The sequence below is a fragment of the Brassica napus genome, chromosome C6 (genome assembly GCF_020379485.1).
Source record: "Brassica napus cultivar Da-Ae chromosome C6, Da-Ae, whole genome shotgun sequence".
NCBI classification, from domain to species: Eukaryota; Viridiplantae; Streptophyta; class Magnoliopsida; order Brassicales; family Brassicaceae; genus Brassica; species Brassica napus.
In genome coordinates this window covers 23,945,099-24,006,046 of record NC_063449.1, presented here as the reverse complement: position 1 = coordinate 24,006,046, position 60,948 = coordinate 23,945,099, and the positions used below count along the sequence as shown (strand labels likewise).

At 36.8% G+C, this 60,948-nt stretch overlaps 4 protein-coding genes and 1 pseudogene across 4 annotated transcripts; 1 reads left to right on the top strand and 4 right to left on the bottom strand.

Annotated features, from left to right (window-relative positions):
• Window positions 1-12,182: 12,182 nt before the first annotated feature.
• Window positions 12,183-13,838, bottom strand: LOC106345452 (annotated as a pseudogene).
• Window positions 13,706-15,525, bottom strand: LOC106454139 (protein AE7-like 1). Its single transcript, XM_013896310.3, has 5 exons — window positions 15,459-15,525; window positions 15,288-15,364; window positions 14,376-14,485; window positions 14,112-14,211; window positions 13,706-14,018 (listed from the first exon to the last, which is right to left on the bottom strand). Exons 1-5 carry the CDS (start codon window positions 15,523-15,525, stop codon window positions 13,899-13,901), a joined length of 474 nt encoding a protein of 157 aa, XP_013751764.2. The 3' UTR covers window positions 13,706-13,898.
• A 7,286-nt stretch (window positions 15,526-22,811) lies between these two features.
• Window positions 22,812-25,409, bottom strand: LOC106452440 (DEAD-box ATP-dependent RNA helicase 38-like). Its single transcript, XM_013894552.3, has 7 exons — window positions 25,059-25,409; window positions 24,615-24,908; window positions 24,308-24,532; window positions 24,163-24,228; window positions 23,432-23,830; window positions 23,225-23,333; window positions 22,812-23,140 (listed from the first exon to the last, which is right to left on the bottom strand). Exons 1-7 carry the CDS (start codon window positions 25,278-25,280, stop codon window positions 22,983-22,985), a joined length of 1,473 nt encoding a protein of 490 aa, XP_013750006.2. The 5' UTR covers window positions 25,281-25,409; the 3' UTR covers window positions 22,812-22,982.
• Window positions 25,410-31,046: 5,637 nt separating this feature from the next.
• LOC106452439 (60S ribosomal protein L24-2) lies at window positions 31,047-32,453 on the top strand. The gene is made up of 5 exons (XM_013894551.3): window positions 31,047-31,221; window positions 31,541-31,616; window positions 31,695-31,796; window positions 31,893-32,041; window positions 32,132-32,453. Exons 1-5 carry the CDS (start codon window positions 31,211-31,213, stop codon window positions 32,280-32,282), a joined length of 489 nt encoding a protein of 162 aa, XP_013750005.1. The 5' UTR covers window positions 31,047-31,210; the 3' UTR covers window positions 32,283-32,453.
• Window positions 32,454-32,972: 519 nt separating this feature from the next.
• LOC106452438 (pyruvate kinase 1, cytosolic) lies at window positions 32,973-36,992 on the bottom strand. Its single transcript, XM_013894550.3, has 16 exons — window positions 36,732-36,992; window positions 36,541-36,637; window positions 36,241-36,338; window positions 36,004-36,159; window positions 35,833-35,910; window positions 35,586-35,717; window positions 35,421-35,501; window positions 35,230-35,301; window positions 35,058-35,147; window positions 34,828-34,972; window positions 34,591-34,679; window positions 34,369-34,464; window positions 34,173-34,240; window positions 33,976-34,075; window positions 33,606-33,665; window positions 32,973-33,381 (listed from the first exon to the last, which is right to left on the bottom strand). The coding sequence occupies exons 1-16, from the start codon at window positions 36,798-36,800 to the stop codon at window positions 33,229-33,231; spliced, it is 1,584 nt and encodes a 527-aa protein (XP_013750004.1). The 5' UTR covers window positions 36,801-36,992; the 3' UTR covers window positions 32,973-33,228.
• Window positions 36,993-60,948: the final 23,956 nt, after the last annotated feature.

Below are 60,948 nucleotides of genomic sequence, written 5' to 3'. Positions count from 1 at the left end.
ATGTTTAAGAGTATTTAAGAATCATCATGAACAAGAGAGAGAGTCTAGAGAGATAATCTCAAACTTCTTAATTATTAATCTGATCAGTTTACAATATATATGAGGAGGCAACACTAGGATGAGAGTTTCATAAAGAGGCACTATTACAAGATATAAGGTTTGCTTTAATTCAAACCATCCAATGAGCTTCTTCCTTGTGCATAAAGCTCCTTTTGCTTTATCCAGCTCTTCTCCAGCCTTTCACACGCGCCTCCTCTTCCCTTGCAACGGTCTGATGCCTTAGCAAAGGGAATAGGGCTTCTCTTCTTCATCCAAAGTTACCCGGGCAACTAGTATAACTAGTATACTAGGATAACTAGGGTAACTTTTAACCTTTGGAAGTTACTCGGGTAACTAGTATTATTACGCCATGTACTGCCTCTTCATCATACTCAACTCCTCGTGTCTTTCTCTTCCCATATATTGATCTCATCTCAACAACAATCACTTTCACTAAAAAGATGACATGACACACTTAACAATTATGACATGGTTTATGGCTATTGTAACATAGATAATTCATTTAATGTTGATTTATATTTTTTGGTAAACTTTTTAGAATATTGTAATAATTCATATACTATTATTAAAATAAATATATCTAATATAACAATAAATAATATAATGATAAAAATATAACAAAATTTTTACAAATTTTTTTTTATAATCATACAATGTTTATTACTAAAACAGTTCTTCAAAGTTTTATGAAATTTTTTAAATATATATAAATTTTATCCTAATACCATTAATTTCCTTTTGATATCTAAATTTTTTGGAAATACCATTTAGTTTTACTTTTTGATAATTATACAATTTTATATTGTTATTTTTAATTTTTAATACAAGTTGATCTAATATATTTTAATAAATAATAAATTAAAATCTAGGGCTTTTTGCAAATATGATTCAAAATTTGAAGTAAAACACAAAACTAACCTATGTTTTTTTTGGAACTTTGACTTGTCTCTTTCACTCACAAAGTTCAGATTATTAACCAAAATGCCTTCACTTTTTTTTCGAAAATGCATATTATACTCTATCACCCTCATTTTCCTCAAGTATTCACAATATTGTCGTTGTCATTAATACACCAACCACCATGAACAACCAATTTGAAACTCTTAATGCACCAAAAAATTGATTTACACTCTTTCTTTCTCAATTATTATGAACTAAAAACAACATCTCTTTGTTTTCTCTCCATATTCATCCAAAAAAAAAACTCAAGATTTTAATTCTAAAATTTATATGTTTCATAGAGCCATTGAAGGTTACGATTCTTGGTGGGTCACTTTTGTTTGGGATTCTGGGTGATTGGAGAAGACTTTTGTGTGCTAAACAAGTTATCTCACTGGTTGAAACTATGAAATTAGTTTTTTTCAGATCTGTTCGTCCAGACGGCTTCCGAGTAAGTCGTGTGGCTGTAGACGACTTACATGGAAGTCTTCTGGTCAATGCAGAGGTTAGTTTTGCAATTGACTTTTAAATATGTTTTTCTAGACGATTTACATGGAAGTCGTCCATCTTTGTTTGTTAAAAAAAAATCGAGACGGCTTCCATGTACGTCGTCTAAGGTAAACGGGTTAGTTTTGCATTTGACCAGATTGTGTCAGAAATTTGACTTTTCATGGACGACTTACATGTAAGTCATCCAGTAGAAAAAAAAAAAAAATCAATATTTTGTTATACCTAGACGACTTTGTCTCAGGTTAGTTTTGCAATTGAAAAATAAAACAAAAAAAGTTATTTTTGTCTAGACGACTTACACGGTAGTCGTCCAGCAGACGACTTACACGAAAGTCATCCACGATTTTATTCCAAGATTCTGGTAAAACCTTGCTTATCTTGGACGACTTCCATGACTTCCATGTAAGTCGTCGGACGGACGACTTCCGTGTAAGTCGTCTAAAAAAATAATATTATTTGTTTTATTTTTCAATTGCAAAACTAACCTGAGACGACTTACATGGAAGTCATCTAGGTATAACAAAATATTGATTTTTTAATTTTCTACTGGACGACTTACATGTAAGTCGTCCATGAAAAGTCAAATTTCTGACACAATCAGGTCAAATGCAAAACTAACTCGTTTTCCCTAGACGACTTATATGGAAGTCGTCTCAAATTTTTTTTTTAACAAACAAAGATGGACGACTTCCATGTAAGTCGTGTAGGTTAAAAATCAATTGCAAAACTAACCGAAATTGACGACTTCCTAGAAGTCTACCAGATGACCTCCGTGGAAGTCGTCTGCGACAATGTTTAATAAACTTTCATTTTCTCTAAAACTATAAAGACTTTTTAATTTTTTTTTTGTTAATTCATGTATATTAGTCAATATTGGGGCTACTGAAAGAAATTTATAACTTAATTGGTGATATTTATGAGGTTACTAACATTCATGCTTAGTAAAGTTTCTATCTAACAAATTTACGTTAGTTTTTGTAAATTTTTTAAGTAACTTTAAGATATTTTTATTTAATTTTCAAAAGTGTTAAGTAACTTCAAAAATATCAAGTAACATGGTTTAATGTGTCTTCTCATATCATAAGATATATTTTTTACTTATGTATCTAATGAAAGTGTTCTAGCTTTGAACTTATGTAATGTTTTATCTTTTTTGAATTTGACTAAGTTTTCTTGAGAATTCTTCTCCTATAGTTGTAATAAATTTGATTAATTTTTTGTGTTATTGTGTTTTGCTATTGAAGTTGTATCAATAACTTCAATTATGTCAAGTAATTTTTGCAAAATAATATTGTGGAAAATGAACATATTTACCAAACTTTTTCATTAATATCTCTTCAAATTTACAAAAAAAATGTCACTACTAAGGGAGTACACATGCAAATCACAAAATAGATCACAAACAAAACTATTATAGATCATTCCTCAGCAAAGACAAGCTTAGACTCCACTTGATATGGATGAAGACCCCGTCATAAGACTTCCTGGAAGTCGTCTGGAAGTCTTCTAGCCCAGAAGTCTTCCAGATCTGAAAAACCTGCATATCCAAATCCAGATTTGAAAAACATGCATCTCCAGAAACGTTCAAATGGCTTAAAAACAGAGAAAATGAGTGAAAAATTAGATAGATATACTTTTATAGAACACACAAAGTACATATCCAAGTGTAAGATGAGAACCATCTAATTAAAAACCTGCAACAAAAAGATAGATTAGTGAGAAAGACATGAGACAAAAATGAAAAATTCATATAAAGTTTCGTGTTTTCAAGTCAAAGAGAATAGAGTGGGTTTGGAGAGTTTTAGCTTGGGAAAAATGTATGAACTTTATGCAACAGGAGGTTACCAAATGAAGAAAAATCAGACATAAAAACTTACCAAAACGCTCAAATCTATTATGAAAGGGAGACATGGGATTAATATCCCGTCATAAGACTTCCTGAAGTCTTCTAGCCCAGAAGTCTTCCAGATCTGAAAAACCTGCATATCCAAATCCAGATCTGAAAAACCTGTATCTCCAGAAACATTCAAATGGCTTAATAACAAAGAAAATGAGTGGAAGATTAGATAGATCTATCTTTATAAAACACACAAAAATACATATCTAAAATTAATAAATCTACCTTTAAATGAGTGGAAGATGAGAACCATGTGATGAAAAACCCGCAAAACAAGATAAACTAGTTAGAAAGACATGAGACAAAAACAATAAATTGATATAAAATTTGATGTTTATAAGTTCAAAGAGATTAGAGAGAGGTTGGAGAGTTTTAGAATGAGGAACATACCATTTTTGTTGCAGCCATTTGAGAGGAGGAGAGAGAATGTGTAATTTTTTCTTTATATATGGAGACAACATTCCAATAAGGTTAAATATTTTCGATCAGAAGACTTACTAGACAACTTACTAGACAACTTACTAGACAACTTACTAGACGACTTACTTGTAAGTCGCCCAGAAGACTTCAATATTTTTAGCGGGAAACTAAAATGTTTTTAGGGGGAGTTAGAAGACTTTCAGAGAAGTCTTATAATCGCCAGACGAATTACATGTTAGTCGTCTAGACCCTAAACATAACCCTTAAACTAAATTAACTAACTAAACACTTCATAAAATCAAATTAAACTTAAAAAATGTTTACTATACATAGAAATAATCACATGTAGGCAAAAAATTAACTTTTCAAAAAAACATTAAGCTTTCCAAAATCTAACCATAAGAATACATACAATACTACAACATATGTTCCCAAACCCTTGACCAAAGAATATCATGATTCACTGAAATATTTTTCGCTTATTAAAATATTTTTTACAAAATTTATAAATTATTTTTAAGATCAATTATACCAGAAGACTTCTGTGGACGTCATCCAGAAGCACTACAAGAAAACATCGACATACTGAGGGAAAAAATCGTCGGTATGTCGTCGGAATAACGTTATTCCGATGACATACCGACAAAACAAGTCCTCGGAAATAACTCCTCGGAAATTCCATTTTCCTCGGAAATCGCTCGGAATTTTCTGACGGAATTCCGAGGAAACTCCGAGGACCACCAGTTCGTCGGAAATCTCCTCGGAATATACCGAGGGGGAACGTCCTCGGAATTTACCTCGGAAGTTCCGACGAAATGTTTCTTGGAATTTTCATCGGAAAATTCCGAGGAACAAGGGTCCCTCGGTATATTCCGAGGAACATGTCCCTCGGTATATTCCGAGGGTTTATTTCCTCGGAATTTGAACCCTCGGAAAATTCCGAGGAACTAGTCCCTCGGTATATTCCGAGGGTTCATTTCCTCGGAATTTTAAAAAAATTAATTTTTTTTTTAAAAATAAAATTTTTGAAATTTAAATTCGAAAATATAAAATTAAAATTAAAATTGAAATCATATTAGTTAATATTCAAAGTTGTACAAATAAAAATAAAACATTCCGAGTTTTAGAAAAAAAAAACTACGGGTCTGGCACGTCCGGGAACACCTCGTTCGGGTACATCCTCTGCATCATCTCCATCATTTGCTGGTTCAACCTCCTCTGTGCCTCATAGCCCGCCTGTTGAGCCGCCATCTGGGTCTCTAACAAAGATATGCGATCATCCTTGTCCTTCAACTGAGCCGTAAGTACTTCTGGATCAACATAGGACGGTGGTGCAGAAGAAGGTGGAACCGACCGGGTGCGACGACCCAAACCGACCAAACGTCCCTTCTTCTTTGGAACCGACTGAAATAGAAAATATCTAAATTTAAATCAAGAAATAAATGAATTAAACTTTAAAAAAAAAGAACTTACGGATTCAACGATTTCGTTGATTCGAAACCGGGACAAGTTGGTCGAAGCCGTTGAAGCGTCATCCTCGGTTTGAAGCTGAGACACTTCGTCCTGCACCTGAGTTTGGACCAGGATGACCACTTCCCTCACAAGACCGTCATCAATCTGGCCGGTCTTCTTGTTGGTATACGCCCTCTTCATTAGGGCGAGATCATCAACCGGCTCGCCATCATTTTCTTCCGCCTTGAAAAAAACATAAATTAAAGAAACATTAGAAATTAGAAGAAATGCACAAAAAAATAAAATTTCAAAATTTAGATAATTGAAGAAAAAGCGACTGAACTTACCATGCGATCTTCCAGAGATGCAATAGATTGAGCACCCAAGTTATGCTTGAAGACGCCCTTCCCTTTGCGGCGCTCCTGCGGTAGGTGGAGTTGGTGGAAGAAGTTTCTTTCGTCTTTTCCTTATCTCAATGCGCACACAACTCCGTCCAGACCGTGTTGTTTATCGACTTTGGGATCTTTTAATAAAAAAAAAGAAAATAGTTAAATAAATTAAAAATCGTTTAATAAATTTAAAAAATTGTTTAATAAATTAAAAACAAACTTTGTTGATTTTCCACTTCTTCATCCACTCGTGGATCTGCTTCCCATAGTTGTCCATAACTTTATGGACGAAGGGTGATAGATAAAGAGCGTTTGAACTCTTGCTGAAAAAAAAACACAATTAGTAGAAAATTTATATTAAAGATTAAAAAAATAAGTAAAAAATTAGAATACTTACCGCAAACTGACGAAACCACAGATGCTGCTTGTCGGTAGGGAAGTGAGTGAAAGTCGGATGTCCCCTGTCGAGGGCCGAGTACATCATACGGTTGATCCATGCGTTGATCCCGTTCCCGAATCGGTTGAACCTAATAAAAAGAACAAACGGTTAATAATGAATCAAATTTTAAAGAAAAAACAATATGTTTAATTACTATTTTTGACTCCGTCCATGTGGATACGGAGTGAGATAGGGAAGATGGTCACGACCGGGCTGTCGAACCAACTCCGCAACACTCATCACTCCCGGAGGACCCGGAGGAGCAGGAGCGGGTGCAGCAGCGGGAGCGAGAGGAGCAGGAGCAGGAGCGGGTGCAGCAGAGGGAGATGTATGGTAGGAGCTGTGGGGCAAAGGGGAATCCTGAAAATGGCTGAAATCCCGAGACTGGCTCCCCGTACCACCACGACCACGACGCTGTCGAGGCCGGGTCTGATCATCATGAGACCTGTAAATTAAAAAAATATATTTAATAAATATAGAAATATATAAATTAATTTTTTTAAAAAAAAAAAATCTCAAATAATAGTTTTTAATCACAAAAAAAGTTTTATAGATATTAAAAATGTTTAATAAATATAGAAATTTATATAATATAAATATATATATATATATATATATTTTTAAATAAAAAAATCCCAAATAATAGTTTTTAATCACAAAAAAAGTTTTATAGATATTAAAAATGTTTAATAAATATATAAAATTAGTTCTAATAAATAAAAAATAGTTTAATAAATAAAAAATAGTTTAATAATTACAAAAAATAGTTTTAATAATATTAAAAATGTTTAATAAATATAGAAATTTATAAAATACATATATATTTTTTTTTAAATCCCAAATAATAGTTTTTAATCACAAAAAAAGTTTTATAGATATTAAAAATATTTTGTAAAATCCAAAAAATCGAATTTATATACAAAAAACGTTTTGTAAAATCCAAAAAATTGAATTTATATACAAAAATCGTTTTGTAAAATACAAAAATCGAATTTATACACAAAAATCAAATTTATATACAAAAATCGAGTTTATAAATACAAAAAAAAATAAAAAACTTATAAAAAAAATTCTAAATCAATTCAACAAAACAAATTATTCAACCAAATCCCAATTTTAAACCTATTATACAACCAAATCACAATCCTAACCAATCACCCTAACAAAAATCTATCAAATCTACACAAAAACCTAACAAATAGAACCAAAGAGAGTGAGGCAAGGTCCTTACATGATTTGTGTAAGAGAAGGGGGAGATCGCTGGAGATATCGTCGGGATTCAGGGGGAAATCGCCGGAGAGGAGAGAGGAGCCGCGCAGAGGAAGAAGAGAGAAATGGGGAAGAAGAAGCGGGTCGTGGTTATAAAACCTAGGGTCCGACGGATACTATCCGTCGGAATTCCGTCGGAATTCTAATTTCAATTTTCGCGAAATATTTGACCGGTTAAATGAAAATATTCCGAGGAAATTCCGACGGATACTAAAATATCCATCGGAATTCCGTCGGAATATTCCGAGGAAATACCGGGGAACTAGTGTTTGGGGTTTCAAAACATCAATTTTTTTTGTCGTATTTCATTTCTTATACAATTGTAATGCATACCATTGAGGATTCTTTGTATAGATGATCATAAACTATGAAATAACAAATTTCAAAACGAATTGAAAGTATCCCCTTTACCGTTCATTAAAGTGTATAAGTATTTCTCTTATGTTGTGGGGATTTCGTTCATACAATCGGAAAAGTGTTTATTATAGGGTAAGGAACAAATTTTTGACTTCATAATCAGTCTAAGACACTTAATAAGGGTTATATAAGTGTTATTCAAACCGCAAAACGTTGTTTTCGGTTTAAAAACCCTATTTCCTCGGAATATTCTGAGGGAATTCCGAGGAAACCCTTATCTTCCTCGGAATATTCCGAGAAAATACCGAGGAACTAGTGTTTGGGGTTTCAAAATATCATTTTTTTTTGTCGTATTTCATTTCTTATACAATTGTAATGCATACCATTGAGAATTCTTTGTATAGATGATCATAAACCATGAAATAACAAATTTCAAAACGAATTGAAAGTATTCCCTTTACCGTTCATTAAAGTGTATAAGTGTTTCTCTTATGTTGTGGGGATTTCGTTCATACAATCGGAAAAGTGTTTATTATAGGGTAAAGAACAAATTTTTGACTTCATAATCAGTCTAAGACACTTAATAAGGGTTATATAAGTGTTATTCAAACCGCAAAACGTTGTTTTCGGTTTAAAAACCCTATTTCCTCGGAATATTCCGAGGGAATTCCGAGGAAACCCTTATCTTCCTCGGAATTCCCTCGGAATATTCCGAGGAAATACCGAGGAACTAGTGTTTGGGGTTTCAAAACATCAATTTTTTTTTGTCGTATTTCATTTCTTATACAATTGTAATGCATACCATTGAGGATTCTTTGTATAGATGATCATAAACCATGAAATAACAAATTTCAAAACGAATTGAAAGTATTCCCTTTACCGTTCATTAAAGTGTATAAGTGTTTCTCTTATGTTGTGGGGATTTCGTTCATACAATCGGAAAAGTGTTTATTATAGGGTAAAGAACAAATTTTTGACTTCATAATCAGTCTAAGACACTTAATAAGGGTTATATAAGTGTTATTCAAACCGCAAAACGTTGTTTTCGGTTTAAAAACCCTATTTCCTCGGAATTTCCTCGGAATATTCCGAGGAAACCGTTATCTTCCTCGGAATTCCCTCGGAATATTCCAAGGAAATACCGAGGAACTAGTGTTTGGGGTTTCAAAACATCAATTTTTTTTTGCCGTATTTCATTTCTTATACAATTGTAATGCATGCCATTGAGGATTCTTTGTATAGATGATCATAAACCATGAAATAACAAATTTCAAAATGAATAATGTAATTAATTAAGATTTAAATTTCAACTTGTTAAAATAAAAATTTGTAAGCTAATTTATTTACCTCTCATATTGAAGAACATCTTCGCAGTTGGTGAGCAAACATGTTTGCAAATTACTGCGCTCCTGCTCAGTAAGTTGACGGTCCTTTGGTTTTCCGCTAAGTCGTCCAACGTCTGTGAAAATGTCTGGAACCGTAACATGATATGTTGCCCATTCGCCTATATCATCATGCCGAGCAGGTCTTCTGTTTTTGGTCTGAACTTCTGCTGGAAAGTAGTACTCGGCAAAGTTTGAAGTTTCTTCATTGATCATCTGTGCGACTATAGAACCTTCTACCCTACTTAAATTTTTCACCATCTTCTTCAAATGGAACATATACCGCTCATACAGATACATCCATCTATACTGCACAGGACCACCAAGTTCCAATTCTCTTGACAGGTGAATAACAAGATGCTCCATAACATCAAAAAATAAGGGAGGAAATATCTTCTCAAGGTTGCACTGAATCACGGCTATGTTAGTCTTCAAATTTTCAATACCTTCAAGAGTCACTGATCTCGTGCATAAATCGCGGAAGAAACCACTTATCCCTGCAATTGCTTCATGAACATTTCGTGGTAATAGTTCCTTGAAGGCAAACGGAAGGAGACGCTGCATCATTACATGGCAATCGTGGCTTTTCAAGCCAGTAAACTTTCCTTCCTTTATGTCGATACAGTTACGCAAATTTGATGCGTAACCGTCTGAAAATTCCACATCGTTTGAAATCCAATCAAAGAACGCATCTTTTCCCTCTGCATCAAGTCGGTATATGGGAAAAGGAGCCCTACCATTCTCATCAACATGAAGTTCTGAACGAGCACATATATCGACTAAATCCAGTCTTGACTTCAAATTATCCTTTGTTTTCCCTTGAACATTAAGGATCGTGTTCATGAGATTGTCAAAAAAGTTCTTCTCAATATGCATGACATCTAAATTATGCCTTAGCAGATGATCCTCCCAGTATGGCAGATCCCAGAAAATACTTTTTTGTGCCAGTTATGTAGGTGTCCAACCGCATCTACCGAAAAACGCTCATGTCCACCGACGTCTGGCGTCCTTTATGCACCAAAATCTCTTAGTTGTATCTTCAAATCTTTCCCACAAATTTTTGGAGGTGGACTGTCAAACACCCTCTTGTTCTTCGTAAACAAATTCCTACTCCTACGATATGGATGATCAGGTGGTAGGAATCTCTTGTGACAGTCAAACCAACACGTTTTCCTTCCGTGTTTTAGTTGGAAAGCATCAGTGTTATCTTGACAATATGGACATGATAGCCTTCCATGCATTGTCCATCCAGAAAACATATCATATGCTGGAAAATCACTTATTGTCCACATTTGTACTGCCCGCATTTGAAAGTTTTCTTTACACGAAACATCGTATATTTCAGCACCTTGAGCCCATAGTTGTTGTAACTCATATATTAGTGGCTGAAGAAACACATCAAGTGATCTCTTAGGATGCTCTGGTCCGGGAACGAGAATCGAGAGAAACAAAAACTCTCGTCGCAAGCACAAGTTTGGGGGTAGGTTGTATGGTGTAAGAATGACGGGCCATAGAGAATATTGTCTTCCACTCTTGCCAAACGGGCTGAAACCATCAGTACATAATCCAAGGTAGACATTTCTTCTCTCATACGCAAAGTCGGGATACTTTGATTGGAAATGCTTCCACGCTTTTGCATCTGAAGGATGTCTGATCTCACCATCTGTTGAGTGCTCTGCATGCCATCTCATTGGTTGCGCTGTGCGTTCAGACAGATACAACCTCTGCAACCTTTCCGTCAAAGGCAAATACCACATCCTTTTATATGGCACTGAAACTCTTCCACTCGTATCTTTATAACGAGGCTTTCCACAAAATTTGCATGTAACCCGCTGTTCATCCGCCCTCCAATAAATCATGCAGTTATCGCTGCATACATATATTACCTGATACGATAAACCAAGACCAGCTACGAGTTTCTGAACCTCGTAGTATGAACCAAGAGCTACATTATCCTCGGGTAGAATATCGTTTACGAAATCAGCAATCGCATCCACACAGTCTTCAGCCAAATTATAATCTGTTTTAATGCCCATCAATCTTGTAGCAGATGATAAAGCTGAATGACCATCTCTGCAACCTTCGTACAATGGTTGCTTTCCAGCATCCAACATATCATAAAATCTCCTAGCTTGTGCATTGGGTAAATCTTCCCCTCTAAAATGATCATTTACCATCTGCTCAGTACCTACACCATAATCTACATCTGTTCTAATTGGTTCTTCTAATCTAACCGCTGGCTGAGGTTCGCTAGTACTACCATGTTCATAATCAGTTTCCCCATGATGATACCAAATTTTGTAACTTCGTGTAAACCCACTCAAATATAGATGAGTCCAAACATCTCACTCTTTAATAACCTTTCTATTTTTACAATTAGAGCAAGGACATCTTAACATACCTGTTTTTGCTTCCGTTTGTCGGTGAACTAACCCCATGAATTCGGTTATACCTCGTTGGTATTCTTCCATAAGCAATCTCGTGTTTGGATCCAAATGAGGTCGATCGATCCAAGAATGAAAATAATTTGAAGAAGACATTTTTTTTATGAATCAAATTCGTGTGTAAAGAGAGTAAGAGGGAGGATGAAGATATGGAGTGAATGAAGAGGAAGAGGGGTGCTTGTATTTATAGCTGAAATCCTACCGACAGCCCGAGGAAATTCTGACGGAATTCAGACGCCAACGGCTAGTTCGTCGGAATTTCCTTGGAATTTTAAAAATCCCCCAACGGCTCTCTAACAGCTATAATATATCCTCAGAATTCATCGGTTTTTTCCGAGGAATACGTTTTTCCTCGGTATTCCATAAGAATATTCCGACGGATTAGTATTTCCTCGGAATTCCGTCGGTATATTCCGAGAAAATTCCGAGGAAACCAAATTTTGTGTTTCCTCGGAAATTCCTCGGGATATTCCGAGGATTTCATTTTCCGTCGGAATGTCCGTCAGAATACTGTTGTTTTCTTGTAGTGAAGACTTAACAGAATCTCAGAAGACTTAACGGGGCTATATTCGTAAAAATGAGTTATGTTTTTTTGTTTGGTCACAAAGGACTGGCTATAATTTCACAAGGCTTTTGAGTTACTTTTGCATTTGATTCAACTTTTGATATACTTTTACAATCAAAATCAAGTTTTGAGTCATATTTGGTAAATCCCCCTAAAACTATCTAAGATCATAATTTTAAATATATACATATCTATTAGTAAATTAAAGTTTAAACTAAAAAGATTGTTTATTTTATCTTAATTTTATGTATAATTAAATTAAAGCCTATATTTTGACCAAAAAAAAAAACAAAATCTATATTAAAATATTGGTAAGAAAATAAAAAAAAATTAAAATATTAACAAAATTTTATTATTAAATTTAATTTAAATTTAATTTTTTATTATTGCACATAGTGCAAGAATAACACCTAGTAAAAAATAAAATATAATGCAACCAAAACACTAGAATCCACTAGGAATCGTCTTGCGCGGGGATCTATGTTTGGTGTGTTGCAGCAGTTCATTTTGCTTGCAATTGAAAGATAATGTGTGTATGTTACTGGTTAATTTGTGTACATTTTGGGCTACGATTAATGTATTCATATATATAGTGTTATTGTTTTATTGTTTCTTATTCAGGTCTGTTATTCTTCTCCCGCAAAATATTATGTTGTGTATGTCATCAACAGTCATCTTTCTACGATATTCTCTCATTCAACAATCAGGCAATTAACTTGCATAGAGTTTTTACATTTATCATTCATATATAACAAAAACCTAGCAGCTCCAAAGAATCAGAAGATCAAAAATAGAAAAAGAAATAACAAACAGCCAATTACATTTTATATATTTTGAACTCTATAGATTGTTTAATATCAAAATAAACAATGCTATAGCCCCTTACACGTAATAGCGATGTTATAGAAACATTTATTTCATATTGGAGATAAAAACATCAAGTTCAGCCAATATACCGACATATAGAAACTTAGAAACGCAAAAAGCAAATGAGAAACAAAGATAGAACACAAAAGCACAACACTCATATCTCAAACTCTCTCTCTCTCTCCCTAGCATCTTCTTTTCTTCTCTCAGGGCCTTGACACATTGATTGGGTAGTGAGCTACAATATGATCATAAACAGCAAGTGTAAGAAAATCATCAAGCTCACTTGCAGTACACTGCTTTGTAAACTTCTTGCAAGCTTCCTTATACATTCCTTTCTTAAACTTGTCTTTCCCAACTTTTTTCTCGATTCTTTCCATCTCTTCTTCCACAACTCTCCCAAACAACTCTTTGTTCACCCTAACTCCAAGCCCGTCTCCGTCCAACTCCACTTCATACCTAATCCATTGCCAGTTCTGGACACGTCTTATCTCAGCTGGAGCCGTGTCTTCCATCAGGTTATAGAGTGGGACATATCCTGATCCTGTCAACCACGCTGCTAAATATTGGACCCCCACACGTCTGTTCAGCCTTAGACCCTCCAATGTGCGCTCTCCTCGCGGTATCTTAAGCAGATCTTCCTCTGTTATTGCAGATGCTTCATTGATTTTATATGGTTTGGATAATTGCCCATGTGGCCTGTGAATGCATCCATGCAGATTGGAATGGTTTTTTATTTTAAATAGTACAGAGCAAAGCAGAGTGCGCACATGGGCAATTATGCAAACCAAATAAAATCAATGAAGCATATGCAATAACAGAGCACAAATGAATTCATATAGCAAAATCCATGAGCGTTACATTCGTTAATTTTTTTTCACTTGACATATCATCCATACTCTTGCAAACTATACAGTTGTTAAGGTTTTAAAAGAGACCACAAATGAATTAAGTGACTTAAGCCATCTCCTAACTTCCTTACCTGAATGTTCAACGGCATGAGAACCGGGAGACACTTTGGTATCAACCTGAACATAAGTAAAAGGAAACAGAAACAATCACACATATATAACAAATGACCACTGAAAGAACTTGTCTTTTTACTTAAAAGCATAGTTGACCTTATAGTGGAGGGGCAAGCATTCTTTGAGCTTAGCTCTCAAACGCAGACCAATTATAGTTGACATACTACAATGCTGGATCGTCGGTGTAAACGTTATCCTTAATTGATCACATAACCAAAACCCACAAATTCACAAATCATTAATGATCATGTACATCACAAAAAAGCCTCACACTTTTGGATCCAAAATTAAAACTTTTTTTTCTCACTATCACTCGAACTACACAGTGAGATCATTAAACAGAGGACTAATAATACTCACAGGACGCGATTAAGCTTGTCATTGAGGGTGATGGAGTCTTCAGACAGAGCACTTAGTTGCTCCAGGGAGTAAGGGTGTTCCGGATCTCTTATGTCTCTTACATACTTCGTCTATTTTCGTCAAAGAATCCTAAATAGCTCAAAAATCCAAAAAAGAAAAAATATCAACAAAAATAAAACTGATCTAACCGAAGTTAAAAGGATATCATAGATGTCGAGAGGATCAAGTGCAAATCTATCCGCTCAGAACAAATCTCAGGCCGAAATCCGATATACGGAATCAATTACGACTTGAAATTCAAAGGCAAAACCGGAAATGTAACGGTCCGATCCCCCCGGCGTCCAACCGGGGTTATCGAAAGGGCGTTATGGACACGTGTCTACTCATTTATACAACCATACGTGTACCATTACTGGTCTCAGGAGTCGACGGACGCATAACCTTCTTTGAAATATCGTCACACTAACATCCATATACTTCTACTTACATTGCTGCGCACAGAGAAAAAGAAAAGGAGGAATGAGCAACAAGTTACTCAGTGAAGTGACTCTAGACGAGTCTGCCCGCAAGACACTCTATACTACTCTATGCGGGAACTAGAACTGACTAGCCACTACAATCAGTTAATGCAACTAAACATTTCATATCATCGTCATTTCCAAACATTCACAATTCTCGACGTTTCTAACAACCTAGCGATCAACCAATACAATGACCTCACTCATTGCCACACACATCAGACCATAGACTTAACTGACTCGACATACAAGACTCACTCCATCTTATGACACTTTTAACACCCAAATACCCGACCATGAACTAATGACACCTACAATGCACGTTTTTATATCCCGCCTCTCGCGGCTGGCTCGTCTTCTCGTTCTCTGTGGGTAGCTCTCGCTAGACCACTACCCCATATTCATGTGGGTTCCCACAGCTCCTATGGGTGCCTAGCGTAGAACTACTACCCCACGTACGCCCTCTATACGCTATATGATCACCCAATCCCATACTTATCCTTAACGTCATTCACTTATCCATTCACATCACGTCTCATTCTCATTCACTTTCTCATTCCTTTACACTTAGACTCGTACTCATACTCGTTCACTAGACGCCACCCGTTATCGGTGTCACACGCAATACACATCGCACTCAAGTTCTACTTACGATAACATTAACAATCAATACTCACTTATCATCTTAGCATTCGCTTCTTTCTAGCATCCTACCTTTAATCACAAACAACACATGGGACTACACATCCAATCATACAAGAATCACCCATCAACCAGTCAACATCACAACAACATAAATCAGTTCATTAAGTCCCGTTAACAGTGTGAGGATCCTTATGCATCATGATCCACTCATCTATCATCCTAATCAGTAAACATGTTCTATCAACCTAGCTCTCAAACATGGACTACTCAATCCTAACTCCAACATAAAGGAGTATACAGAATCATGAGAGAAAGTTGGGTTCAAGACACTCCACCTTAGCCTAGATCTGAATCTGGATCTGGAACAAGAGACAAGGGGGATGGGATCTGAACAGATCTGGTCACCACCACCAATCGGCTGCAACCACCACCACCACCATACGGCACCGGCAAGGAGGAGGGAGAGAGAGCAACGGCGAGGAGAGAGAGAGACGTGAGAGAAGAAGAGAGAAAAGGAAAAAAAAAGCTTGACGGCTAGAGTTTTCTAGTCTCTCTAAATCTCTGCAGGGCTTCGCTCAAGTTTTAGAATGAGAGAAAACAGAGAGGAGGCAGCTTTATTTATAGGAAACGGAGGGAACCCTAGGTCATTTACACTGTGGGCCGCAGTCCCAACGGGTTCTCTTTAAAAAAATTTGGGCCACGAACCGGACTGTTACAGGAAACTTTAGCGTGTTCTTCTGCTGCTGAGTACTTCTTATTCTCTCGTTTCTTGATTCTGGCAGCTCTAAGAGATGGGGATTGTGTTATATGTGGACGTATATTTATAGGATTCAATTGAGAAGCTTCTTAAACGTATCGATGAAAGTTTCGTTGTAGTTATTAGAATTAAAGATAGATATATGGATTGATTTTTTTTTTTTTTTTGATCAAACATATATGGATTGATTATCTTCGCTAACTGAAACGGTAAATGTGGGGGGTGGGGGGGGGGGGGTGATTGACTTTATGCGAGGCGATTGGACGGAGGTGGGAAAAAGCAAATAGTGACGCCTGTTGAGTTTTGCAGAGCTTTTGACGTCATCCTGATCGTGCTTATTTGGGTTTTTGTCAACAATTTATGTTGTAAAAAAAATTAATTGTGGGATCCACAATACGCCACGTGGACACTTTTAGAGGGAGAGAAACTCTCCTATTATTATGAAAACTATGGATTAACCCGGGCTACGCCCGGGATTTTTATTTTTTGTTGTATGTTTAAATATATTTATTATTTTCGAAATTATATATAATGTTTTTTGTTTTTTTTTATAATGTTACATATGGAGATAAGCCGTCTTTTTTTAAGTGAAAAATGGTAATTTTACATATTTTTAATGTAGTTTTTCTATTTTTATGCTGTATGTTTACATATTATATATAATTTTCGAAAATTAGTAATATTAAAATGTAAAACTATATTTTATGCCACGTGTCATCTTTCGGGAGAAGTTCTTTTCGCTGATGTGGACGCTCTATGGAGCCTCAAAAGGTTCCTTTTATAAGCCGTCTTTTTTTTTAAGTGAAAAATGGTAATTTTATATATGTTTAAAGTAGTTTTTCTATTTTTTGTGTTGTATGTTTACATATTATTTATAATTTTCGAAAATTAGTAATATTAAATGTAATACTATATTTTATGTCACGTGTCATCTTTCAGGAGAAGTTTTTTTCGCTGATGTGGACGCTCTATGGAGCCTCAAAGGTCCTTTTTATTAGTATAGACCATTTTTTATGTTGTATGTTTACATATTATTTATTATTTTCGAAATTTTATATAATGTTTTTTTTACAAAATAGTAATGTTAAATTATGGAGATAAGCCGTCTTTTTTTTAAGTGAAAAATGGCATTTTTACATATTTTTAATGTAGTTTTTCTATTTTTATGCTGTATGTTTACATATTATATATAATTTTCGAAAATTAATAATATTAAAATGTAAAACTATATTTTATGCCACATGTCATCTTTCGGAAGAAGTTTTTTTCGCTGATGTGGACGCTCTATGGGGCCTCAAAAGGTCCCTTTTATTAGTTTTCCAAATTTTATATAATGTTTTTTTACAAAATAGTAATGTTACAATATGGAGATAAGCCGTCTTTTACATATGTTTCATTTATTTTTCCATTTTTTATGTTATATGTTTACATATTATTTTTAAAAAATAAAAATGTAAAATTGTAATTTTACATATGTTTAAAGTAGTATTTCCATTTTTTTTGTTGTATGTTTACATATATTTATTATTCTCGAAATTATATATAATGTTTTTTGTTTTTTTTTATAAAACGGTAATGTTACATTATGGAGATAAGCCGTCTTTTTTTTAAGTGAAAAATTGTAATTTTACATATTTTTAATGTAGTTTTTCTATTTTTATGCTGTATATTTACATATTATATATAATTTTCGAAAATTAGTAATATTAAAATGTAAAACTATATTTTATGTCACATGTCATCTTTCGGAAGAAGTTTTTTTCGCTGATGTAGACGCTCTATGGAACCTCAAAAAGTCCCTTTTATTAGTAAGGATTAGATGTTTCGACCGCACGTGCGGGCATAGAGATTTTATAATTACTTATTAATACATGTATTACTAATTAAAAACTTACAATTTATGTTTTCATTGAAAATTCTTATGTATTATAAAATTTTATTTGTACACTATATTCATTACTAATAAGTAATATATAAATCTTAGAGATTACTTGATATTTTTTTTCAGTTATATAGACTTAATAATTTTATTTAATATTTAGTTATGTATTTTCCGTTTTTAAACTTTTAACCATTTTATTAAAATCTATATATTTTTGCATAACAACACAATACTGTTCCAAAAAAAAAGATAACAACACAATATATATACATATATATAGGAATTATCTTTTTCTTTTAAATATATTTTTAAATTATGGATTATTTTTATTTTTATTAATTGTAAGCACTTATCTAATCAAATAAATACTAAATTCGTTTTTTATGTTATCTAATTTATTTAATTTATTTATTAAGGGTATAAACGATATTAATCGCACTAACTTTTAACGTGATAGAAAATTTATTTCGCAAATAATAGTATAGATTGTGCATTTTTAAAATTTAATTAAATCGTGATAACAAAAAATAAAAAATAAATAAATAAATAAATAAATTTTAATTAAATCGACTAAAAATACAGTTGAATAAAATAAGAAAAGGCCGAGAGAGAGAAAGAGAAAGAAAAAAAAAACTCAAAACCCTAGAGGCCGTAAGTCCAAGCAAGCTCTCAATTTTAGATCAGAGAGCGCAGAGCCGAAGTTCATATCCAAAGCCCATTATGCCTCCCTCCCTCCTACTTCCCTTTTCAAATCTTTCGCCTCTGCTTCGCGCTTTCCCTCCGTAAGTCCAATCTCTCTCTCTCTGCTTTCTTCCATATTTAGATCTCGCTCAATTGTTACTCAATCTACTGTGTTTTCCCAGTGTGTTTTTCTCCCACGATCTTATCTGCATCCTTCCGATTGGTGTGATGAGAGGATAGTTTTTTAAGATCTTGGAGCTTTTGATTGTCTTTCGTAGATATTCTATACCCAATTCACTATGGATAACAATACTTCTTTGATGCTCATTGATAACAACGCGTCTTTTGAGATGGATCACGTCGACGCCTCCCATAACAATCCCATGGCTTTGGCCAGGCCCAGTACTGATGATGGCTTGCTGCTACCTCAGCCTGGTATACGCCGCAGGAGGAGGAAGAAGTCTATGGTCTGGGAGCACTTCACCATCGAAACCACCCGCCCTGGCTCTTCCAAGGCTTGTTGCAAGCACTGCAGGAAATCATTTGCCTACATCACTGGCCAAAAGCTCGCTGGAACTAGCCACCTTAAGTGCCACATTCTGTTGGGTAGACACCCACCCTCAGCTCACCCGCCGCCGCCACCACCACCCCTTGCCCTCCCAAGAAACGCCAGAGGGCTTCTTCTGCTACACCTATCAACAACGCCCCTCTTGATCAAGATCGCTGCTACAGCGAGATGGCGAAAGATGATTATCATGCATGACTAATTCCCTTCACATGGTTGAGCATTCTGGATTCGCTGGCTTCGTCCATGCCCTTCGTCCCCACCTCAGTATGGCCAGCTTCCATGATGAATGTGTAGCTATGTACTTTTCCGAGAAGCAGAAACTTTCAACCTTCATCGGTGAGATCCCCGGGCAGGTTAACCTCACCGTAGATTTGTGGACATCAAATCAGTCTGTGGGGTATGCTTTTGCGACGGGACACTTCATTGATAAGGACTGGAATCTAACTCACAGGCTTTTGAATGTTGCTGTTGTTCCTTCCCCTGATTCTGATTTTGCCTTGAACCAATCCGACTGGAACCTCGAGAGAAGGCTTTGCAGCCTCACTGTTGGGCAGTCAGTAGTCAATAAAAGCTCTATTGAAAACCTCAGATGCTGTTTGTCTGCCAGGAACCAGCATGTTATGAATGGTCAGCTGTTGCTTGGGAACTGCTATGCCCGCCTCCTCAGCAGTATGGCGCACGATGTGCTCGGGGCTGAGGATCTTTAGACTCCTATTAAAAAGGTTCGTGATAGCGTGAAGCATGTGAAAACCAACGACAGTTGCTCAGAGAGGTTTGATGAACTCAAGACACAACTTCAAACCCATTCTACGAAAGATCTCTGCATTGACAACCAAACGAAATGGGACACGTCTTACTGTATGTTATTGGCCGCCTCTGAACACAGGGAAGTGTTTTCTTGTCTGGGAAATTGTGATCTTGAGTATATAATTTGAACGTCTCCTAAAGAATGGAGAAAGATTGAGGTGCTTTGTTCGTGCTTGAAGATTCTTTTTGACGCGGCTAATGTTTTGACTGGCCCAACCCGGTTGACAGCAAACGATCTGTATCATGAAATGACAAAGCCACGCAGCCATGAGTGAAGAAGCAGATGTCAGAGATATGGCGACCCCATTAAGAGAGAAGTTTTATGAGTACTGGAGAGGATGTTTCCTGCTAAGGCTTATGGGGAAGATGCAGAAAAATGGATCAGGAGTGTTGATGATGCTGTACATGATATGTACCATGACTATGCTGAACAGAGTCACTCCTTGTTGGAGGCTTATGTGAGCCACGGGAATGATGGCTTTTCTGAAACAGAAGTTCACTTTCATCCTGAATACAACCATTCAAACGAGCTTTCACATGATCAAATATATGAATAGCCCCTGGAGATAGCAATCTGCTGAATGAAAAGCCAAGAGACCATGCTTTGAATGGTCAACAAGTTGCCCAGACTGAGGAGACTCAGGTGAGAGCATGCTGACGATTGAGGAACTTTCGCTGGAAAACCAGCAAGTGGAGGATACAGATATGACACAGGAAAAACCAGCGGAAGAAGTAGCTCAGGAGGCACAATTGGTGGAGGAGAAGCATGCTGACGATGACATTCTTGTTACGGAAGTAGGAGATGAGACACAACTGATTGAGGAAATGGTGGATAACACTGAACCAGTTGAGCAAGTTGCTCAGGTGGTGGAAGAGAAGCATGGTGACATTCAGCCTGTAGAGGAAATAATAGAGGACACTCAGCCAGTTGAGGAAATGGCACAAGCAGTGGAGCCCATCCCCGAGCACAGCAAAAACGGTGATTCTCAGTCACATGCAATTCCACCGCAGGAACAAGCTGCGTTTACAATCTCTCAAGAAGGTCACCACCACGTTGACGTCCTTCTCCAGGAAGGGCATCACCTTGAAGCATCTTCGCAGGAGTTCCCCCTCATTACCGTTGGAGATGGATTCTCAGACTTTGAGCTTTACATCTCTGAGGTTGGGAGTCGGGAGCAGATGAAATCGGAGCTCGACAAATACCTGGAGGAATCTTTGATACCGCGATCTCCGGACTTTGAGGTTTTGGGCTGGTGGAGCCTGAACTGAACCAAGTACCCTACCTTCTCCAAGATGGCAGCTGATGTCTTGTCCTTACCATTTTGCACTGTCTCTTCTGATTCTATTTTTGACACTGAGGTGAAAAAAGTGGACAACTACAGGAGCTCTCATGGACATGTGACCTTGGAAGCTCTCTTCTGCGCCAAGGATTGGCACATGCTCGCTTTCACCTCAGGGAATAAGAATATGAAGAGGGAACCCCTGAGATATATCCCTTCTATCATTCCTTGTAGTTTCGGCTTACTATAATTTGTTGTGGCCTCTAGGCTAATCTGGATTTGTGTGTTTGCTTATACTTTTTTTACCATCTTTCTTTTTAGCAGCTCCCTTGTTGACAATGATTGGATATTACAATTTGGCATCGTTATTTTTTTTTATTGGCTCTCAGTCTTCTGGGTCAGTGGTGAGATATATATATATCTTGTGTCTAGGGAGATTGAATATAAGCCACCAGAAAAAAGTTTGGTATGAACCAGTTGGGTCTTAATTCAAAGCTAACGATCTCAAAGTTGGGGGAAATGTAAAGTTTGATTGTGGATCATTAATTTGTCATGGTTACGTTGTCCTTGGTTTATCTCGGTTGCTGATTCCAAGTCTCTTTTTTGGTTTTGACAACGGTTAGCAGTTTCTGCTCTCTCTTGACCAAGTGAAAGTCCAAAAAACAATGCAAGTCTTAAAAACTGTTTAATAGTGTTTATGGATAACGACTATTGTTTATAGTTCTAACAATGTAGGTTCATTGGTTATATGTATTGAGATCATTCACTGGTGGTGCTCATTGTCTTTTTCCTATTAGATCAAAGATGAGCTCCGTAGAGAAATATTGCAGCTAGTTAGTAAGTTAATTGTCATAACTTCGGTTTCATCTAGAAATCTGACTTTGTGATGGTCCAATGTAAAGAGGGGCAAACTTAGACAAGGAGCCACAGAAAATGGAGCTCAAAACCACCGAGAACCAGACAAAAGGAAGTGATCCACAAGCTCTACTCCCCTGGTTCTCTTCTTCATAAACTTCAAGGAAAACTCACACAAGTGCATTTACTTAATCGGTATAGTTTCTTAGTGTCATGATATTTCTAAACGACACCTTTTGCGTGTTTTGCAGAGGCTATGAATCAGGTGGATGGAAAATATGAAGCCCCCCTAGAAGAGAAGGAGATTGATACAACAGCATTTCTGCAGAAATACAAAAAGCTAACACTTACCATAAACGAGCATTGATTCACCTTTCTGCTAAAACCTCAAACCATGTGTTGAAAGAAAACTACGAAAAGCAGCTTTTGGACACTGAACCGAATTCATAACCAAAGTCTTTATTTTCTATGTCTCGACTCCTATCCGATGTTGTAAAATAAATAACTTACAACAACAATTTCATAAAAAGAAAAAAACACAACACAAAAGCCAAACTCTTTTTTAAGATGTTTTTCTCCGAAACAACTCGTGTCTTCTTCATCCGTGTGTTTCTTTACTCATCAAGCAGGCCAGCTTCTTTGAGTGCGCTCTTGTACTCTTCCTCTGAATTCCAAGACTTTATCTCTTTAACCTGTGCTTCAAAGTAGCGCTCTATCTTCTCCATCACCTCTATCTCCCTCCTATCATCTAGGAGAAGGTTGAATACAGCTCCTGCGATACAAATGCTCAGTTAATCAATGGACAAGAACCAATGCTTAGCTCACATATATTCAAAAAGGAAGAATCAACGCTCACCTTTACGACCAAACCTGCCAGCTCTTCCAACTCTGTGAAGGTAAACCTCATAATCTGGCTCACCGGTGTCATACTTAGTTGGCAGATTATAATTGACCACCAAATTCACCTGCAAGTTTATGCATAACCGAGCAAGAAGACATTAACTAAGAAGTATTTTGGGAACAAAATCAAAAAAAGGAAAAGGGTTTAAGGATGATATTTTACCCGTTGTTGGTCAAAACCTCTGGCAAGGACATCGGTTGCAATGAGGACTTGAGTTAGGCAGTCTTTGAACTCCTTCACTATCTTGTCTCTGTCCTCTTGGGTCATATTACCATGAACACTGGTGACATCATACCCCATATCCGCAAGAGCTTTGTGCACTTTGCCTGCTGACACCTTAGTTTTCACGAATATTATGGTCTGGCCAATGTCCCCGAGCTCCATAATCTGATCCTTGATGACTTCAATCTTGTTTTGCTCCCTTGGGCAAACCACCTTATACTGCTTTACTGAGTCCAACTTCAGATCCTCTCTTTTCACAAATAGTTGGTTCGGGTCCTTGACCGTCCTCTGAACAAAATCTTTGACTGTTTCGTTAAAAGTTGCCGAGAACAGAAGAACCTGTAACAGAAAGAAAATAAAAAAGGTCATGAACACAAACACGTAATCAGTTTTAGCACAAGAAAGTAAAAGCAAAAGATTTTCCTGTAAACTGAGACTAACAGCCATGTAGATAATGAAATAACCCACAACTAACTTTTCTAGCAGTGAACACAGATTCATGCCTTATTAACATAAGGGGCTCTAAACAATGGAGAAATCACACAGCTGAAGCTGATTCTATTCACTACTCACGTCGAGTAGAATATCTTTTGTATCTTAGATATTATCATATCATGGTAGATATGGCCACTTAGAATTCAAGACTAAATCAGACAAAACGTTGAACATACCTGGTAATTGGGATTAACTCTCTCAATGTCCTTCATTATCCTCAAGGAATCATCCCTAAAGCCATCCTGCAGCAACAATGAATTGAAACTTGAAATATACAGGAACTGAGAAATTAACAAAGGCCAATAAATACAAAGAGCATACCGTAGCAAGCATATGGTCAGCCTCATCAAAAACGAGAATCTTCAGATGATTGAGACCCAGCTTCTTAAACGATATCCACTTCTTAAGCGTCCCAGGGGTGCCAATCACAACTTGGGCTGAAACATGTGCTCTTCTTGCAGAGGTTACACCATGATTCGACTCAGGGACAGCTAGTTCCGCAGTGATCCCAGTAAACTTCCCCATCTTCTGAAGAACTTCCATATTCTGACATTCAATTAAACAAACACTCTCTTGATACATTTTCTCAAGTCAACAATCAAACACTCTCAGACCAAACTAAACAAACCTGGATAGCTAATTCACGGGTGGGACAGATGCAAAGAGCTTGAGGCTCTCTCAGATTGGGGTCGACACGGCTAAGCATCCCAAGAACGAAACAGGTGGTCTTGCCAGATCCGTTATGCGCCTGAGCAATGAGATGCTTGTGAGGCGGAGTGATTATCATAGGCAAACTGATGGCTTGGATCTTGCTGGGCTTCTCAAACTTCATCTCAACGTACAAGCCTTTCATCAACTCAGGTGACAAGTTCAAATCTTCAAACCTACTCGCTGATGTATATGGCGTCTCACCGGAAGTAACCTAACAAAGAAGACGACCAAAATCAAAATCATCCAAGAACTAATTTTGAATCAAACCCATCAATAAAAACCTAAACTTTATCAGTAAAACTCAGATCTAAGCTCAATTGGGAAGACTCGCGATTCACTAAGTAGAAGAAAGTAGTAATACCGCTTTGATGCTTGAGTCTTCGGGTTCGTCAAGCACAGATTCCTCCTTGATACTCAAGGAATTGAGCTCTGAAACTGCGTTTGCTTCCTCTTCGTCGTCATCCTCAACATCGCCCCACTTTGTCTTCTCCGTTGTGGGCTCTGTTTTCTCGGCGGGGATTGGTGCTTCCGCGGAGGATGAAGATGCTTCAGTGGTGGAGACTTTCTCTACAGTATCCGCCATTGTAGGCTGCGAATCAGAGAGAATGAAGAAGATGAAGAGAAACTCTGTTGATCTATCTATCGATCAATCAAAATATGTATTATATTTTACTCGGCTGCTTTGGTTTCAAGCTACGGGGAAAAAATAACCGATTTACAATTCGGTTTTTCCGATTCCGGTTTACTATCTCCTTTTCTCTTTTTCATTTTTTTTTTGTCGACTACTGTTTCCCTTTTTTTTTTTGGAAATTTCAAAATATACGATTTTCAAAAGTAACAATTTTTACGTTTACACGTTTTAACTTTCATCTTTAACGAAGGTTAAAAAACATTTATAACCTTTGATTAATTTTGACAAAAAAAACATATGGTTAACTAATCTAAACTTTAAACATCAACTCTAAACCCTAAATCATCAACTAAGAACCCTAAACCATGAAACATCAGCTCTAAACCCTAAACTCCGAAACATCAACTCTAAACCCTAAACCTTCAAATCTAAACTTTAAAACATAACTCTAAACACTAAACGTAAACCCTAAATCCTAAACATAAACCCTAAAACCTAAATCTAAACTTAAAACATCAACTTTAAACCCTAAATCATCAACTCTAAACCCTAAATCATGAAACATCAACTCTAAACCCTAAATCCCGAAACATCAAATTCAAACCCTAAACCCTAAAACCCTAAACCTTCAAATCTAAACCCTAAAACATCAACTCTAAACCCTAAACATAAACCCTAAATCCTAAAACCCTAAACCTTCAAATTTAAACCCTAAAACATCAACTCTAGGGTTTTAGGGTTTAGGGTTTTAGAGTTTAAAGTTGAAGTTTAGGGTTTAGGGTTTAGAGTTGATGTTTTAGGGTTTAGAGTCAAAGGTTTAGGGTTTAGAGTTGATGTTTCGGAGTTTAGGGTTTAAAGTTAATGTTTCAGGGTTTAGAGTTAGTATTTTGAAAAAAAAATAGGGTTTAGAATTGATGGTTTAGGGTTTACGGTTCGTATTTCAAAAAAAAATAGGGTTTAGGATTGATGGTTTAGGGTTTAGAGTTGAGTTTTAAGGTTTAGGGTTTGAATTTCGAAATAGTATAATTAGAAAAAAATTAAAAAAATATATTTTTTTATTTTTTAAAATTTTTATTTATTCAAATATTTATTATTATATATATATATAAAGAATAAGAACATAAGAATCTTTTGCCACTTAATGAAAAAAATATTTTTGAAAATGTTCATTTAGTGGTGGAAAAATGAAAAGTGGTAGCATGAAAGTAGTAAACATATAATTTCCCTTTTTTTTTCTAGATTACCGATTTACTCTTTTCTATTACCAAAATTAATACATTCGTGACAACTAGAAAAACAATATGAATGAATACATAGAATGAAAAAAGTAAAATTATAAGAATGAGCAAGAATATTTGTTACTTATTATTTCTCTCCAAATTAAACAAAAAAATTTTTTTTATTCTATAACTTTTTGAAGTTGGAAGAAATGGGTAGGAACATTAAATAAAAAATATCCTTTTTTTTTTGTCAAATAAAAAATATCTTTACAAATAGTGAAAATTTGAAGAACAGAAAATAATTTACTTTTCTCTCATTTCATATGTCGCTTAAGCTTTTTGTCAGTAAAATTAGGAGAATGAATAAATAATATTTCATGAATGATAAAACTAAGATATTGCTTAAAGGGAAACTGGCAAATAATAAATAACCCAAAAGATTAGTAAAATTATAACAATCTCTTATGACTAAACAAAAAAAAATAGTTTGCATTTTTACGTATATAACCCCAATAATCTTGTGCGAAATGACTTCATGTAAGTCTTATCAAATAGTAAATCTTTAAAATATTTCATAAATTTTATAAAAAAAATAGTTTATGGGGAAAATATAAATCATGTAATTATAAATATTTGTAAATGATATAAATTAAAATCTAGCACAATTGAAATGTTTTCAACATAGATGAGTTAATGTAAACTGGGTCATGATATTCTTTGATTTAGAGTTTGTAAATATATGTTATAGTATTAATTGTATATGGTTAGATTTTGAAATCTTTACTTTTTAAAAATAAAATTAAAGTTGACATATATGTGTTTAGTCTTATGTATATTAAACGTTTTAAAATTTCATGCATACGAAGTCTTCCAAAGCATTCCAAGAAGTCTTCCTAATTCCATAAAGTCTTATGAAGTCTTCCTCGGACTAGGAAGTCTTCCAAATCCTCCTAATTCCAGGAAATCTTCCTGGAAATTTTCCAAGAAGTTTTCAAAGTAGCGAAACCTGAACATGGAGGACTATCAAAGGATTGATGTCAAATGGACTTCAAGCTTATCTATGTGGAGGAATAATCTCTAACTTCATGTGTAATAGCTTTGTTTATGATACGTTTTGTGATTTGTATGTATACTCTTTTAATGGTGGATTCTCTCGTGAATTTGAAGAGATGTTAATGAATTTTTTTGGGTAAATATGTTCATGTTTACAATATTATCTTGAAAAAAATACTTGATATTACTAAAGTTATTAATACAACTTCAATAGCAAAACATAATAACACCAAAATTTAGTCAAATTTACTAAAACTAAGGGAGAAGACTTCTCAAAAAATTTAGTCAAATTCACAAAAGATTAAACATTACATAAGTTAAAATATATAACACTTTCACTAGAAGTCTTTTGGAAAGACTTCTCGAAAGACTAAAATTTTAAGCTGAAGATGAAAATATAAGCGGGAAACTAAGTGAAAATTGAAATTTTATTTAAGTGAAAATTGAAATTTTAAATCTCATGAAAGTTAAAAAATATATCTTATGATCTAAAAAAGACACATTAAACCACATGACTTGATATTTTTGAAGTTACTTAAAACTTTTGAAAGTTTAAAAACATATATTGAAGTTACTTAATACTTTTGAAAATACAAAATTTACAAAAACTAACGTAGAAGACTTCCGTGTAAGTCTTAATAAATCTTCTTGGATTAGCTAGAAATATTAATAAACATAAATGTTGGTAACCTCGTAATTATCACCAATTAAGTTATGAATTTCAAATTAGCCCCAACATTGACTAATATATATGAATTAACATGACTTAGGTTTTTTTTTTTTTTTAAATGAAAGTTTATTAAACATTGATTTAGAAGACTTCTACAAAAATCTTCTTGAAGTAGACTTCCGTGGAAATCCTCCATTTAAGTCATTTTTGCAATTGTAAATATACGAAAGAAGACTTCTAGACAAGTCAACTATATAAAAGACTTTTTCCAATTTTTTTTTTGTAAATATTGGCTTACTTTTGTATTTCAAACTTTTTTTGAAAATATCAGAGAAAACTTCTCGGTAAACATGTTAGTTTTTCAATTGGCCGAATTGTGTCAGAAATTTGACTTTCTACAGATGACTTCTAGGAAAGTCTTTTGAAGGAAGACTTCTAGTGAAATCTTCTCAACTCGTATATGAAGTATGCCCACTTTCAGTAGAAGTCTGCATATGTTACTTTTCCAATTAACCATATTTGATGTTTTTAGAGATCTAGCGGAAGACTTCCTCATAAGTCTTCTTCAGTAACCAAAGGTTTGACAAAAAACCTGGAATAAAAATCGAGAAGACTTCCAAGGAAGTCTTATGGCGAAAATTAAATGTTTTACTTTTAATTGTCAACTGCAAAACTAACATACGCAGACTTCCACTGATCGTGATCAGACTTCTAGGTATAATTAAAAAAGACTTTTCTGGAAGTTTTCTATTGAAAGTCAAATTTCTAACACAATTCGGCTAGTGCAAAACTAACATATTTATCCGAGAAGACTTATTTTTGTGTTTTTTTATTAACAAAGAAAAGTTGGAGGACTCCCAAAAAATTCTTCTCTGAAAAACACATAGAAAGTCAATTGCAAAACTGATCTATGGAAGTTTTCTACGAATAGATCTGAAAAAATTCAAAGATCATTTTTAGATCCGGAGAGGTTTATGTTTAGCTTCTCTAATCACACGTGCGAAACACTATGATAAGTTAAGACCTTTATATATATTAAATGCAAATGTTCTACCAAAATACAAATAATTAATCAACAAACATAGAAACATAGCCTTCAAATCTGAAAACAAAAATTCGACCAACCAACACCATAGCTTCTTCTTAATAATTGACCTACAATATTTACACATAAAATATTTATGTAAGGTAGCATATGCATCAAAGCATTATACCATACAACATATTATACAACATCTGTTCTACTTCTCTCTTAGCATGAATAATAGCAAAAAAAAATAAAAATCAACCAACATAAAATACCCTTTTTTTTTTGAAAAAAACAAATAGAACTAGTAGTAATATAATTGACAAGTGAAAAAAATGTAGCAATTGTGACTCTTAGAATTTATCAACAAAATGTAATTTTGACGTTGTATCATAAAAGTGTACATACAAAATTTTAAATAAATTAACGATAAATTATATAATTTCAGATAAAAACATTTTCTTTTATCAAAGATTTTATAATATAATTGTGTACTAAAAATTCTAAATACTATTTCATATAAAATTTTGTTTTATGACAAAAATAATCATGTTTTATAATAAAAACAATTTGCACTTTTGAAGCGCATATCAAAATCTAATTTATTTTAAAATACTTAGGCTACGTAGTAGAATGGGCTTGTTAAAAAGATAGGATATTACAAGTAATATCTTATATATTAAAATAGAAGTCACAACTTTGATTTATGTGTGATTTTTTTTTTTAAAAATGAACCTAATGAACCTATTTCTACAAATTCATGTTACATTTAATATCTAATCTTATCATTTAAATTTTGGGTCTACCAGAAATTTTTATTGGGCTATCAATAATTGGATTTAAACAATAGATGATCCATTGGATTTATAGATAATATAAATTAAATAGGTATAATTTAATGTCCTAGTTGTAATACTATACCTCTATATGCTAAATATTTAAATATTTAAATATTTTTCGATGTTAACTTTAAAATTATAAAGATTTTTTTTTAAATAACAAAAATCATATTATCTAAGAATGATTAATCTTTACTACCTTAAACCATTGAAAACAAATTTTAAACTATATAGTTTATTTTAAAAATTAAACAAAAACTAAATGTTTAATTATTTACTCGTTAATATAAATCTATGAAGCGAAAAGTTTAATTTTTTAAAAACATTCTAAATTTGTGAAATGTTACAATATCTTTGAATATGACAATAAAACAATATTTTACTAATCTTTATATATATAGTTACGATTTTAATAATGAAATAATAATCCGAAAATATATATATAGAAGAAGATACAAATACATGTGAAAGTTTGAAACAATCTATTCATTAAAAAAAATATACAGTAACTTATTATGTTTTAAAAATTGATAGACACATATATATTATAATATATACCAATTTAGAATTGAAAACAAAATATTTTTATAAAAATAAATGAAAACAAAAATATGCGGTTGCGTGTCGAGATCAAGTACAATGTTAAAACGATTCTGTTAACGTGTTGTGATTGTGATGTACTTTTAGCAACAAACTAATGGTTTGCTCTCTTTTTTTGGTGCAAAATGGTTTGCTTGTGCACAAAATAAAAATAAAAATCAGTTTAAAAAAAAAAAAATAAGAAAAATGAAAACTAATGGTTTGCTTTAAAAGCTGCTTCTTGAAAGTTTCATCTACCTTAACGATACGCTGTCCTCAACCGGCGGCTATGGGAAAAAAAATAATCAAGGGAAGCGGGATGGTCATCACTACAGAAATATATGGGCCAACAACATAATGGGCTATAAGAGTGGGCTATCCAAATTAAATATATAAACGAAAATGGGTTTGCACTCTCGTTGTAGCCTCCTCCTATATAAGGAAATCGATTGAATTAGGGTTTGGGGTAGCAGTCTGGGAAAGGAGCAGCAACCATGGTTCTCAAGTAATCTCTCTCTCTCTGCTTATCTGTGCATGTTGTTCATCTTACGCTTATTGCAATAGGTTTCTGTAAGAGAATGAGATTATGTTCTGCTATAACTGGATCTGGTTCTGCTGTCTGTCCTTTTCTCTGTTAATTCATGTTCTGTAATGATTTATGGAAGTGTGAAACTCTTCGCCTACATGTATTACTGGTCTGTGTTTGGTATTAGATGATTCATTTCTATCGTGTTAGACTCGTATGTTTCAACAACCCCAGTGAACTTTGAACGTGTTAATCTTAGTTGCTATGTCTCACTCTTTGGCTGTCTTTGTGATGTCAGGACGGAGCTTTGTCGTTTCAGTGGCCACAAGATTTACCCAGGAAGAGGAATCAGATTTATCCGATCTGATTCTCAGGTATATTTATTAATCTTGGTTGTATACTGATGTTTTAGTCTCTAAATCTCTTCTGCTACCATTTCCATTATTCATTAGGTGTTCTTGTTCATCAACTCCAAGTGCAAGCATTACTTTCACAATAAACTGAAGCCTTCCAAGCTTGCATGGACTACCATGTATAGAAAGCAGCACAAGAAGGTAAATAAAACTCAATTATAGTTTGTTTTTGTTAGAGCCTGCGTTGGATTATGATAATTGATAATGACCCTGTTTGAAATTATGAATCTGTTGTAGGATGCAGCTCAAGAGGCTGTTAAGAAGAGGAGACGTGCTACCAAGAAGCCGTACTCGAGGTCCATTGTTGGTGCTACCTTGGAAGTGATCCAGAAGAAGAGAGCTGAGAAGCCTGAAGTTCGTGATGCAGCCAGAGAAGCTGCTCTTCGGTCAGTTTCTTTCTGTCTTTCTCATTTTCATTCAATTGGAACAATTGTTTTGATTTCTAAAAACTGATTTGACTTTTGATGATTTTACAGTGATATCAAGGAGAGAATCAAGAAGACTAAAGATGAGAAGAAGGCAAAGAAGGCTGAATTTGCTTCAAAGCAACAGAAGATTCAGGCTAAGATCCCCAAGGCTGCTGCCAAGGGAGGTCCCAAGCTGGGAGGTGGTGGTGGCAAACGCTGAATAGCTTTAAACCATATCTTCTCACTTTTGTGTGTGTTTCGGCTAGTGTCTATTTCTTGATGTTAATTTCAGATTTTTCTGCAGAACGTATACCTTTTTTTATTATTACTTTTTGCAACTCTTATAATCTCAGACTTGAGGATTTTGGTGTCAATGGACTTCATTTCACTATTTTCTGTCTCCAAATTTTGTAAACAATGTTCATCATCTGTTCTTCATCGTTTTTTCTAGTATATCCACCACAATTCCAATCCCAAACCATCCTTTAAGAAACATCAGCATTTTCATATTGGTTGATAAAAACAACATGTCGGACGGGTTAAGTTTATAACACATCCATCAAACACTTGCATCATCCTTCGCACATGGTGTTTCGGTCACTTAGTCTAATTAAACGAAGATTGGGCAAGAACTTGTTGGTATCTATCATAAGTGGAATCTTTGCGGCGAGCTATAAGCTAAGCACATGTCTCATGTTCTATGGCGTAAGGCGCCTTATGTCAATTCAAATGCTTTCTTTCCAACATAAAGTTCAACTGGTTTTGTTTTTAATCACTTAGACTAACCATTTCGCAGGTCTAGATTGATCAACCATGAAGATTGGGCAAGGACGCTCATTATCTGTATTCACTATTAATGAAAAGGCAGAGCCACAGACCAAGAGAGACGATATTATAATAACGATCGATATAGGGATGTTTTGTAACATCAAAAATACATATGATGTTACAGTTTATTGAATAATTTGCTAGACATTGTATACTCTTTAAACGTGGCTTTAAATCTGAAGGCAACCCAAATGTATACCGAAAGGAAAAAGAAGGGAATCATTTAGAGACATCAAATCTCAAAAACCATAAGTCCCGTAGATAAAAATATACTCACTCCGGCACAGTCTCGAAGTAAGAAAAATATAGCAATTGTTTTCCTCTTAACCATTTTTGTGTTAATCCTCTAGCTCGATGATCTTCACCACAGATGCATCACCAACTTTCTGACACACCACTACTCTGTCATGCGATTTGATCACTCCTGCTTGCTTTCCATGGTCTAGTGCAACCTTGAGGACTGACTCGTTCGTCGCACTTGTTGATTCCGCCTGCAACAACAACATCTTAGTTTTTTTTACGTTTCTTAGAACTTGAACCCAAAAAGTTCCAACTAAAACTCTTTATACGTCTTGTTTGAGCCTCTAAGAAGGGTCATTTGGTTCAACCAGAATATAAAAGTCCAAGGTTAAGCACAATTCATAGCAAGAATAAGCAACAATCTGTGTCTTTAACACTGTTTGTTGCAAAAGAAAAGAAGATAAACAAGACTTACTGGGTGACGAGGATCAGCGAGCATGGGGAAAAGGCCTCTGACAATAAGTGACTGCCTCGCCTAATATGAATCACACGGTTAGCAACCTTCTATAACGTGCACTTCATATATGTGAGACTACAGCATAACAAGAAACAACCCTAGAATTCTGATATTACAAAGTAAACAATCACAGTCAACCATTGATACAAAACATTTGAGGAGCCTCTTTTATTGAACCGTGTCTAAGATTGATGACAAGGTGCAAGTAAGAAAAAGAAGTCCAAAAGCAATAACTATGTATATCATGTCGCTTTGAAAACTAGCAACTTTTTTATAGGAATGACATGGCTGTGCTTTATAAACTTGAGAGACTAGGTGGGAAAAATACCTCAAAGGCTCCACTAAAGCTCCATTTCAGCTGATTTGTCTTAACCCGGGGAATGACAACAGAAATAACGGGCATTGTGGGCCTGTATTTGGCAATTAACCTGCATGGAGATAAAAGTAATAGCAATTCATTAGACAAAAAATGAATTGAATAAACAAAACGAAAAAACAGCTGAAGGCAAAATCAATGCTACGAACCTTGCTGCTCTTCCAGAAGAGGTGAAGCATATAATGACAGATGCCTTAACCTTGATTGCTGCCCGAACCTGACCAAGCGTGAATTAAGTTGAATCAGAATATGTGATGGAAATTTATGTCTTTAAACCAGTCAAATATAATATTTCTTACAGTAACACAGAATCTTATGGTTCTACAACACAGAAGACAAACTTACAGCTGAAGAAGCAATGGATTCCAAGTGAGACATCGGTTCTCCTACATACTTGACAGTCTTCTTGAAGTACAAGTCCTGATTGAAAACCTTTTCTGCCTATGAACAGGTTAAAAAACTGAGTAAGAACAAAACTACTTAGAAATCTTGATTCAAGATGGTTGCAAGATGCATGGGATTTAAGGATGCAAGGAACGAAATGAAGTTAAGATACTTAAAGCCTACCTCAGCACAGATCCTGCCGACAGTTGATATTGTCTCAACAGGGTACAAACCGCGAAGGGTCTCAGCACCAAGAAGAATTGCGTCACTTCCTGCAGGAAGAAAGATAAGAAGAAGATATCACGACAAGAGCTGTGATCCATAAATAGGTTTTCCCACCACCATTTCAATAACACCTACCAAACCAAGTAGGTTCTGCTAGAAAATTTAAGAAGTACCACAAAAGAAGGACTCACATACCATCTAGAACAGCATTAGCAACATCTGTTGCCTCTGCACGAGTTGGTCGCAAGTTGTCAGTCATACTATCAACGACACGGGTAAGAACGGCTGGTTTCCCAGCCATGTTGCACTTGTAAAGGGCTGCCTTTTGAAACAAAAACACCTGCACAAGAATCCACCAAGGTAATATTATAAAGAGTGTAAAGTCTGGTGCCGGAAAACCAATTTGAATAACCAAACCAACATACCTTTTCCGGGGGTAAATCAATACCCAAATTCCCACGAGAAAGAATAATTCCATCAGCTTCTTGTAGAATCTCATCAAAGTGGTTAAGTCCCTATTTTAAATACAATATCAGCAGCTTTCTCCTTACCGGAGGAAAAGTTAATATGAAGCAATAATCATTGCATTGCACTTACCTCTACATTCTCAATCTTGGCAAATATTTGTGTTTGAGAGAGGTCACCCAACTTCTTAAGCATTTCGCGGGTCTGTGTTATGAAACAACAATTGGTCATTTTTCAAAGAAGAACATAAGAAGCTCGGAGCTAACAGTGCATACACAAAGAACTACGATACAACATCTGAAGGATATCATAAAAACACAGACCTGGCGAACATCCTCCGCATGACGACAATAAGACAAAGATAGAAAATCGATTTTATTCTGAACTCCCCATGTGCTTATAACCTAGATGACAACCAAATGAAAATAATACGGTCAGACACTCGAATGTGTCGCAACAAGGAACAAAAGCAATCACTAGAATCATACCTCCTTATCTTTCTCCGTTAGAGTTGGCAGATCGATGTGAACTTGAGAGGCGTGCAAAGTGAAGAGAGAACCAGCCAGAGTAGCAGCATTCCTTGACAGGCAAATGACATCATCTCCTTTAAGTTCATCAACCTGCAGGTTAATTTGGTAGGTTAGTCTTACAACACATAAATTCCATCCTCTTAAGAGACTTCAACATAGATAAACCACCAAAGCTCCATCTGTAAGCTTAACTATTTGTTTTTACCTCGAGCCAAACTGAAGTTGTTTCACTACCAGTGAATAGGTATTGCCCAACAAAAATAGTGTCACCTTTCTTCACTGCCTGAAAACATCACAGGGAATGGATACATAAGTAAACACGCTAAAGCATTGATTAGATATATATAGTATCATCTCATTAACGTAGAGAACGAACCTTGGCAAGCCCATTGAAGTTAATGGGAAGGACTTCAGAAGACGCTTCTTGATCTTGACTGGGTGTCAAAGTAACAAGTCCATCGGCTTTAAGAGTAATAGCTTTCCCAGACTTGTTGATAACTTGCAGCTCAGGTCCCACGGTATCAAGCATAACCTAAAGAACCAAAACAAACACTCCCTCAAACTAAAACTCATGCATATGGAAAAACTATCAATTCAAAAGAAAAGAACATACGGCACAAAGCTTCTTAGTGCTCTTCACAGCAATTTTCAGATTATCCAGCGTCTCCTGGTGATACTCCGCATCACCCCAAGAGAAATCAAATCGAGCCACTGCCCATAGCAAGCAAAATTAAATTAGCATCGGACTCCTAAATTTCAGTAGCTAATATGTGTAAATCATTATTAGTTACTAAAATTATACATATATCGTTTTCAATTGTTTCAAGGCTCTTAAATCTCAGGATCGGACCGGTTTAGTGGAGAAAACACGAGTGACGTAAGCAAACCGGAGAAAAGTAGGTCAGTAGTGTACCGGACATCCCGGATTTGAGGCAACCGGAGAGAGTCTCGACGGATCGGGATTTGGGACCGAGAGTCCCGACGATCTTAGTCAATGCTGGGAAGAAACTCTGTGAAAATACATCGAAAGTGATCAGTGATGCTTCAGAAACGAAATCGATCCATGCAATAGATCAGATCGATGAAGAGAGAGAGAGCGCTTACAGATTTGGATGGCTCGAGGATTGATGCCATCCTGATCGGTTCCTCGAGAAGGAGATGACTCGAATGCATCTTTGAGGTGTGAGAGGAGAGATCTCAGATCTTCGGCGGTGAACAGAGTGAGGATTCGATCGGAGAGGAGATGCTTTTTTATGCGAATAGGATTTGACCGTCGAATATTCGTTAATAACTAACGAAATGATACTCCACGCAATGGAAGAGTATATATAAAGAAAAGAAACATGTCGTGGCTCTTTTTCTTTTTCTTTTTTAATCCAAAGGTTCTCACTTTATTTTGAATTTTATGCCCGTAGTTTTTATTTTACAAACCGTTAACCCTCTGCTGATTTACGTGAAAAACGACTACAGAAAGCTTGCACGATGTCGTTTTCATCTATTGGAGTGAAATTTGGATTCGAAGACATAAACAATCTATCTTCTAGATTGTGTTTTATTTTTCCGTCTCTTGTGATGAGGAGAGCATCAAAACTGCGTTCTAGTTGGTCAAATTCCAACAAATATTCCTCACGTTCTAGAATAATCAGCAATTATGCCCTTTTAGTTTTCGCATCACCGGGTGTTGTAATGGGCCCATACAGGTTGACTACTACACAAACACAAGTCTTGATCAGCATTCATAGGCCGTGAACTGCAGCATGGGTTGACCCCAGAGATTTATATCCGACCCGAAACCTAGAGACTTCAAAGGACAAGATTTTGAGTCATTACCGTTCGGGTCGGGTTGGCATGTCCAGCTTTTCCTATGCTGTCTCAGATTTTGCCTCTGGCTATTGCCTATTGGGTCCATGGTGAGGTCGTTCGATTGGGCCCATGGGCTTAAATGCTGAAGAAATGGATGTGTCAGAAAGTACTCAATTAAAATAAAATCCTACTTTTTATCTAATTAAAAATGTTGTCATTTAAGTTTTGGACTTATTCACGTTTCATTATAAATAGATATAACATTTCTTATTATTCAGTTATACAATTTTATCCCTATTAACACTAACCGATATTAACCAATACAAAATACTCATCAATTATCTAAAAATTTAGATAATCAAATACTTATCAATAATCTAAACTTTTACATACCATAGAATCATCTTTGAGTTGTAAAACTGTGACGCAAGGGAAGATATGCTTCAGTTTCATTACCTTCTTGAAGGAATAGCGATTGGTGTCTCCTTCATTCAGGCATGGTCTCTTGACCATACACTGAATATCAATAACACTACGACAACTGAAATCGCTCAAAGCGTTACAAGGGATCACATACATCAATCTTATGTTGTTCAGAATGGTCCCAAATTGATGCGAGAGTCAATTAATTCAGAAGCTGGTTTTCGGTAAGAAGAGGATCATAAAGTCCTTTCATTGATGTTTTCAACTATGGGAGAAGGAGAGCTCTATGTACTATGTTCTGCATTTCTTATTTTTTGAGTTTGTGTAGAACGGCTTTAGTATTACTAGGGGCATTGTCTCCGCGCAAGCGCGGGGTTGTGGACAAAGTTCTTGTTTCATCTCAATATTTTTGCTAGGGTTATTGTAGTTGTGAATTTTGCGTTTTGAGTTGTTTTTCAAGTTTTTTTTATTGTTATAGGGTTAGAGTTGTGATGATGAACTGTGTATGCATTGTTCTCCACTTATGAAGGACTAAACTGTGTTAGTAATGTGATTGATATAATTCGTGTTGTTGTTTGTTGTGTCACTGAAACTTATTGTTTGTATGTCTTTTTAATTTGTTTCTTGTACTGTTGAGAGTACATAAATTATATTAAAGTTGTTGAAAATACTTTTTGTTTCTGGATATTTTTTCTCCAGTTAGTCGTGTAAGTTGTGTGTATTAAGTAATAATTTTTATTATCCTTATTATGTTTGTTATATAATTTTATTTTATTTTTAAAGTTGTTGCTCTTATCGGACCTTTAAAACAAATACATGAAGACTTGTAGAAATAACTATAAGATGAGTGACAGTTCTGAGTATTTGGACTTTAATGAGTTTTAAACGAATTTATGTATTTTTCATAAGAAGATAATAGCATTGGCATGTTGACATTGGACATGTAAGCTATTTTTATAAGACAAGAGGAGTGAGCAGGTGGAGCTGTTGTTGCCGCCTTTGTGTCTGTCGGGATTGTCTCTTGTATCTCTTGTTGTGGCTGTGTTTGTTTATTTTTTATTTGATTGGGAATATGTAAACAAAAATCATTGTTAGTTGTATTTATCAGAGTTCATAACTTACTCTGCTTTTTTGTTTAGGTAATTTCATTGATCTTGGTTGTCGTATTCGTCTTTTTCGTTGCAAAAGTAAATTTGTAAATTGTTAAATAGCTGACCGTGTAGTTTGTATTTGTTTAGCTGACTCGATGTATGTGTCGTTGCGAAAGTAAGTTTGTAAATTGTTAAATAGCTGGCTGTGTAGTTTGTAAATTGTTAAATAGCTGGCTGTGTAGAGAATATTATCCGGATATTTAATCGATATCAACAAAGGATAATTGGAGCAAACTAAAGGATCATGTATAATGATAACAGACATCTTCGCTGATATGATTGATATTTATTTGGATATAATTGAACTTTAATTTAACCAATTGTTAACTTATTTATTCTTATGTTAACTTATTTATTCTTAGAAAAGTCAAATTTGGTGGTTTCATGTCTGATGAACATCAAACAACAAATTTCTCCTTTATTTTGGTCGTTGTACTGATAGATCTAATTGAAGAATTGTTATCACCATAAGTGTCAATAATTCACAATTATTTGGCTTAAAGTTTGGTGATTGAAATTTACACAATATAATACGATCTATGTTAACGAGAATAGGTATTTTGCACCTTACATAATCAACCGCCTCACCAGCTATAGAATTATTATCAGATATTACAGTGGTGACCATTATATTATCCTGGAACAATATAACTAGTAATGGGAAATTTGTAAACATAAAGGTAATAGAGTATTGTATTTTAAATTCCAAGGTAAGATGTAGTGGTATGATATCTTGGCAAAACCATATTCACCGATAATTGTAACTAGTTCGAAACGATTATATTACGTATGAAAAGATAATTTTGGGACATACAGATACGACACAAAACAGGAAGACAAACATAACAATCGAAACAGAGGAAACCTTTTTTTTTTTTTGAACAAAAACAGATGAAACCTTAGATAAAGACAACACAACCTTTCATTATTAAGAAATTAAAACGGAACATTAGACCATACGATTTAAGAAAACAACTTCGACTGATGTTATTTTTTATTGCTTCTGTCCACGAACGTAGCCACCGATTGCTTTACTCTCCAGGAAGTGACGGAGATGATCCATATGCATCTAAAATAATAAAAATTAATTAATAATCTAGAATAATCATTCTACAAAACTGTATGATTATTTATAACTAACCTTCTTTGGTTAATTTGCTTGATGACACACTTGATTCAGCAGCGTTTTCTTGTTGATTTTGCCTAGCGTTTGTAATTTTAAGCTGGGCCCTGTAGATTGAAACCATCTCATGTTCGGTAAATATTTCTTCAAGAACATCCTTGCTGGCGATGAGTTCGCGATCATTGTAACCTACAAAAATATTGTACGCATTAAAACATTTTTTAAACTAAACCCTAGGAATTTTTTCAAAATTTGGTTACTAACCATTGAACACAAATGTTGAACCGCCGACGGTAAACATTGTCTTGTTGAGAAACTGGAAATGGGCAACATCTTCGTATCCAGATGAAATGCAAAGTTTGAGATATGTGAACCATGAGCGAAGATGCGTCATAGCTTTGTTGGGGTCGAAAACGGTTAAGACAAAGTTAATGTCCAAACCTCCACAAAAATGAGTACGAGTATCTTTTACGAAAGTTATACTTCATAATAAATGTCGCAACAAGGAATCTCACGATAAAACCTTGTTCAAAGTCTCGATTGAATCAAATCCGGCTGTCCTAAGGCGACAGACACGTATCTAAACCAGCCACGGACAAGCTCGAGTATGGCGATCGGACCACGGACAGGCCAAGCATGATCGCTACGCAGCGACCAAGCATGCACACTGTTCGGTCGCTACGTAGCGACCGAGCACGTGTCCCGCTCGGTTGCTATGTAGCAACCGAGCTTGTAGCGACCGAGCGGGACGCGTGCTCGATCGCTACGTAGCGACCGAGCACGTGCACGTTTCAATCACTACGAAGCAATCGAGCTTTTCCGAAACATCGATACGACACGAATCCATGCATTCTCTTCTACTCTTTGATACTATCTCCCGAAGACCGTAACAAACCCATTTCATGTTTCTCGTTATTTGAAGTCATAAATCGAACCTTACGATAAAAACTGCGGGAAGTTCGTTTTTATCGAAAGAACCCGTAATAAACGTTTCGAGCCAAAAGACGGCCCGAAGAGACCTAAGACGTGACTCGAAGACCACTTACGATTTCTTAACCAAAAGCCCGTAAACCGTAGGACGGTTTACGCTTGGTTCGCTAGGAAAGGTAAATGTCAAGTTTCCGCGGATAAATACAAAGTTTTGGAAGATAACTAAGAAGTTCGGAAAAAATGGAATATCTCCGTTTTTAAGCTATGACGGATTAAGGGCAGAAGGGGAAAAGCGTAGACCGACCTAGGAGCGAGTATATAAGGAGTCCTAGGCGAGAAGCACAAGAGGAGAACTTTTTCACAGCAAAGTTAGCACTTAGAGCAATTAGACAACTTTTTGTTTTCGTTATTTCGAGCTGCGACTCAATTAGGTTTAGCCGCCTTAGGGTTTTTAGAACTAGGAATCTCGCCGACAGCTCTCGAGCTCAGGCGAATACCTTGTTGAAAACGCTCATACGCAAATTCGGAATAAGACTTCTCTTTGCTCTCTTTTTTGATTTCTTATTTTATTATTGTTCTTGTTTCGTGTTCTGATTGCTTGACGTGTGGTATTAGCAGATATCCGGTACCTCTGGGAAACTAGGGTTCTCCTACTTTCCTAATTTAAACGGAAATCGACAGTGTAAATTTCGGTTCCCACAGTTTGGCGCTAGAAGGAGGGGGAAGAAGTCCAAGGAGCGCATAACTACGCGATCAGTTCAGATCAAGGTCGAACTACGGGAAATACATGGACTCGCAATCAAGGATACAACGAAAACAGTCCCGAGGACACTCCACGACCAACTGCAAAGTCTTAGGAGCGAGATTGACCGCAGAGCTAGTAGCTGGAGAGCTCTCCGAAGTGACCAGCGTAAAAGATCTCATCATTGAGACCGATTGCCCCCCAAATACGGACAGAAATCCGCCCGCAGAGAAGTCCCCACAAAGAAACCAGTCCGGGGATAAACGCGGAAGAAGGCTGGACGACAAAAGAAATGACAACAATCGTCGCAGAGTCAACATGATCATAGGAGGATCACAATATTGCAACGACAAGGTTTCGGCCATCAAGGCTTACCAACGGAAGGCCGAATCAAGTGCAAACCAGCCGACGTGGTCTCCTCCCCGAGATGGTCAAAACAACTCGATAACTTTTACGAAGGATGAAGTTAGCGGGATCGATCAACCTCACTGCGATCCACTCGTCATAGATCTTGTCATACGAGATCTGGAAGTCGGGAGAGTCCTCATCGACACGGGCAGAACGGTCAATGTTATATTCCGCGACACTCTCAATTGGATGAACGTCGAGCTCGGGGAAGTAACTCCAACGCCAAAACCACTTATGGGTTTTTCGGGCGAAGTATCAATGACCCTCAGATCGATCCAGCTGCCAGTCATGGCCAAGGAGATCATAAAAATCGTCGATTTCGCGTTGGTCGATCACCCTGCCATCAATAATGTGATCATGGGAACCCCATGGCTCAACGCTATGAAAGCCGTTCCATCTACATACTACCTCGGCGTCAAATTCCCAACACAGACCAGAGTCGCAGCCATCTTGGGTTGTCAAAAACAGTCGCGGCTTTGCTTCCTCGCAGAACATAAGTTAAGGCAAATCACGAATTCCGAAATGGCAACTCGCAAGCGCACAAAGTTAGCTCAGCCTTCGGCCAAAAACACTTCAAAGAAAGACGATTCGATATCGACTGCTGACGCGAACGCTTCGGAAATTGAAAATCAGCACCATTCCGAAGTCGACACTATAACTCCTCTGGAAAACCCGGACAAAAACGTTGACCCTGCCACGGTCACCACGATCAAGGCGGTTAGCACGGCGATAACCGCCGAGTAAGAACACTTGCGGCACAAAACAGAACTACGAGATGGCTTGATCCTCGAAAGAGGTACGTAGGCAGTTCGTCAAAAGACGAGTTCAGTTATACTCCCACGTTTTAAAAGATGCATCATTGTAATCAAGTTTTTTAAAACTTTACTACAATACACATTTTTTTCTTTTTCGAACGTCTACGCTCCAATTAACGAAAAAAGTCTCAGGACACGCTTAAAAAGTCTGCGGACATTAGACTCTTATCCGACCCAAATCGCAAAGCAATCATTCTTCAGCACCTACAATTTATGTATAGTCTTCGAAACAACTGCGAGACGTCACCAAATTAAAATTCGAAACTCTACAAACAATTGTCCAAATGCGACCAATAAAAACCTGACAAATATTTACCCCCGTTCATCGATTGGCCCCGACGAACACGCCAGCTGTATTAAACAAACGCAACCAGATCACTCTTGTGATCCTCGAACATCCAACACAAGGATAAAAGCGCGCTACAAAAAAAATCCGAAATTTTGGTCTAGCACTTCCAGTCGGTTTAAAAATTGTCTCTGGAAAGATGCTCGATTTGTGCCACATAAGTCATATAAGCCGAGAATGTATCGCGGACTTTAAATCAGTGCGAATCAGGTAGAAATTGCAACAGAAAAATCGATAGCCTGCTAGTTACCGTACAAACCTTAAAACCGAGAGTAAACCTAGGTCTTGCCCTAAACCCATCGCATTGGTCTCTAACATCTCAAGACATGATATCTAAAGAATGATACGAGATCCTAAGTCATGTCTCTCAGTTCATATCTTAACGTTCCCGAAAGTTCTTAAGAATAAAATAATTCTTACAAAAACTCACGTCTCAGACAAACCAACAGATTGAACGTCTAATCGGAATTAAATATGAGACGACAACTCATGTTTACTTCAAACCCACTCGAAACAAAGTAATGCAAACGAACATCCATTATATATATAAACCACATAGTGGTAGGGATTCGAAGCCACCTACGGCCAGTCCCGGACATAGCCACACTCGGCCGCAAAGTACTACATAAGGGAAAAAACTTCTTCCCGTCAAACGTTCACCTCTCACAGATCAAAGTTAAAATTCCCAGACAAGGAAGCTCCGAATGCATCCGCGGGACAGTTCACTTCCTCATCGTCACCGGCGAACTCGGTCGTGGCCTCTACGGTATCAAGAGAAAACGGGACGGGATCCCAGAATCCTTGGATCCTCCCGTCGATAGGGGGAATGAGCGTCTCAGCATGGGCATGGTTTTTCATTCCATCTTTCATGAACCTCATCTCCTGATACGCCCTGGTCGAGCACCGTCATATTTGGTTCATGGACACGACCCAAGATGGCGTTCTTGTTTACCAGCTCGACCAAACCGAGGTTTTCATGTCGGATCATGCCAGTCCTAATGCCCGTGTTATTCCATCTGATTATTCCGTCCATGCTGATCATAATTTCCCTTTGGATCGTGCTGATCAATCCGTTCGTCCTGCTCCTTACCGCGAAGAAACAACTTGGTTCAGACGAACCTGGACGTTAGTCATTTATGACCAGATCTGGAACTCAAGATATTTTCTACTTTGTCTTTAATTCCAGATCCAGATCTAGATCTATCATTAATACTTTTCATGTCTTTTTCTAGTATAAATATGCAAACACTTCTCTTAATAAAATAATTCCATTTTTTTTCAACTTTTGAGTCTTTACTCTTTGTTCTTTGTTTAGAACTTTTCTAGTTTTCTTGGTGTGGTTATCTCCAAGCAAACGCCCTTGTCCGTTGGTCTTGTGAGTCATATCAAGCAACGGTTCAAGTTCGCCTCTTTGTTGGACCGGTGAGTCACATCCGGCAACAATCTGGTCCGGGAATATCAAAGGCCACTCCGCAACCTTTGTGCGACCCCTCATTCCATCAGATCTCCTCTTGGAGTTCATATCTTTTCCAAATCCGGTCGAGTGATCCTTTTAAGGCGTATCAAAATGGTATCAGAGCCACTTTGGCTGGTTTGTTTCCATTCTTCTTTTCATCTTCTCATCTTCTCATCTCTTCATCATTTTCTTTTATTATTTATTTTTGGATCCGGGCTGTTCCTTTACTCCCTTGTGATCGCCATTACAAAAAAAAAAAAATTCCCTTGTTTGCTTGAAGTTTTTCCCTTGCAATTCCTTGATTAGATCTCTTAGAACATTGAGAAGAAGCTTGTGTGATTACCATAAAATCTGAGAGAAACACTTGAGTGTGTGAGATTAAACACTTGAGAGTGTGAGGTTTTATTTCCTAACTTTTGTGTTGAGATTTTCAGGTTATGATGTTTGGTCTTCAAAGGAAAAGTAACAAAGAGAAATCCCCACGACAAACTGTCTCTCAATCTCCATTTAAATATTCTTTGAATAATCACTACAAGAAAACACAAATTTAACGACGGCCAAAATCGTCGTTATTTCCTCGGAAAAGAAGGCTTACGAGGAAATGGCGATGAAAGGCGTTTCGTCGTTATATGATTGTCGTAAGAGAAGATTCGTCGCCATTTCCTCGTTAATTAGCGAGGTTATATTTTCCTCGTAAAGAAGAATTAAGTTTTCGTCGTAAAGACCACGTGGGGTTTCCACGTAACGCGGTCGTTGTGCTTCCTCGTAAGAAACTCGTAAATGATTCGTCGTAAAAGACCCGCAAAAACCTCTAAATAAATTCGTCGTAATAAAAACGTAAGGAACACGAAAACAATTCGTCGTAATAGAATCGTAACTAAATCCACGTAAAATCCTCGTTAATTGTTCCTCGATATTTCGTCGTTAATTTTCCTCGTTAATACATCGGGAATTAGCGACGCAATTACTTTGTTTTCTATTTACTGAATTTATAAATAAAAATTATATTTATTTAATTTATTAATAAAATTTTAATTGAAATTAAATCGAATAGAAAATTTTTTTTGGCCGAATTAAAATGAAATTATATAATATATAAATAAGTTTTGAATTTTAAAATACAATAACAAAAAAAAAAACTAATGCTGCATTGCCGCGTCGTAGAATTCCTCGCTCCTTCTCGAGAGATCTTCCTCGTTGACTTGCACGGATGTCTCGCCTGGAATGGGGTTTTGTTGTCTCATGGTCCTGAACATGGCCTCCCATTCCGGATTTGTGGCCGCTATGACGTCCAAGAAGTTCTCGAGACCAGTCATACGAGCTGTGAACGACGATTTTGTCGAGGCCAACTCGTTTTGTGTCGACGACAGCTGATGTTGTGTCGTCTCCAACACGTCGCGCAGCTGAGAGACTTCATCATCCCGTCTCTGGCCATAAGAGGAAGTCGCTCTCGGAACATCGTTGACGGAACCAATCCCCAACACACGTCCCTTTTTCTTGGGAGCGACCTTAAAAAACAATAAAATATATATTAAAATTTAAATTTTAAAGTAAAATGGAATTAATAAAAAATTTATATAAAATTTACCTCCTCGTAAATTCTATCCACTTCTATTGTGGATAAGACGACGGGTGATCCGTCGGCGGACTCCTGCGCCAGCTGGGTCTCACGCTCGTCAATACGAGCTGCCACATCATTGTAGATCTTCTCAGACTTCTCATCTACAAATGCGCCCGCCTTGTTCTTGTGGGTCCGATCGAAAAGTTCCATAAGAGTCGGTAAACGTCCCAACTCCTTGGCCTAAAAATAGTTAAGAAAGTTTTTATTATATATATATATATATATATATATATATATATATAAAAATCAAAAAGTTAAATATTTAAATTACGTACCATTTCCAAACGGACGCGGGCGTGTGGCTTTTGGCCCGTACTATGTTGCATCGCCCTGTGGCCGTGCTCATCTACCGAGTTACGGGAGGCGGAGCAAGACTGGGCGACTCTCATGGCATCAGGATCCCTCCAGTAACGGATGAGGCCATCCCACACGTCCGTGGTGATGGTTGTGGGTTTGCCCCGCTCATAGCCCTTCACGATCCAGTCACCCTTCCAGTTGGAGACCGTGTCCAACAAACGTTTCTTCGCCTTGTCGATAAACTCTTTCCGCACCTTCTCAGTGACCCCCATGGACCAATTAAATTTTTGCTGCAAAAAAAAAAATATTAATAATTAGTTTAGAAAAATAAAATTTAAAAAAATATAAATCAGGAATAAATTGTAAAAACTTACAGCGTAAATCTTGAACCACGTCCTTCTGATGTAGATCGGAGTGGATTTCCAGTTGGGATGTGCCATGGAGAAGTAACCTTTAATCGTCTCGGTTACTTCTGTTGCAAGGCAGTTATCAACCCCAAACCTGGAAAAAAAAAACAAATTCAAAGTTTTAAATATTTATTAAAGTCACAAATGAATTTTAAAAAATAAATGTAACATACATACCAAAGTGTTCCTTCAGGTCGGTCGGGGTCTATGATCGGTAAGCCTTCTCTGCCTGGCAAACCGAGAATGTCCTCAACAGTGTACTGAGAGTAAGGACAACTCGCTGGCACCATCAAATCAGCATGAACCTGATGGGCGGGCATCTGAGGAGGCACATGAGGAGCTGGCATCGGAGGAGGAGCTACCGGAGGAGGCACATGAGGAACTGATGGCGATGCCGTAGAAGAAGGCGAGACTCTCTGAGAAGATTGAGTCTCGGGGACGGTCTCCTGCTGACCCGAAGAACCGGGAGCTGAAGAAGAACCGGGAAGTGAAGGCGGGTCTAACCGACTACCCGGTGGACCGAACATCTGCGAGTAGTGAGCACTACGCTGGTGTCTACGAATAGTCTGCAAAATTTAAATTTCTAAATTAAAGTCAAGAGTAAATAAAAAATTATGAACAGTATTAACTACGTAATTAATAAAATGAGGAAACCTAAATTTTGTAAACTAATTTCGTAAACTAAATTCCCTAAACTAACCACCTAATCTAAATTCCCTAAACTACTTAGAGAGGAAAGAGAGTTACCATGTTGAGAGGAAATGGAGAGGCTGTAGAGAGGAATTAGAGAGGAAATGAAGAGGGCTGCGGTTTCGCCTATATATAGGATTAGTGTTCGTCGAAAATTCGTCGCAAAATAACGAGGAAAGACAGAGGCCCGTCTTTCGTTTTGTCGCAAGGCCCAAGCAAATTAACGAGGATATACAGAGGCCCGTCTTTTATTTAACGTCGTTCTTGCGATGATTTTTGTTTTATCATCGATTTTACGTGGGCCCGTCTTTCGTTTCGTCGCAAGGCCCAAGCAAATTAACGAGGATATACAGAGGCCCGTGTTTTATTTAACGTCGTTCTTGCGACGATTTTTGTTTTTATCATCGATTTTACGTGCAAATAGCGAGGCTTTTTTTGCTAACCCCTAAAATCTTAAACCCCAAACCTCAAACCCTATCTTTCTTATCTCCAAACCTCAAACCCTATCTTTCTTATATTTCTTATCTAATACTTCATATATTTCTAACCCTTTAACTTCAATATATATATTTTTTTGAATTTGAAAGGTTTAATACGTTGGAAAACAATTTTACAAATTTTGAATTTGACGTATCACACAACAAATCAAACACACGCTACAAATCATATATGAAAGGTTTAAAAACAAAAAAAAAGAGAAGAAGATATTTGAATACAAATGATGTAGATTTATGTGGGCTACACTTACGTATCTCGTCATATGTGTTTCCAATATCTTTCTTCTCTTTTTTTTTTAAGTTTATATAAAATTGAAAATTAATTTTTTTTTAGTTTATATGAAGTAGGATGGGGAGTTTTAGGGTTTGCACATTTGGGGTTTAGGGATTTGGGTTTCATTTTAGTTTAGGGTTTATATTTACCGACGAATTAACGACGAAAAGTAAAATAAAAAAGCTAACCTCGCTCATTCCACGTAAGTTAACGAGGCTCTTACGACGTTTTGGTCTTACGTGGAATAAGCGAGGTCCGCTTTTTTAATTATAAATCGTCGCTTAGTCCACGTAAGTTACGAGGCTCTTACGACGTTTACTGTTACCGTGGAATATGCGAGGTAATGTATTATTAATCGTCGTAAAATTCCCGTGAGATAACGTGGAAAGTACGACGACTGTCTCTAAACCCCTAAAACGAAACCCCAAATCCCAAACCACATCTTCTTTATCTTCTACTTCATATATCAAACACTTCTATCCTTTAACCTCAAGCAATTCATTCTAATCCAAACCGAAAATTATAAAAACACAATTCCTTTACTTATAATTAATGTCGATATCTTATTTATAAATAAACTCCCATTATCTTTAATTATATATAATAAATCAAACTCATACAAATATGAAATACATTAATCGGATTCATCGACATTCTCGTCATCACTTGAAACATCATCATTTACATGAAACTCGTCTTCAACAGCTTCCTCCGTGGGATCTTCGGTAAGATCTTCATACTCGTGATTATGCGGATCAATGAGAAGGATGTCATCAATTTCTTGTTCAGGTTCATGAACTTCATTTATTTGTTCTTCTTGCAATGGTGGTTCTTCTCCTACGATGATTCGTCCTCGAGGTGTAACTTTGATCACGGCTAACCAATTTATACCCGACTCTCTCATCCGTGGGTATGGAAGGAAGCTAACTTGGTCTGCTTGTGAAGCTAAGATGAAGGGCTCGAATTTGTTGTACCTCCGGCCACCGTTGACATCTACTACACCGAATTTGTTCAACCGAACACCTCTATTGACGACGGGGTCGAACCATTCACACTTGAAGAGGACGCATTTTAGCTTCAATATCCCTGGGAATTCGACTTCAATAATCTCCGTCAAGATTCCGTAGAAATCTGTTTCTCCTTTCACACAAATTCCATAGTTACTGGTTGCCCGCTGTTTACCATACTCATATGTGTGAAAAGTATAGCCTCGTGTGAAATACATCTGTGATGTGGTGACCTTTACAAGTGGAGATTGAATTACTTCGTGTAACCACTTAGGATAATCTGCATCGTCGTCATAATCAACCTATTTAAAAATAAAAAGAACGTTGAAATACAAATCATTCATGTATGAAAATTTTAAAAGTATTTGATTAATACCTGATTCTTCAACCACTTAACAAAGTGTTGATCTTTTCTTTTGTCTACGTCACTTGTGGATATACCAGGAAATGTTTCTTTGACTTGTGAAACAAACATGCTGTAAATTCACATTTTACATGAATTAATCTCTCTCAATTATATAATGTATACTCAATTTAAGTTACCTTTCAAAATAACGCATCAATGGATCCTCGCAATTGAGTAGAATATAGGTGTGTGCACTATGAGCGTCTTCTTCACTCGACCACCAAACCTGTTTTGATTTCCCACCAAGTCGTCCAATCTGGCTAAAGATTTCTGGAACACCAACAACTGCATATGTGGGCGCAACGCCACCATCATCATATCTTCTTGGAGCTCTTCTTCGGGTACGTACTTTTGACGCAAAGTAGTACGATGTGAAGTGAGAAACTTCTTCTGTCAAACTTCCAGCAATTATAGAACCTTCAACTTTGGCGAGGTTCTTTGCTTTTCCCTTCAAATATTTCATGGCTCGCTCGTACTGATACATCCATCCGTAATGTACCGGTCCACGAAGCAATGCCTCATATGGGAGGTGGATAGCTAGATGCTCCATCACGTCAAAAAAGCCTGGAGGAAATATCTTCTCCAAGTTGCACAATAAGATAGGAATGTTCTCCTGAAGCTGTTCTACGACTTCTTCTTTAAGAGTGCGTGTGCTCAAATCCCTGAAAAATGCTCCAATGCCTATTCCAAAAACAATTAAACACATTGTTAGTCAAATACTATTATTGTAAACTAAACCAATTTAATATTATTGTCCTATTGTAAACTACCTGCAAGTGCTTCATGTACGTTTGTTGCAAGTAGCTCCGCAAATGCAAATGGCAGAAGTCGTTGCATAAAGACATGACAATCATGACTCTTCATCCCGGAGAACTTTTGACCCTTTTCAACACATCTTGAAAGATTTGAAACATACCCATCAGGGAACTTCACTTCTGATGCCACCCAATTGAACAAAACCGACTTTTTTTCTGAAGACAATCTAAAAATTGGAACGGGAACTTGGCCATTGCTTTTTATATGTAACTCACTTCTTGAGCAAATATCCGGCAAGTCCAACCTCGATTTTATGTTGTCTTTTGTCTTCCCTGGGACATTCAATATTGTATTCATGATGTTCTCAAAGAAATTCTTCTCTATATGCATCACATCAAGGTTGTGGCGCAGAAGAAGATCCTTCCAATATGGTAACTCCCAAAATATACTCTTCTTGTGCCAGTTGTGATGAACACCGTAAGAATCAGGCATATTACGAGGGACATGCCAATTACCACCCCAGCGAACTGTTTCGTTAGCTCCGTAGTAGTCGATTTGCGCTTCAATTTGTTCTCCAGTTAGATATGGAGGAGGAGTGTCTCTCACAACCTTTTTGTGCCTAAACAAATTCTTGTTTCTTCGGTACGGATGGCCAACTGGAAGAAATCGACGGTGACAATCGAACCAACTTGTCTTTCTACCATTCTTCAGTTGAAATGCATCTGTCGTTCCATTACAATATGGACAAGCTAATCTCCCATGTGTAGTCCATCCAGACAACATCCCATAGGCAGGAAAGTCACTTATGGTCCACAAAAGCATAGCTCGCATCGTAAAATTCTTCTTCGTTGAGCAGTCATACGTCCTCACCCCTGTTGACCACAAATCCTTCAACTCTTTTATCAGTGGTTGTAGGAAAACATCAAGTGACCTTTTTGGATGCTTCGGACCGGGTATTAATATGGTCAAGAATAAAAACTCCTGTTGCATGCACATCTCCGGTGGCAGGTTGTATGGCGTAAGAAAGACAGGCCACAATGAATATTGTCTCCCTGACATTCCAAATGGACTAAATCCATCTGTGCATAATCCGAGGTACACATTCCGGCTATTGCTAGCGAAATTCGGATGTACTTTGTTAAAATGTTTCCAGGCTCTTGCATCTGATGGATGAGTCATCTCACCATCCGTCTGAGTATGCTCGGCATGCCACCTCATCTTTCCAGCAGTCTGCTCCGATTGGTACAATCTTTTCAATCTATCTGTAATTGGTAGGTACCACATCCTTTGGTACGGTACCCTATTACGTCCCCTTCCTTGCGGCTTGAATCGTGGTTTCTTGCAGAATCGACATTCTTCCAACTTCTCATCATCTCCCCAGTAGATCATGCAGTTGTCGATGCAAACATCTATCATCTCCGAAGGCAACCCAAGACTATAAACCAGTTTCTGAATCTCATAATAAGAATCAGCAGACTCATTGTCTTCCGGCAAATACTCTTTAAATAAATCTGCCCATTCGTTCATGCAACTTTCAGGTAGATTGTGATCAGTTTTAATATTCATCATTCTAGCAGCCAATGACAATTTAGAGAGACCTTCTCTACAACCACTGTAAAGTGGTTGATTTGCCGCATCTAACATTTCATAAAACTTTTTTGAATCTATGTTAGGTTCTTCATCTTCATCATCATGAGCTACGAATGCATCAGTTACCATATCATGAACCCTATCATAATCTACCATCGGCTGATCCTCCTGATGGTAACTATGTGCATTATGCAATTGATGATCAACCGGTTCTTCTTGAAAGTTGCTATTACTACTACTAGCTTCATTCTGATCATAACTATAACCTTCTCCATGTTGAAACCAGATATAATAATTTGGCGTGAAACCTCTATTTACTAAATGCTTCCAAACATTTTCACGATTTGCCAACTTTGAATTGTTACATTTCCTACAAGGACAGAATATTTTACCGCTTTCTTGGGCGAGCGGTGTAGAATCTGCTTGATGCATAAAACGCTCCAACCCAGCAAGATATTCTTTCGTCACTCTCCCGTTAGCATCTCTATGCATATACATCCACCTCCGCAACTCGAAAATATTTCCCAAGCCCGACATTTTTTTCACGTTTTTTTTCTTGTTGGTGTGCTTAAAATTATGTTCAAACCTCCATATATATAGAAAATTTTCGAATCTGGTAGTTGAATTTTGCTAGGAATTTACGACGAAAAATTAGGTTGGTGGCAAAAAAAACGTGTTAAGTTGGTGGATTTCTCGTTCTTTCCTCGTAAGTTATTTCCTCGTAAAAATCATGCTAAAATTACGACGAATTTGCGACGAAACACATTTTTCTCGGAAAAACCACGTCAACTTACGACGATTCTACGAGGAAAAGCTTTACTCGGTATTTTACAAGGCCATTACGAGGAAACTTTATTTCCTCGCAATTTCATCATTAAGTCATCGTAATTTCACGAGGAATAGTTTTCCTCGTTAAATTTCCTTGCTAAAACTGTGTTTTCTTGTAGTGAATTTTGATGAGTTTGTTAGTGTGCAGGAACGACTAGACATAAGGTGCAAGGATCATATCAAAACGACCAGAGATGTGTCTGATCCAAAAAGGCGATTACTTAAGATTGATGTCCAAGAAATATGTGACAACTTTGAGAAGGGAATGATGAAAGCCCTCAAAGACATCAGCAAGAGCCATAAGAAGAGCACATCCACACGTGCACCTGTAGCTGAGCCATCATTGTTCATCAGTGAAAAACCTAAAGGTAAATCTGAAACCCATGTTGAAGAGTTTAAAAAAATTTCAGATTCTTTACCCATCTTTGATGAATCTGATGAAGAACCAATTGAAAGCTTGTTTTCTTGTGAGAAAAATTGTGATCTTCCTTTTCTTGAATCTGAGTTTATGAATGATAATGAACATACTATTGTAGAACTAACCGTTTTGCAACCGGAGCATCCGAGTAGTCTTGTTTTGTCTCAACAGGTTTTTGAGGAAGAGCCACTGGACTATCCACATCAAGGACCACGTCTTGACACTAGAAACCCCTTGGATGAGGATCTAGGGCCTATCTTTGATGAGGAGGACGAACATGGCCCAGTCTTTGCTGAAGAAGCAACAAGCATCACCTCCATCGTCATGGATTGCCATCTATGCTTTGATCCCGGCACAACTCATGCCTCTTTGTCTCATGATCTTCAAGAGTACTGTGAGAAATCTGATTTGATTAATTCTCTGCCTAATATGTTTGTAAAGATCAGTTCTCATGATGTGATTCGTTTTGGTCTTGACAAGATGAAAGATTTTTGTGTTTCAAAATCTGTTTTTGAAAACATAATTAATTCTTTTAAATTGTTTAAACTTGAAAAATTTCTTGATCAAAAATATTTTCAAAAAGGCAATGGCATCAGTTCTGGATTTATTTTGAGTTTTGATCACTTCTTAAAGCATAGCAAAGGCTTTGATCATTTTGAAAAATCTCTTGAGCTTGATTTGAAACAAACTGATTTTTGTGATCTTGATTTTTGCGATTCTGTTTTGCAGTCTAATCTTGTGTTTTTTGAAACTAATAGAACTTGGCATCTTCTGAGATCATTTCGTGATAATTGTGTTGTTGAGTTTTAATGACATCTTGGTCTACAACACCTTCTTTGACAATCGTCTAGAGCATTTGATAGATGTTGATCAAACTGAACTTACTCTTTTGTGTTCAGATGTTGAGAAGGATAGGCATTTTCTGAAAATGAGTAATATTGTAGCATGCCTTGACATCATTCTGGTCTGCAATGTTTACTTTGATGTGCATCTTGAAAGGCTGAAATGTGTGCTACTTGTTCTTGGAAAAGAGATCTTGATTTTTGAATTGAACAAGTATTTGTCTTGCACATTTAATCCTGGTCTTTTAGTGTTTGTTTTGAGTATCCAGGAAAGACAGGTTCAGCCTCTGAGAAATGAAAGCATTGACCGTGCCCAACAGCCTGAGATTTGGAGAAGCTTTGTTGTCCAAACCGGCTACGTTGGAGATGCCAGCGACAGGGGTTCAGTACAAAACGGATATCTCAACATTCAGAAGGTATTTTGTCACGACTTCAATTTCCCTGGAAATCCAACTCACAAAGGATTCACTGAGGCTTGGAATCACTTGAAAAGCTTCACGGAGGAATGAGTTATGAATTTTCCGAACTGGAGGTTCTCCATCCCGTCTATCCGCGAGTACAAGACTTCTAAAGGAGATTCACGCCCAAGAAAGAAGCGGCCTGAGCCAAAACCGATCCTCCATGAACAAAAGGATAAGCATGATCATTTCCCAAGGAGATCAAGCAATGATGGACGCCAAAGGACTTGGAATTACTTGATGAAAATGACTTCAAAACTCCAAGGAAGTTTCTCTTCAAATTTACCCTTCAATGAATTTTACTTGTTTTTAAAATTCTTTTTGCCTGATTCATTTTCTTTTGATTCAGGTAAAATGGATTTGAGGACAAATTCTTTTGAAGAGGGAGAGTATGATACGCTCTGGATCGAGCACCGTCATATTTGGTTCATGGACACGACCCAAGATGGCGTTCTTGTTTACCAGCTCGACCAAACCGAGGTTTTTATGTCGGATCATGCCAGTCCTAATGCCCGTGTTATTCCATCTGATTATTCCGTCCATGCTGATCATAATTTCCCTTTGGATTGTGCTGATCAAACCGTTCATCCTGCTCCTTACCGCGAAGAAACAACTTGGTTCAGAAGAACCTGGACGTTAGTCATTTATGACCAGATCTGGAACTCAAGATATTTTCTACTTTGTCTTTAATTCCAGATCCAGATCCAGATCTAGATCTAGATCCAGATCCAGATCCAGATCTAGATCTAGATCCAGATCTAGATCTATCATTAATACTTTTCATGTATTTTTCTAGTATAAATATGCAAACACTTCTCTTAATAAAATAATTCCATTTTCTTTCAACTTTTGAGTCTTTACTCTTTGTTCTTTGTTTAGAACTTTTCTAGTTTTCTTGGTGTGGTTAGCTCCAAGCAAACGCCCTTGTCCGTTGGTCTTGTGAGTCATATCAAGCAACGGTTCAAGTTCGTCTCTTTGTTGGACCGGTGAGTCACATCCGGTAACAATCTGGTTTGGGAATATCAAAGGCCACTCCGCAACCTTTGTACGACCCCTTATTCCATCAGATCTCCTCTTGGAGTTCATATCTTTTCCAAATCCGGTCGAGTGATCCTTTTAAGGCGTATCATCTCCTCCTCGAAAACGTATTCTTCCGCCTGCGTCTTCCAAAGACTCCCAACTGAGCCGCGACACCCACGTTAATCACCCACCAAGCAGTAAGCATCCTTGAGGTTCCTGTACTCAAACGTGCATGTGCTCGGTCGCTACGTAGTGATCGAGCTTGAGCCAAGCTCGGTCGCTACGTAGCGACCGAGCTCAAGCCAAACTCGGTCGCTACGTAGCGACCGAGCGCGCATCCCGATCGGTCGCTATGTAGCGACCGAGCTCGAGCCAAGCTCGGTCGCTACGTAGCGACCGAGCTCGAGCCAAGCTCGTTCGCTACGTAGCGACCGAGCTAGAGCCAAGCTTGGTCGCTACGTAGCGACTGAGCCCGAGCTGAACTCGGTCGCTACGTAGCGACCGAGCACATGCACGTTTCGATCGCTACGAAGCGATCAAGCTTTTCCGAAACATCGATACGACACGAATCCATGCATTTTCGTCTACTCTTTGATACTATCTCCCGAAGACCGTAGGAAACCCATTTCATATTTCTCGTCATTTTAAGTCATCAATCGAACCTTACGATAAAAACTGTGGAAATTTTGTTTTTATCTAAGAACCTGTAATAAACGTTTCGAGCTAAAAGACGACCCGAAGAGACCTAAGACGTGACTCGAAGCCCACCTATGATTTCTTAACCAAAATCCCGTAAACCATAGGATGGTTTACGCTTGGTTCGTAAGGAAAGATAAATGTCAAGTTTCCGCGGATAAATACGAAGTTTTGGAAGATAACTACGAAGGTCGGGAAAAATGGAATATCTCCATTTTTAAGCTTTGAAGGCTTAAGGGCAGAAGGGAAAAAGCGTAGACCGACCAAGGAGCAAGTATATAAGGAGTCCTAGGCGAGAGGCACATGGAGAGAACTTTTTCACATCAAACTTAGCACTTAGAGAAATTAAGCAACTTTCCGTTTTCGTTATTTTGAGCTGCGACTCAATTAGGTTTAGTCGCCTTAGGGTTTTTAGAACTAGGAATCTCGCCGACAGCTCTCGAGCCCAGGCTAATACCTTGTTGTAAACGCTCATACGCAAATTTGGAATAAGACTTCTCTTTGCTCTCTTTTTTGATTTCTTATTTTTTTACTGTTCTCGTTTCATGTTCTGATTGTTTGGCGTGTGGTATTAGCAAATATCCGGGACCTCTAGGAAACTAGGGTTCTCATAATTTTCTAATTTAAACAGAAATCGACAGTGCGAATTTCGGTTCCCAAAAGCTTCTACCTCGGAGGTTGTACTCACAGTAATCAGTGGCCTCCGAGTCTCATCTGGTTCAAGCATCCATTCTGGGGGGTGGTAAGCCATCGTCAAGGGTGTTTCAGGCTTTAGTTTATAACGATCTCGGATAATAGTTTCCAAATCTTTGAAACTCTCGTTTAGTTTGACCAACACCGTATACCCGAGATCGCTCGGCTTTCTCTGGAAAATCCAATAAGCGTCGTCGTTATGCTGCCATGCTCCGTGATATAAACTCACACGCAGAGGTGTCGACATCTTAAATGAGAGATTTTAGTTGTTGAGGTGTGTGAGGAAATAGTTTTTTGTTTTCCTGGATATATAGGCAAAGAAAGTAAAGAAGTATGCCGATAAGATCAAAATTTTCCATATGTGCAAATATCTTAGCTGGCTACTCTAGTATAGATATCATGATGAGATTCGAATTCTAATGCATATGACAAAACTATTCCATCACATGCAAACGAAACAAAAACATATGTTATTAGTCATACACGTGCCTGACTTGGAAAGACCTCTCTTCAGTAGTATAATTATATGATTTACGTTTTGTCATATTGTCATATTAGGTTAGGCATTAAGGGACCTTTAATCACATTTAATTACTTCCAAATACAAATTATTAATTCCTACACTATAGTTTATTTATTATTAACGGGAGTCGTCACCAATTAAAGTCCCTATAATTATTTTATATATGTATGATTAGATAGATATCCTAGGATCATGTACAAAATGTTGCAATAATCTGATAATGTTAACAGCATACACAAACAAAATTGCATAACATCCAACGAGAGGTTTTAGTTGGGAATAGGAAATATGAATTCAAAACGTATTAGACTCTAGGAGGCCCAAACAACCCCAAAAACCGTGTATAATATGTTACTATGTATAACCGGATATATATAACATTCCCTCGTTATGGATATATGAATTGCAAGACTAATAAAGAAAGGGATTTCATTAATTTATTTAACAACCGGTGTTCCATCACAACTTCAGCTCTCACGCCATATAAGTAATCACATATTAGATATTAAACAGATAGTATTTGTTTGTCTTAACAAACTTGATTCTTTATCATTCCTCTTTCCGTACAACTCCATCACCGAGAATATCCCTTTCTTATTAGTAATATATCTTAACTGATATGGGTTTTGCACGTTGCACGATTGTGACCACAACCTTTGCAACGACTACATACAGTTCGTCTTCTTGGTGTCTTCATCTATTGAACAATACAAAATAAATAATTAATTCAATGAAAACATATTAACCATAATATAATTAGACATTATAAACAATTCTAAAGTACTTACACGTACTTCGCCGCTAGATAGGAAACATTTCTTGCGTGGACGGCCAGGGGGGTGCCTGGTAGACGGAGGAAGCATATCTAACTCGGAAAATTGACCAGTGAGTTCTATGATATCATCGGTATCAATCACTGGAGTGACACTACCCACATACGCAGAAACCGTTGCATTCTTGGTGTACTCTTCAGCTACCAATGAATTAACTTTTATCTTGGCTATGATGGCTGCGGCTATTGCATGTTGACAAGAAATTTCGAGGAGTTGAAACTCAAAACAACTACAAAAACGTTTGGAAATGTCGACGTGGAATGAATACCCTTCTTTGTTCCGTACTTCATACTCCAAGTGTTTTATTTTCTTCACTTCAAAACCTGCCGAAGACTTGAAATTAACAGCGAGAATTTCCATTACTTTTGGTGTAAATTTGTCTAAACTTGCTGAGATTGTTGAACCCCTAGCAGAAAACCAAGACATTAGCTTTGCTCTAATAAATTCTACAAGGGCCAATATATGGTATTCTCTGGCTTCACGAAGCACTGCATTCCATGATTCCGCAACGTTACTCGTCATAATATTGTAACGACGTCCGGGGAAATTGGAATGCGCCCAATGCTCAAATCCTATTCCAATTAGATAATCTGCACAAGAGGCATTGACACGTTTTATCTCATTGAAAATCTTGTAGAAGTCAGCCAACCTATATGACCTTCCAGCCTTTGCAACCAAGAATCCTAGATTCTTATCCTTGTAATAAGTCCTGATATTTCTCTTTAAATGAAGGATGCATGCACAGTGTTTCGCTTCAGGATAAACCTGATACATTATCCGGTTTAACTTTAGATTTCTTGATATAAATATATTATCCTTAATACAAACAATTTCCAGATATAAAAACAATTACGTAATATTATAAAGCCTTTACTTACCTTGGCCAATCCGTAATAGATGGATGCATATCTATCTGATACAAACACTATATTGTTTGTATTTGGAACGAATGCTTGTAACTTTTTGAAGAACCACTCCCATGAGTTATCGTTTTCTCCGTCGACGATAGCAATGGCTTGTGGAAACATTTGGTAATTGCCGTCTTGGGCAGAAGCAGTTAGAAGACACCCAACATATTTTCCTCTCAAATGGGTTTCATCAACAACTACAACTTTTCTCATGTACTCAAATCCCATAATAGAAGCACCCATAGCTAAAAACATGTATTTAAACTTGTTTCCTATATTGTCCTTGTATTCAGTTTCAATCTCGGCTAGGGTTCCAGGGTTTGCTTCTGCTAGTTTACAGAGGTAATCAGGAAGTAGATTGTAAGAGCCTCCTGAGTTTCCTTTGGCATATTCCAAAGCAATTTCCCTTGAACGCCAAGCCTTCCAGTAGGATATACGGACATCGTGGTCTCCTTACATGACTTGACGTATCTCTCCAGACTTTGGACCACCGCCCCTACCATTGAAACGACCTTTCATCATCTCTCCAACAACATGATGTGTAACTTGAGACTGATAACCGGATCAATCGTCCACAGAGCAGGTGTGTATGGGATCGAGTTTTCTTATCTCGTAGACGTTCGAGTCTTTTAACTTTGTGGCGTATACCCTCCACTGACAATTGGAGCTAAAACATCTAAAAACCATTCCATTTGGTGCTGGTCTGATGTTACGCAACCGGAACTTCTTATTAATTGCATATAAGGCCATCTGCAATTTAAATTCATTTCGGTTTGTAAATATCATTCCAACATAGAGTTCGTTGTGTTGGTTTGTTGTGACTCCTACATTAATTATCACGTTCAGATATTAGGGAATTAATATTGCAAAAGCTCAGAATGTAAAGTAATATATGTTACATTGAAGATTAGATTAAACATATCCGTTGATATTAAACATTAACAAAAAGTATTAAACATATCAGTTTACGTTTAGGCATTACCAAATATTAAAACCGATCATCCTTTTACAAACAAAAAAAAACAACCATCCCCGACACACGATAAACTTAGCCAAAACAACACTTCCTTCCCCGAAACCATGATAAAACTTAAAACATAGTAATAGGTAACCTAGAACACACCACTGTGCATGGAGTCCTCTGATGAAGAATCATCAAGATTGATCACCAGATTGTCATCTGCATTAGCTGGATTAGGAATAAGCCCCACGGTTGCTGAGATGGAAGGCGAATTATTAGTTGCGGGAATAAAGTCGACATTTGCGGAGTTCTGAGGCATAGTTTCACCATTGTAGATCACAATAGCATCGTCAAGAACACCTATATCATAAAATAGGTTTTATGAATACATCGAAATAT

What these genes read in the sequence shown, in the direction of transcription:
- LOC106454139 (XM_013896310.3), bottom strand. Translation starts at nt 15,525, where the DNA reads ATGTGTATTGCGTGTGACACCGATAACGGGTGGCGTCTAGTGAACGAG. An exon ending in GTATGAGTACGAGTCTAAGT is followed by an intron (nt 15,365 to 15,458) that starts GTAAAGGAATGA and finishes GTGATCATATAG; the next exon opens with CGTATAGAGGGCGTACGTGG. An exon ending in GACAAGCTTAATCGCGTCCT is followed by an intron (nt 14,212 to 14,375) that starts GTGAGTATTATT and finishes TGATCAATTAAG; the next exon opens with GATAACGTTTACACCGACGA.
- LOC106452440 (XM_013894552.3), bottom strand. Translation starts at nt 25,280, where the DNA reads ATGGCGGATACTGTAGAGAAAGTCTCCACCACTGAAGCATCTTCATCC. An exon ending in GAGTTAATCCCAATTACCAG is followed by an intron (nt 23,831 to 24,162) that starts GTATGTTCAACG and finishes TTTCTGTTACAG; the next exon opens with GTTCTTCTGTTCTCGGCAAC. An exon ending in TGGCAGGTTTGGTCGTAAAG is followed by an intron (nt 23,141 to 23,224) that starts GTGAGCGTTGAT and finishes TTTGTATCGCAG; the next exon opens with GAGCTGTATTCAACCTTCTC.
- LOC106452439 (XM_013894551.3), top strand. An exon ending in TTATCCGATCTGATTCTCAG is followed by an intron (nt 31,617 to 31,694) that starts GTATATTTATTA and finishes ATTATTCATTAG; the next exon opens with GTGTTCTTGTTCATCAACTC. An exon ending in GCCAGAGAAGCTGCTCTTCG is followed by an intron (nt 32,042 to 32,131) that starts GTCAGTTTCTTT and finishes ATGATTTTACAG; the next exon opens with TGATATCAAGGAGAGAATCA.
- LOC106452438 (XM_013894550.3), bottom strand. Translation starts at nt 36,800, where the DNA reads ATGCATTCGAGTCATCTCCTTCTCGAGGAACCGATCAGGATGGCATCA. An exon ending in CCTCAAATCCGGGATGTCCG is followed by an intron (nt 36,339 to 36,540) that starts GTACACTACTGA and finishes TGCTATGGGCAG; the next exon opens with TGGCTCGATTTGATTTCTCT. An exon ending in TCGCTGATCCTCGTCACCCA is followed by an intron (nt 33,382 to 33,605) that starts GTAAGTCTTGTT and finishes TTGTTGTTGCAG; the next exon opens with GCGGAATCAACAAGTGCGAC.